General features: G+C 29.7%; 6 protein-coding genes across 6 annotated transcripts; 2 read left to right on the top strand and 4 right to left on the bottom strand.

Moving 5' to 3' along the window:
• Positions 1–580: 580 nt before the first annotated feature.
• LOC109809072 (germin-like protein subfamily 2 member 4) lies at positions 581–1,749 on the bottom strand. The gene is made up of 2 exons (XM_020372296.3): positions 1,556–1,749; positions 581–1,424 (listed from the first exon to the last, which is right to left on the bottom strand). The coding sequence occupies exons 1-2, from the start codon at positions 1,668–1,670 to the stop codon at positions 877–879; spliced, it is 663 nt and encodes a 220-aa protein (XP_020227885.1). The 5' UTR covers positions 1,671–1,749; the 3' UTR covers positions 581–876.
• Positions 1,750–3,007: 1,258 nt separating this feature from the next.
• Positions 3,008–6,902, bottom strand: LOC109809071 (Polyketide cyclase / dehydrase and lipid transport protein). The gene is made up of 3 exons (XM_020372295.3): positions 6,251–6,902; positions 3,905–4,072; positions 3,008–3,267 (listed from the first exon to the last, which is right to left on the bottom strand). Exons 1-3 carry the CDS (start codon positions 6,725–6,727, stop codon positions 3,067–3,069), a joined length of 846 nt encoding a protein of 281 aa, XP_020227884.1. The 5' UTR covers positions 6,728–6,902; the 3' UTR covers positions 3,008–3,066.
• Positions 6,903–8,606: 1,704 nt separating this feature from the next.
• LOC109808625 (uncharacterized protein C24B11.05) lies at positions 8,607–11,181 on the bottom strand. The gene is made up of 9 exons (XM_020371681.3): positions 11,028–11,181; positions 10,730–10,820; positions 10,504–10,576; positions 10,118–10,183; positions 9,931–10,028; positions 9,577–9,702; positions 9,229–9,483; positions 9,034–9,099; positions 8,607–8,909 (listed from the first exon to the last, which is right to left on the bottom strand). The coding sequence occupies exons 3-9, from the start codon at positions 10,553–10,555 to the stop codon at positions 8,757–8,759; spliced, it is 816 nt and encodes a 271-aa protein (XP_020227270.1). The 5' UTR covers positions 10,556–10,576; positions 10,730–10,820; positions 11,028–11,181; the 3' UTR covers positions 8,607–8,756.
• A 3,392-nt stretch (positions 11,182–14,573) lies between these two features.
• On the top strand, positions 14,574–22,866 carry ABC1 (ABC transporter 1). The gene is made up of 8 exons (XM_020370570.3): positions 14,574–15,072; positions 15,176–15,401; positions 16,813–16,965; positions 18,972–19,130; positions 19,595–19,754; positions 20,494–20,603; positions 21,224–21,340; positions 22,094–22,866. Exons 1-8 carry the CDS (start codon positions 14,645–14,647, stop codon positions 22,487–22,489), a joined length of 1,749 nt encoding a protein of 582 aa, XP_020226159.1. The 5' UTR covers positions 14,574–14,644; the 3' UTR covers positions 22,490–22,866.
• Positions 22,867–23,945: 1,079 nt separating this feature from the next.
• On the top strand, positions 23,946–28,804 carry LOC109807881 (pectin acetylesterase 12). The gene is made up of 12 exons (XM_020370573.3): positions 23,946–24,464; positions 25,204–25,286; positions 25,488–25,617; positions 25,763–25,836; positions 26,458–26,544; positions 26,620–26,744; positions 26,837–26,897; positions 27,174–27,227; positions 27,316–27,393; positions 27,800–27,905; positions 28,081–28,226; positions 28,559–28,804. The coding sequence occupies exons 1-12, from the start codon at positions 24,263–24,265 to the stop codon at positions 28,670–28,672; spliced, it is 1,260 nt and encodes a 419-aa protein (XP_020226162.1). The 5' UTR covers positions 23,946–24,262; the 3' UTR covers positions 28,673–28,804.
• A 3,059-nt stretch (positions 28,805–31,863) lies between these two features.
• MYB55 (myb domain protein 55) lies at positions 31,864–33,999 on the bottom strand. Its single transcript, XM_020370571.3, has 3 exons — positions 33,566–33,999; positions 33,350–33,479; positions 31,864–33,233 (listed from the first exon to the last, which is right to left on the bottom strand). The coding sequence occupies exons 1-3, from the start codon at positions 33,696–33,698 to the stop codon at positions 32,183–32,185; spliced, it is 1,314 nt and encodes a 437-aa protein (XP_020226160.1). The 5' UTR covers positions 33,699–33,999; the 3' UTR covers positions 31,864–32,182.
• Positions 34,000–60,948: the final 26,949 nt, after the last annotated feature.

Here is a 60,948-nt window from a genome sequence, read left to right as displayed (position 1 = left end):
GTACTTACAATTCATATAACTTAACCAGTTCAGCAGTCAGTTTCAAGGGAGAAATTATCACAAGATTCCATATTTTTATTTTTGTTTTAAAAACATGTATAACACTTTACCATTATATTGATTAACTTTATGTTGAAATCAGAAATCGAATTCTGTTTTTAATTAAAACACATGAATGTCAAATCACTTCAATTAATCTCTTTTGATGAATAAATTATTAGGTAGTATAGTATATCAAATGTCTATTGACCACCCAATATCTATATGATATATATTTAAACTTTTTAATTTATAAAAAAAATTAATAACACTTAATTATATGTGTTTGACTTCTACCCAATAATTTCATCTTCTTGAGGTCTCGAGGGGTCTCTTTGGTTTTTCTTTATAAATTTGCATGGATATCTTTTTCTACCTAAACCACTTTGCTTTTTCTATCACTTATTATTTTTTTAGTTTACAAAGCATTTAATAGTGAAATCCATTTTCTGTCAAAAAAATAATCTAAGTGCCTCCAATTTTAAGACGTCTGCATCATACCAAACTGATTTAACAAGTAACCAACATGAAAGAGAAAGCATGGTGGTAAAAGTCCAATCATTATTCAGTGTTTCTGTCTTTACAAAATGAACCACAAAACCAAATAAGGAACATACCCACATACATGGTGACAACTTCAACTTTATAGAATTTGTATTACTCGTACATGTACTATAATCCCCGATACAATAATATTCTTATACTTAATTAATGAGCAAACTGCAACACCATAAGTCATAAATCATAACATTTCAAGAATTATAGGGAAAATATAGGAAAATTATAGGCTTAATCATAACTGAATCTTGCTCTCTCAGGCATGACATGAAACTCAACTTAACTCTTCTTAGGAGCAAGCTTGGCCTTAATGTTGTCAACCTGTTTGGTATCAATCTGGAAAGCCTGAGCAAGAACATCATCAGGAACAGTTGGTGATGATGTGAAAAGAGCTGCAGCTACAGAGAAGGTGCCAGGAAGTTGGCTGTTGAAGGCAGAAAGCACAGAAGCAGGCTTATCCCCATTGTTCTTCTGATAATGCACCAACCCTTTTGGGAACACAAAGATTTCACCCTTCTTAATGGACTTTGAGATGAGTTTGTTGGCTGTGGTGATAAATCCAACATCTAATTGGCCATCCAACACAAACACAATCTCAGTGGCACGAGGGTGTGTGTGAGGAGGGTTAAGTCCCCCAGCTTTGTAGTCTATCCTTGAGAAAGACACCCCCAATGTGTTAAGTCCTGGAATTTTGTCCACGTTGGCTGCAGTAACCACTGATCCCAATGTGTTGTTGGTAGCTCCAGGCTTGGCTAAACCAGCAAAGAAGAAATCAGCTTCTGTTACATTTGACTCTTCTTTGCAGGCAAATCCATTCACCTTCACACCTGCATGCACATAATTAATTACACATCATGCACATATCATTATACTCTTTTCCTATACACAATTTTGGTACATTTATTTTTACTATAAGAGCTAGAGAGCAATTAAAATGGTGAATAGTGATGTGTATTACCTGAAGAGGGAAGTGCCACACAAAGGTCTTGAAGAGTGTCAGGATCAGAAGCGAAGGCAAATGAGATGGCGCAGCTCAAGATGACCAAAATTGCAAAAGTGTTTGTTGGTGACATGGTATGGACGTTGAATGATAATTGTATGAGTGGAAACAGGAATATTAATGTTTGTGCTGGATGGTGAGAAATGTGGAAAGTTGCTCTCTTTATATATGAATCATTTGGGGTAGATGGAAGTGGTGATGTGATGGGAAAGCATTGGTGAAGTCCTTCAACTTAAATTCAAAGCAATTAAGTGCAAATGCTTGTGAGGAATTAATCAAACTTTTCAGTCATTACGAGAAAAAGGAAATTATTTATGTGAATAGGTTAATAATTAGTATGTTGCTTGATGGGAAATGCGAACATTGACTATCCATGAAGAGGGATTTTGGTGAGACTTGAGATCCAGAGTTGCCATGCACTGTCGTTAACATTATCAATTATTTTACGTTATGAATTCAATTTTCGATTTATATATTATATCTTTTGAGTCTGTATTAAGAGAAATTGAGTTTTGATCATTGGCATTGGCATCAAATACCAAATGTGAACAACCTTGGGAATGGATTGGGCCCTTTACAAGCGACACGCACGTACTGCTTCAGTTCTACCGTGGCTTTCACAGTATCGCTTTTGGACACGCACTGTTGTGAATTATGTCGATATGAAAAGTGTTGTAGGAAAAGTGAATGTATTTTTAAAGATAAATGTATATAAAGATAAACAAATAAGACCACAATATAACAAATCTTTACATATTAATTAATGCATATATTATTTATTCACATTCTAATCAACTTTAATACTGATTTTATTTTTGTTCATTTTATATCATTTCTTTCCATCTTATTCTATCCCAGCAAAAAGTAACCTAAAGTTCCATGGAACACCGTTGTAGTAAATGAACAGGTTTTATTCATTTATTTGCTAAAGAATATATATTTTATTGCCTAAAATTGAATTCTTAAATACATTATTCAATAACTGATATCTATTCACTTCGTTATCATTAGACATTCCTTTCACTTTACCATTAGAACTGATGTTGAGATTGCAGGAAGCTGGGGAGTTATTAGGTGAACTTGCTTCTCTTGATTATCAAGGATACAAGTGTGAACTACTTGTGTCAGTGGACAGTTTCCATCAGGCATCAACCATGAGAACTTCGAGAAGCCCATTCTTGTTTCTTGTTCAACATGGAACGTAACTACCCATTTAGAATGTTGCCTTTTGTTTAACTTCATGCTCATTTAATTATATTTTTATCACATTTATGCTAAATTTAATTTAGCATAAATCAAGGGTACTGGAATCAAATGTAAACCTATCAACGTAAATATCAGATGGTCTAGACCCTTGATGATATTCTAGAGGGCGCATAGGACCAAACTTGCAAGTTTAGAAAATGAGCGTTGATGAGTGAACTATACTTGTATTCATTCATTTTTTTTGTATGATCCACAATGTATAATTAATTACATAACTCATTAGAATTAGTGGCTTTTTGAGCTTCGTCCCTAATGGATACAAGGTTCATTTTTATCTCATTGCAAAGTCTACCCTCTATGAGACGAATAGGCAACCACAGCTTTGGCTTAACATCAACAGTGTATGACAGAGTCGTACTAACTTCTTGGACTTGGGACCGATCACAACTCTCTTTCTTGAACTTCTGCAAAACCATCATCATTGTTTAAGGTATATTGTATTAGTATGTCAACCAGTTGAATATGTGGTTTCAAAATCTTAGAAAATTTCAGCATCCTTCAAAATAAAAGCAATGAATATATTGAAAAGAGTTATGCTATAGCCTCTGAAACAGTTGTCCGAAATATCGTTCGAAACTTTAAAATATTAATATTTTTTAATAAATTTATTACAAAAATTATTTAATTTAATATTTTATAATTTAAATTATTATTTTAATGATTCGGAATGAATTCAGCACAGTCTGAATCATTTTCCTATTGAAAAGGTTCAGATAAAAGCAAAGATCTCTTTTTGTCAATAATATAGATATAGATGCCAAGCTTCGCATAAATCATAGTCAAAGACTTGATCAATAGCCTAAAATAATTATAAAATTAGAGTTTCCACAATATGATAATACCCGCCCGCCACTTCTAGTCGGTCGCCAACAAAGGCTCGCAACGAATGATCCGTTAAGAAATTCACAATGTGAAATTTAGTAACTAAGAGTTTTAAACATTTGAAAAATATTTATGATACAGAAAAGTGATGCAAATTAATACGACTTTATGCTGGATCCAGAAGAATTCTGAAATCAAGGGAACAAATTAAAATCCTACCTGCCAAATAGACCATTTTCCTTCAAAGAGTTGAAAATCTCCTTCAGTCATCTTGAAATCAATTTCCCGCTTCATACCAGAAGGAAGAGTCTCCAACTCTTTCTCATAACAATCCACAATTCCTTTAGCATTAAATTTTATCCCAAATGCTATGTTCTGCTGTCCAATCTGTTCAGATAATGTAACAACAAAATTATAATTCAATCCAAATGCATTTACTCCAAAAAGAATATCAATTTATAGTTCAGGTCACAGGAAATTAAAACAGTGGCATTGAATTTGTAAAGGTTGCAACTCGGAGGACGTAAATTAGGCAAGTAAAATCATGGTTGGCCTCACTATAATATAATCATATATAAAGTTTGATTTTAACCTGGATTCATTCAAAATCATTCACTGTCACCAAAACTTAAACAGTGATATAAGCATAGGCAAGGACGGAGCCAAGGGGGGACCTACGGGTGCCACGGCCCCCCCAACAATTTTAATTTTTTTTTATATACATATATATTACTATATGGCACCCCCTATTTTTAATATAAACTCATATTTTTAATATAAACTCATATGTATATTACTATATGGCACCCCCTATATGGCACCCCCAGTATTGAAATCCTGGCTCCGTCCCTGAGCATAGGATCACACCCCTCATTTTGAAAGTAGAATGCTGCACCAACTAACGTGTGCAATACATATACTCACTACACTAATGTTAGTATTCCTGTACTTTGAAGGTGTAGATACATAAGCATCATATCATCATCATCACCCACACTTGATGCCTAAAGGTGCGTTTGATTACTACAAAAATGAAGCTTGGGCAACACAAAAAACACTTGTTCTATGCTTTTCTTTAAAAATAGTCATGGAACAACAAAAAGAGAGGATGAAGTACAGGACAAATGTCTAAAAATTTGTTACTCGGTAGATGTTCTATGCTTGCTTTTAAACTTTGCATTATCCTGTACAAATCAAATAGCATATAGCACAGAACTCATTGTCCTGTTCATCCATAAACACTAACAGCAAACAGAAAGAAAAAAAGATTTTTTTTTATTTCTATTTTCTATTTGATTTCTATTTTATATTATAATATATAATAATTTTCCAATTTTATTAGAATATAGGTATAGATATCTATATATATCTATATAGATATACTTTTAAGAAAGCAAATTAGCTAAATGAACTATTCAATCTAACTAATCTAACTAATATTGATTAAATGCAGAAGCGCTCAAAAAGTAGTGTTGTGACTCTGGTAATTGTATTGTGCTATTTTGCTGGCATTGTTCCTCGGTGTATATATTAAAGACACCCTAAATGATTTTAAAGCCATCAATGGAAGTCAAAAATCTCCAATGAAACATATACCACAGAATCATATATCATGAAGCTGGGCACTCCACATCTTTAAAACAAAAGTCATTTATGAATACCCATGCATTAACACTTTGAGTTTTTTTTTCTTCTTATCCACTTTACTATGAGGTGACTGTGCATGTCTATGATGGGAAGATGCTAGTTATATTTGAGCATTAAAAACTGGTCTAAACTCTAAAGGACTGACAGTATTAGATGAACATATCACCAAAAACTAGAAAAAAAATTCATGATATATACCAAACAGAATTATATTGCATTAAAAACTCTGGAATTGTGAAAGCCTCCCAATTATGCGCCAATTTGTTTATATTGCAATTTCCAGCAGCTGGGCCATAAGGACCATGGGTAACATTGATTGAAAAGCAAAGTCAACTATCAAGTAAAGGAAGATCCCTACATAGCAATAGCAACACGGAGTGCAATTAAACTTCTATACTTCACTGCACAAGTCCACACGAGGGTTATCCAATACAAATAACCTCCAATAAGGACATGAAGGAAATATTCTAATCTTCTTACTCTACGTCACCAAATTAATAAAAGCAATGGAATTTGATTCAGGAACGAAAGTAAACCAAAAACAACCCTAGAGTCTATTCGAATAAGTTTCTCTATAAACACTTCTAATATAAAAATAAAAAATAAAAAATCAAAATAAAGGAAAAAAATCAAAATAATTTTCTCCATAAGCTCAAAGTAGCATACAAGAATTTAGAAAAGTCGATAGAAGAGAGCTTCTAATTTTAACTTATTGAAAAATTTATTTCAATTTTCCTTCTTAATTTTCTCTCCTAGAAGTGTTTCAAGAAAAGTTTACCGGAATCTCATATTACAATACTTAACAAATCAATAAAATGCATAGTGGGACAAGTAGCCAAAAAATGCAACCAATTTCATAAAAAAACAAACTTTAAGATCCCCATTTGAAGCATAACACAAGTGATAGGGGGAAAAAACCTGCAAAAGACGAGCATAATTGTGACCCTTTTGGAGCAATTGGCTGACAGCAAGGCCAGGAATAAAATCAGCCAACTTCTCATAATCGGTCAAGATAGTCCAAATGGAAGAAAGAGGAGCTTCAATGGAAATCCTCGATTGAATTCTTCGCGAGTTCTTGTCCAGCTTCGTCACCTCTATGTACACCCCATCCTCAGCCAAGGCCTCTTCAACCCCATCGCCCTCTTCCACCAACAAGTTCCCATCACCATCATCATCATCATCCTCATCATCCAAAGTGGTGGGGTCGCATTTGGAAGCGGTGTACAAGAAGGGTCTGAAGTTGAAGGAGCATGGTTTGGGAGTGGAAAGGGAGTGGTGGGGCTTGAAGTGAAAAGGGTGGAAGAAGAAGAAGAGGGAGGAGTGGGTTATGGGAAAGGAATTAGAAGAGAATAGGAGAGTGGAGTGCGACTCTGAGGAAACTGGAAAGGCGCGCATTGTTTGTGTCGTGTTCTATTCTCCACCATACTCTTTTTCTCCTCTGCTAAACGGCAAAACCAAACCACTACTTCAACTTCAACCAGTCACCAACAAAACAACAAAACAAAACCAAGTATCCTCAGTTGTAGTGTCCAAGATTCCAAGCTTAGAATATTGACTAATTTTCTTAAGGTTTAAATAGTTTTTTTTATTTTTATTTTTATACTTATATTTATTTATTTTTTTAATTTTTATAATTTAAAATAATTTTTTAAGTCTTTATATTTATTTTTGTTAACATTTTTTTTAGTTTTTAAGATTAATTTCTTTGTAAAATTACCTCGTGGATGAGATCTTTAACTTAATGTTTCTTTTATGAAATTTATTTTAATTTAAATTTTGTATCCTTCATACCTTTTCTTTTTACACTCATGAGATTCATTGTTGATATAATCATTATTTGGTTTTTTTAAGAGACATTGTTAAAGTTAATAAATATTATTAGAATCAATATATTATCAACCAATGGAAAATATTTAAAATAATCTTAATAATACATTGTGAAAAATTATTTAACAACATCGTATATAAAGTCAAATAAATCACTATCACATAAATTTAATAAACTTAGTTATTCATACAAAAATTGCAAATAAAATTATAAGTACAAAAATAATATTTTAATCTCTTATTAATTATAATTTTTTTACATGTAAAATTATTGGTAAATATATTAGTAAGTCTTTCATTTTTCTGAAATATTTTTAACTAAATTGCTAAACTAAAATAAGTATAATAATTTTTATTAGTTTCTATAATTTTAGTAATTGAGTCCTTAAAATTATTAAAATTGTCACAAATTTTTAATTTATTTTTTGCAACTTTAAATTGTTATAAACAAATTATAGATAATCGATTATAATGCAATTGCACACTTCAATGTGTATCCATATAACGTCCGTTTAGTGGTGAAAGTTAAAATAATATTTAGAGGTTCGTGTCATCATTCAGCCTACAATTTAAAACTCATATTTAGTTAGCCCTGTAGCTCTTACTCTTTATAGCTGAGTTTTATTTGTGCAAAGGTCTCTTACTCAACGGTACAAGTGTTAACCGGACACTTGTAGATGCCATCATCTATGCATAATATCACTTTTGATGGTCTTAATTTCACTAAAATTCAGTTTTGATCTCTCTCTAATAAAGTTAAATTGTGAAATAAATCTTATACCAGTTAGAGTTAAAGAATATATGAATAAAAAGGACACGTTTATCTAATATTTTAAAATTTTAGGTTATAATATGATGTTATGATTTTTGGTATGTTCTTTTGATTGCTGACAATGTTGATTCACATATTTTAATGCTTAATTTCTTAGTGAAAATACATACACACATCGTTAAAAGTTTGTTTAGGTTTTGGCCTTACTAAGTAAAAATGTGACTTCATGATGTCGACTCCATGGTTAGACAATTGCCATGTTGTGTTTGGACATGTCATCGATGGAATGGATGTTGTGAAGACACTTGAATCCAAGCAGGTTTAATAATGGCCTGGGAAGTTATGCAACATTGCTAATTCTTTATACTGAAGTGAAGTACAGTTTTTTTACTGTCAATTTCCATTTTTGGTTGAGGAGGGTGTTGGCGGAGGAAGGTTATGGATATCTGCAATGTTTATTTGTTTGAACTATCACTGATCTCTGCTGAAGGCAAAATTGGGTGTCACCATTAGTGCATTTAGTGTATTGTCCGGAGAGATACAACACCCATATTTTGTACTACCAACCTTTACGAAAGACCCGTTTTATTATATAACTAATATAAGTATTAAGTAGATATTTTATCTCACCCAAATTTCTAGTTCTGCGATTTGCATTTACCAGTTTCCCATCCATTTCATGATGCCAATTGCAAGATATATATATATATATATATTTAAGCATCACCATGTTGTGGAGACAATTACATAATTATTGTAAATTTAGATAGATACGAACTCATGATTTGCTTGATAAGTTTGCTAAATATTTTATCGAACCAAAACTTAGGCTTGGACCATGGTTTCAACTGCCGGGGGTTGCATCTTTTGCTGCTGGTTGGCTTCTTCAATCTCCCATATTTCAGGTAATGCTTCTTTGATATTATGAATGCTATTCAGGGCATGATCAGCACCAGGCACCAAATCTGAATGGCCCACCTGCCAACAATGTGTGGTAACATTTTAGCTCACATTGCATCACAAATGAACACAGAATGCCGAGTAATTTAATTGCTTAGATCTTCACATAAAGTGCACAGATAGCAAATTAATTATAGCTTACTAAGACAGTGTGAAGTCCAGCTAATTTTGCACTTTCAACATTTCTAACACTGTCATCAAAGAAAATCTGCATAATATTGAAGAGAACTATCATGAATTGATTCCAAACTGAGGGTAATATATATATATATATATATAAATAACCAAAAATAAATAATCTTCTGATGTCACTTTTTAGGTAAGTGATCAATCTTACTGTTTTATTTGGATCCACATTAGCAATCCGAATAGCAGCTTCAAAGGCTTCCACAGATGGTTTGCAGAGGATTTGTGAGTGGGAATTGAAAGATCCACTATCTGTTGAATCTGTGGGCACATGATCATTATCCGGTACATTGATTTGTTTGAGAGGATTAAGCGTTTCAAAGCATATGATGCCCTCAAAACAATCTTCCAAACCCAATCTGTTGAGAACTTGAACTGCATGTGCGTGATCTGCATTGGTGAATATCTGCAAATAACATTTTCAAGTCAGAATATTATGGACTGCTCTTCACTGAAATTAATACACAAGGTTTAACACTTGAACTTTTTCATGACATACTATTTTACGCTGAGGCATTGAAAGCAGAAGATTCCTTAATACTGGATCAGGCTTCAGTTTCTCGTATGGTAATCTTCCATGCACGTAAGCATGAAACTCATCGTTGTCAAACTCATAACCAAGGAGCTGAGAGGAAATTATTAAATCAAATTAAGACTGCATATTGAAGTTATAGAATATAGTAATCTTCCATACACTTCTTTCCTAGTTGTACAATATGTTGTAGAAAACATGAGTGGAAAAAGAATCTCTCTTTATATTATATAAACTCACAAAGATTATACCATTGTCAGTGAATCAGCATTTCAGAAGTATGATGAAAGAAAAACTGAGGTTAGTACCAAATCTTCATACCTTTAATCCAGCCATAGTTGTCCCGTATTCCCTATACAAATCCAGGCACATCTTTGGCACTTCACTTTCCTCAATATGCAAGTGTTCTAACATATACTCTGCAAAAAAGATTGGTTAACTACAGAACTTGCATCTCATATGAGATTATCTGAATACTAGAATATGCGTTCTCATTATATTGTTTTACCTTGTATGTTCTGGCGACAAAACAAATTGAGACCTAAGCTTAACGGGTAGAGAGTGTCATCCATATCTGTGATGTGACCAACAATTGGAATCAGAAATTATTCCCATTTTCCCTCGTCATAGTTGTAGTAATAAAATATGTTTGAATGTGTTTGGTTAAAGAGGCATAAGAGAACAGAAGACGGATGGTTTATTACAACACACCCCAAAACCTTTGAAAATTTTAGTCATCATTAACCAGTTGAAACAGAGAATAGCAAATTGAAATCCTTATTTCCTTCTTTTTCTTTATAATTCTCAAACAATACCACATAAAACGAAGCCAAGATTTCAATGAGTAAGTTAAACAAAAAAGGCAGAAAGGTTATTGAGTTGCACCAATCATACCAAAAAGCAAGCACTCGTATTTGACACCACCAGCCCTGTGATCAGTATCCATCTTGAAGAAGGAATTTGAAATCTGCAACAAGAAGCATAATGGGCACTATATTTGTAGTTTGAAAAGTGTGAAAGTGAAACAGAAAACAACTAAAACATGCCTAAGTAACTAGTTTCAAAAGACAAGTTTAAATCATCTACACACCAAATTTGACCATAAGAAAAATATTCATACCTGACGATCACCTAATTCACCACCGGATACCGATCAAGTACTGACAGAAAACCAAATCTCGATTTTGTACTTGGACACTCTCCACTCGAATCTGTATATCTCAAAAACGGCAACTAAGTAAGTATTGGTCATTTCATTGGTTATGTTAAATTCAATGCGTGAAACATGCCTGCCAATCAATGTGAACCACATAAACTTACTTAAAATAAAATAATGTCTACACTTTATGCACATTAATAGGACATTTGTCAACGGTGAAAATAAAAAATCAAATACAATAAGTGGGACGAAACAATACCTGGACCCTTAACTATAGTGTTTGATTGTAATAATACCCCTGCAGCTTGAAATGTTTGTGGCTCAAAATCTATTTATACATGAATTTGTGGGAGGAGGACCCACCACTAAGCATAATGTGCGAGATGACACCAAAAATTTCTGAGGTGGTAAGCATCCTTGTTTTTCAATTGTTAGAAATTCGTCATCTATCTTTAGTTTTTCAGTCACTTTCTGTACCATAATTGCTCCATTTTTCACAGTATTATTTTGTTAAATTAAATCCTCTATCTAGGAGTTTATATTATATGCTCCAATGCATGTTGACCTGTTATCTCCACGTGATCCACTTGAAGAAAAGTTGATAAAATTGCTGGGTGCCTAATCCTATTTGCATCCATATAAATTGGTTCCAAGGAATGGAAGCAGTTTATGCTGCTGGCATGCTACTTTCGTATCAAGGAAAAAGAAGGCATATTCTAGAGATTGTGTGGAAAAGACGAGGTTTATTCGTTTAACTATGAGGAATATAACTATATAAGCATCGTTGCTTCTATCTATGAATATAATAAAGCATATAGATTATAATTATAGGATCATTTAAAACTTAAAAGCTTGTATTATTTATTTAATGTCCAAATCAGATGCCACCGTCCATGTTTACTAGTAGATGCCGAATCATCTCCACTAAGGGTGCTGTTTTATGATTTCACGGCAACATGGAATAGGTAGGGAGCGTAAGACCCACCACAATTTTAATTTGACACAAAAAAAAAAAAAAGTTACTTTATCCTTGTGCTATAGAATTTGTCATTTTATCTTCTTGTATTTTGCTCCACTTCTACGTCATCTTGATATATTTTTAATTAACAATACATATTCATTAAAAATGTTAATATTATTTGTCTCATCATTGTTTAGGTTAAAATTTTTGTTTAGCATAAGGAGTTATATCTCTATAAAAAATTATTTCTTACGTATATAATATAATCAATGTATAATGTTGACCCAAATCAAATTCATATAAACATAACATAAGACAAGAAACGGTACATATTATATTAACATTTCCTTTTAAAAAAAACAAAAACATTACATATTGCGTATAAACATGATTTGCAGTCTTGCACCGCGACAAAAGCCTAGGTATATTTTTTGTAAATGCACGGGGGGAAAATCCAGATATTCGAAATTGATAGAAATAAATAAAATTAACAACAACAATAAAATTCAACTGATTCACTAAAGTTGGTTTATAAACTTAGTAAATAGTATGTGCGCCAATAGAGTAAATAATATTTACATTGTCATTCATTAGTAAATAATCATATATAAAATTTTTATTAACTTTTATAATAATTATATTAAAAACTATATTAATAATATTTTTTGACAATTTAAATATTTTACATTAATAATACATAGAAACAAAATTCAAAATAAAATTATTTGGCAATGATTGAGTTGTCAAATATAATTATGTTATTTATTTTGTTATTTTTAAGAATTATAATGATGGTAATAGAATTTAAACTTGAAACTCTGTATATATTATTTAAATATTTTATTACTATATTATGATTAATAGTCCTAATTTATGAGTGTATAAATATTACCTCCACAATAATTAATGTATGTATATTTTTATTTCGTATTCCTTTTCTCTTTATAAAATCTAGGTTTAATTATACTTTTGGTGATAATAATTTGTTAAATAAGTAGTTGTAGTTGTTGTAAACTTGTAATCCTTGTCATTTTAATGGCTCAAATAAAGCCCTCATACATAATTTTGAAATTAATTAAATTTAATACTTAATTTAAAGGATTTGAACTTATCTACCCCATTTTTTAACACCAAGCACGTGACTAGCTACTAAGACACTATTTTATTTTATATATATGAAAAATATATTATATATAACGTAAATATGTGAGAGTAACTAAAACTCACATACATTTACTAGTTGAAAGACATAAGGAGCATTAGTGGAATATATGGCTATCATTTCGGTCAAATTGGTCCATGGTTGGTCTACCACAAGTTTTGAGATTGGATCGGATCAAACCAATTTTATGACTGTCTAAAATTTTTCTATACCAACCACACCTTTGAAGGGTCTTGGGCTAAATAGGTTGGCCCATGGACCACTCATTTTTAAATTATAGAAAAAATAAAAATGTCAAAATAATTATTTTTAATATAACAAGTCATTAAAACGACTTTTAATCATTATAAATTAAACCCTAAAAATACATATGGGCATTGATACACAATAATAGAAACGAAATAGTGTATTCACCGTAACAATAAACATTGAGGTGTCTCTAACATATAGTGAGGAGATTAGTCACTATTATCAGTGGTAGATACTCCAATGACAAAAAAAAAACTATAACAATAAACAAATATTAAAACTAAAAGTAAAAAAAAAAATCCAATATACATAAATATTAAATTTAAAATAAAAAAATTAAAAATATATGTAGTATTAAATTTATGATTTATGATTCCATAAATTGTCAAAATAATTAATAAAAAAAATGGCTCAAAAGTTGGTATAATCCATCACATAGGTTAACCCACTTCAAGCCATCAAATATGTGGGTTGGGTCAAAATAATGTGGAGCCAAAATTTTTACAAGTTAGACCAACTCATTTGTTAGGCAAATTAGACCAGTCAATAGAAACAATACTTAGGACCATATTAACACTCCTAAATCTAATAATTAATTGGTGCTTTAAGGTTAGTAGTCGTAATGTAACTCACGAAAATAATGACAAAACTTCATTACAATAGGTAATGTTTCTTTAAGTATTTGTAATGTCTTTTTTAACCAAAACTAGTGTTTTGACTTTCATATTACATATGATAAATATTTTTATATAATTAAAATTTATAATAAATAATTATTTTCAGTATATTAATTATATTACTATTTTTCATAAATAATTATATATGAATACATAAACATACAATAGATATAAAATGAATAATTTAAATTGTAATATAAGATTATCTTAACTATTAACAATGTTTTTTTAAATAATTTATTAAAAATTTAATAAGGTTAAAGATAAAAATAAAAATGCAGTAAATTGAAATATACAAATTTTTTAGAATATCAAGTTACAAATAAATAAATAAGGTAATTTGATATGGTTAAGAAGAATTTTAGTTAGCTAATTGTAAGTAATGTATGAAATACATCTCCAAATAAGAAGAAAGGATAATGAATAAGAAATGAATTCATGTCTCGTGTGTTTAATTTTAACTTAGTTTAATTTTCTTACATTTTGAAAGAAAAAAAATCAACAATAAAAGTATAAAAAAAAAATGTTGGATTGGTCTAAAATGTTCACAACAGCTATACATTCTTTTAGTTTGAATCATAAACCCTAAACCAAATCAGTTTAAAAGACTAAACTAAGTGAAACCAATAAAATGATATAATTAAGTGAGGTTGTTTGATGGAGGGGACGCATGCCACGTACACGTGTTTGGTTTTGGACACATCACATGAATCGAAAACGAACCACCAAAACCAACGTGTAGTAGTCAAGACTCAAGAGTCAAGACTCGTTTCTGAATACAATAACGTAACATGAGAGGGTTCTGAATTGAATCTCTAGACTAAGTGATGGGCTCCTTCAGAGACCTCACAAGGCTCCTCAACGGCCTCTCCCTAGTCGCCAACGAGTTCGCCAAACGCTCCTTACCCGCCGATTTCCAAACCCTAATCAACAAAACCCTCGTCTCCGCCACCGACCTCTCCGGCATCACCAAGGGAAAGCTTCACTCATTCCCCACCGCTTCTAGCTCCACCACCTCTCATTCCGTCGTTGTTTTCGCCGACAATCCTTCTTCTCCTTCTCATTCAACAAACATCGACCGTCTTGCCGATTCTTCTTCCCACGCGGATGTTAGTGCGCTGGCGGAGGACAAATGCGAGCCTCTCACCTCACCTGAAACGGAAGAAAAGCCGCCGCCGCCGCCGCCTCCGCCGTTGAGGAGGCGAAGGCCGAGGGAGAGGAAGGTTCCCGCAACTCCATTTACCAGGGCTCTCGGGTTAGTGTTGTTTCATTTCATTACGGTTGCGTTTGGTTTTTGTTGTGAATTGTGATGAATCGGCATTTACTATTTTTGACTCGAGTGTGTGTTGTCGTTGTAGGTTTGCGGGGCTAGGAGCAGGTCTTGCGTGGGGGACACTTCAGGAATCTGCCAAGAGGATTGCCTTTGGTACGCCAAATTCGGAGGGCAATAAATCTGCACTTTCCCCGTTCTTGTCTGAGAAAAATGCAGAACGCTTGGCTCTTGCACTATGTAGAATGCGTGGAGCCGCGTTAAAAATTGGGCAGATGTTGAGCATACAGGATGAGTCACTTGTTCCTGCTCCGGTAATGTCACATCTCTTTTATGCTTCTAGTTCTAGCTTAATTGGTATCGAAAGAGCTCGTCTAAAGTGCGATTGTGTAAAGTGATATTTATGAGTTTTTCCTTGTAATTTATTTAGTAGGCTAAGATTACAATTCACTTTAAGTTATAGAAGAGTGGACACACCGCTTGCTATAACGACAAGCACACTTTAGAGGAGCGCTATCCAGTTGGTACGATGCACACATATTTATTGTGAATATGTATCTTGTTTACGTAGATGCATGTTAATGATAATAAGTATTAAATAGGGTTGATGTCATGCCATTTTTTAGCTGAATATGAGACACTATGGTTCGTTTAATTAAATTGAAAAAAAATAGCACTGAATTTCTAGTGATGAAAAATTGAACACCGGATTTTATTTTTTTTTGGAGTAGAAACAACTACCGAACTTTTTCCCAATAGGTGGGGTCATTTACATAGTTCAAATCACCAATAGTGTTCTATTGTGAATCATGTTCATAGACAAACCAAAGCATTTATGGTTTTGCCTGTAGTTTTTCTTGGTATCTCTACCTCTAGTGATAGAGCTACCTTCCATTTGATCTACTCTCTTAGCTTGGACTTTTACTAGTCTTCTCTACACATGCCCAAATCCCCTAAGGTAGAAAAAAGTCAAAAACAGAAATTTAAATGCTGAAAATGTACTAAAGTAAACTATTTCTGATTATATAATCAAGGCTATTGTAAAGGATGTTGTTACTTTCCATTATTTAAGCAAGAAAAGAATTTCTGCTGAATGCATTCAGTGGTTTCTCATGAGCTTTTAGTTTTTCCCCCCTTAAATGTAACTTTTGGCATGTATCAAACAAACAACACTAAATCATTTTTTATTTTAACACTATTGAATCAATCTTAAGAGCACTAAGTCGACCTCTCATATCCCAGGAAAGGCCTTACCAGCACTAAATCATTTAATGCACTGAATTGAAATTTTAAATAGGCTCCAAGTCATTGCTTCAATACAGTGTAATTATGTTTGATCTACTTGAACATGGAGTGGATGTCATCAGCAGCAGTCTGACATGCATCCTCCTTTTAAATGGACAAGGTTGGACATAGGGCAAAAGTGAAAATTTTGAAAACAAATAACTAAAGGCTGCTTAATGAGTAATGAACCTCTTACTGGCTAATGGTGCTTGTCATCTCAGACTCACTAATTAGGCTGCGAATCTATTACTGTTTCTGTTTATCTTTTTATTTTTATTCTTTGGTTATAATTTTCATATTAGCTGCTAATGCCTCTTGTACAATCAGATACATTTGCTTTTATTGAATAGCCATCAATTCAGATCCATGGAGGAATGACTAAATTGTTTGTTTATATTCTCATGTGACTTTAAGAGTAAACTCTTAATCTTTTATCTGCAGATTCTGGCTGCATTAGAAATTGTCCGTCAAGGCGCAGATGTGATGCCAAAGAACCAGCTTAATCAAGTTTTAAATGCTGAATTAGGTCCTGGCTGGTCATCAAAATTAATTAGTTTTGACTATGAACCTATAGCTGCTGCTAGTATTGGCCAGGTATGTGTGCTTCTTTATATATTGCTTTTTTTTTTTTTTACATTACATCATCTGAAAAAGTAAAGAAGCAAGCAACTTCCAATAAAAAGATACAACCCAATTACGTCTGCCCAAAGAAGCGTGTTAAGCTCACATGAAGGAACAATCCACACACTACAGGCTTCATCATGCATGTCACCCTCCTTGGCTAACCAATGAGCACATAAATTGGCTACCCTAAAATATATGTTACATGAATAATTGTCCAATCATAGGAGATTAATTTCTTGATACTATATATGTAAGTGTATTTATGGTACTTAAAGTCATCCTTGTGAAGATAATGAAAGTATGTGAATCCAAATGGCAGATTAACTTTGCATGTCTCTATCCTAAGCCATTTCCACATCTAATAGCCATGAACTAAGCATGGATATTTTAAGATATGCTGATATAACCAGAAAAACTAAAGTTCTAGTTTCCTAATTCATCTTTGACCAAACCACCATCCACATTGAGGTTGAAGTGAGAAACATAACTACCATCTTACTTTGAGCAAAAGTTGTTATCCAATCATGCTGGGTCCATCATGAGAAAATTAGGTTGATTAACAAACCCAAGAACTTCCCAATCATGGTGAGCATAATCACAACCTTCAAGACAATGAATGATAGCGTCATGAGCTGCTCCATTACATCTGGCATAATGAGAAGATGCAAATCCTCTATTGAATCTCATCTCATTTACTGGGAGGGAGTTGTGAAAAATATGGAGATTTTTTCTGGGATTGCCAGTTTGCAAATCAGTTGCCAAGACCAGATCAATTTTTTATTAGCCAACTATAGGCTTAATTAACAGAATATAGATCTGAAAGTTCACATAACCTGATAAAGGAATCCTCCACCTTGCCCCTCTGTAAGATCTCAAGGAATGGGAGTCATAAGGAGATTCAGATGCCACCTTTGCTTTTTTTATATGTCATGTTTTTTTTTTTTTTAATACTTTTTTGTGCTTTAAATATATTATTTACTTGTTTTGATTTTTGTATGCCAAATTTCTGTAGCTGTCGTCATTTTCCATCATTCCATCTTTGTGTTTGAATTTAGGTATTTCTCAAGTAGTTTCATTTAATTCAAAGTTCAAACTTGCCATCTCTGTTTCTACTTTTGGCCTTATGTTAGTGACTTTTACTTTAGATGTTAAGTAGTCATTTTTAATATATATTTTTTCAACTTATTTTTTAAAGTCCTTAAACTTTATACCTTTGGTGTGCCCCCCCCAAAAAAAAAAAAAAGAAAAGAAAAGTAAATGTTTAGCATCAATCAAATTATCTTTGGTTTTTACTTGTTAGAGATGTGTATAAAATACATTCACAATTCTTGATCTAACAGCTTGAGCTTTAGTTTGGTTGGTCTTTGATATGGTATTATTAGTCTCAATGATCAAGTGGTCATAGGTTTGTTCTTACTGCCTTTATTGTTCTTATAACATGTTGAATTTCAGCAAGAGTCTGTGCATTGTCTACGCTTCAAATATGAAATCTGGCATGAATGTGATAGAAATGTATAAAATCTATTCTTGAGCCTTCGCCTTACCACATAACCTTTTAGGAGAGTTATTTTTAAGATATTGCAATTTTTTTTATTTCTCATATTTATAATTATATATAGTTCTTCAATTTGTGCCATGTAGTAGTCATGTTTATATCAGTCACAAATAAACATGTTAATTTAACGAGTTTTGAAAACTCAATCTTGCTTTCCAGTTTCCACACTTTCAAAAAAAGCCAGACTGAGGTGACTTTGGACTATCTATTTCACTTTGGATTCACACTAACATAAAAGTCATTCTTATAAGAATGCCAAACTTTGCTACAGCTCCTTCCTTATGTATGAAATCTTATGTTCAATATAGTTCTAAGCAAAATACTTTACATAGGTCCCCACAGCAATATCATGCAACTTTATATTGTGGCACTTTTGCTTAGTATAATAGTATTGCCTGATGCAATTCCTCGTGGAATTTAGGTGCACCAAGCTGTCATGAAGGATGGAATGCAAGTTGCAATGAAAATTCAGTACCCTGGTGTTGCAGATAGCATTGATAGTGACATTGAGAATGTGAAGCTTCTTTTAAACTACACAAATCTAATTCCTAAAGGACTTTATCTTGACAGAGCTATAAAGGTGTGTATTTATCAATATAATTCAATCAATTCATGCATCTTTTGTGTATATTTCAGTATTCTCATTTCATAGTCTTTAAACCCACAAATTTTCTATCTTGCCTGTAGGGGTTTGGATCCCTTAGTCCCACTCTTCCTTTCACTGAGTGATATGCCTTCAAATTTATCAGTGAGATCCTAATCCATATTCAATCTGTAATAGTTTGATCTGTGTACATATGTGTGCAACTCTTTAATTACTACCTCTTTCTTTTTGCCGCCACTCTACCTATCAACCCATCCTTCTAATGATCCATGTACTCTGTCCTGAATTGGATCATGCAGTATGATTTTTATTTAAGGTTGATATTGATCTGGAGTCTCTTAGCTATCATATATAAAACAATTTGTCTCCATGAACAAATATATCTGTCTATATGTTAAACCCTGTTTTTTTACGTTTTCCCTGTAATTTTTTTTTTCTAGGTGGCCAAAGAAGAATTATCTCGAGAGTGTGATTACAAGTTGGAGGCTGCAAACCAGAAGCGGTTCCGAGATCTTCTTACTGGTGCAGACGGATTTTATGTTCCAATAGTTGTGGATGATATTTCAAGCAAAAGAGTATTAACTACTGAGCTTGTTCATGGTAATTAAAAATGTCGTCAGTTCTAGTGATATTTTCTTTTATACATCCTTACCTTAAAGGAGCTTTTTGGGATCATAACTTGCATAGCCTACTTATACACTTAAGTGATTCAAAATAATAAAAAGGTATGTGGTGTTTGATGCATCTGCATTTGACACCCCTTTAGAATGGCAAAGCTCTCGATAGATATTATTATATTCATGGAAGATATAGTTTTCCAAATTGGATAGATGATTTTTACTGTAGATGTTCGTATTTTATCTTTTGTATCTCAATTGTTAGTCATTTACTCAACTATTTCATCTTGCTTTATTTTTTTTTGAAGAAACCGTGAATTTTTTTAATTCATTAAAAATGAAAAGAAAAGTGACTAACAAAACATTATCTAATAATGTTTTGAAAAATTCTGTCAGACTGTCACCTTTAATCAGATAGTTTTATGAAGAAACAAATTTGTGCAGGATGTTTTTATCCATTCTTTGCTCAAGTATTTCTCAACTTTTGGTGAGAATGATACTATTTGTCTTGTTTATTAGACAAGGGATGCTTTTCTTTGAATTACAATTTTTTTGTTCATTCTGTGGAAGGAAAAATAATATGTATCAAACAACTCTGGATATTTATCCAGTTTACCGATCAATCTGTTTACTTTACTTGGAATAAATAAATTGAATGATATTGTTTTGAATTAAATTTTTAGCTTGTCTTTGAACATGGGTTGGTTTTCTTATTGCTACAGGAATTCCAATTGACAAAGTGGCGTTACTGGACCAGGAAACTCGTAATTATATTGGGAAGAAGTTATTAGAACTCACATTGATGGAGTTATTTGTCTTCCGATTTATGCAGGCACGTTATTCTGCCTTGTATTTTTTATATATGTGCACGTGTAAAATTATTAAAGGCCATTGTTGACATACTTACGGTAGTATCAGCAATCAGAGAATTCTGGTCCAAGCATATGAAATTTGAAGGGTAGCTAATGGTTTTTGGTTTGGTTATCTAGTTCTTCTGGTGTTGTTAAAGTCAAGTAAACACATATTATTGAAAGATTTCAGTGAAATATGACAAAGGTGAATGAAATTATCATCCTCACTAACATAGCATCTATAAACACTTCTTTGTTGAATGCTTATTGCATGCAAATGCTTATTTTTGTGCATAGTTTATTTCCCCCACACTGTAAAGCAAAGATGATATGAATAATGATGTTATAGGTGAGTAGGTTGCTATATCCTGACTCATTATCACTCTTTTTTCCCCCAAATATTGATTGTTAAAAAGATAGATACAATGAGATCATATATATTCTAATATCTTATGTATTTTATGTTCATGAATTTCACTTTCTATTGTATTTTGTTGCTTCATGTCTTTCAAAGTTAACATGAAAGTTTTCTCTTTAAATCACACCTTCAAATCTGTTTTTTCTGATCTCTTCTAACCTTGGAGGGTGTTCTTTAATACAGACTGATCCTAATTGGGGTAATTTCTTATTTGATGAAGCCACAAAGACAATCAATCTGATTGATTTTGGAGCAGCTCGGGATTTCCCTAAAAGTTTTGTTGATGATTATTTGAGAATGGTTGGTTTTCTTCCTTTCTAATTTATCTTTTTATATCAATGACTAAGCTGAGATTTGAAATCTTAAATTTGGCTTATTGTTTTCTCTGTTGAGATTCGGAAATCAAATCAAGACCTGGTGGATTTGATTTCCGATCAGTCATTCTCAAAGACTTTTATTGTTTTCTCTGTCGAGTACTCAGATTTGGATATTCAAATTAGACTGATAAAGATGTCAATTGTTGATTGCGTATATCATACTACACACATATATTTAATAATATGTAACTGTTCATCACACCTACCCTTAACTGCTTTGGATAACAGTTTATTGCACTTATAAATGACCGCTATTATTGGTTCCCTTCCAAGTAACTAAAGTGATCGATCATTCAGCTGTTTCGTTAATATGGTAAACAGAATCATTTTGTACCCTTTTTAGTTTTTTTTTTTCCAATTTAATTTTCTCTTCTGTGTTTTCATGTTATGGTTATGGCTTAGTAGCACTTGATTGTTAGGTCGAAATAAGATATTTTGTTCCCCCAGAGTTATAATTTTTAATATTATTTTTATTTAAAAGAATTTATGCTCTACGTCATAGCAATATAGGATTTTATAAGTTCTTAGATAATGTTTCTTTAAGGGCAAATTCATCCGCTTCAACTCGGTGGGAGGGCTAAAGCTACTTGACTATTATACCCTTTTTTTAGCTGAGCAGCAAATTCTTCGGGACTCTTATTATTGTTATTTTTGTTTATGATGCATAATTAATTAGGTTCTAGCATGTGCAAATGGTGATAGTAATGGAGTCATTGAGATGTCCAAGAGACTTGGGTTCCTAACTGGAATGGAATCAGATGTGATGCTAGATGCCCATGTCCAAGCTGGGTTTGTTGTGGGTTTGCCATTCTCAAGACCTGGTGGATTTGATTTCCGATCAGCCAACATTACCCAAAGCATTTCTCATCTTGGGGCAACAATGCTAAAGCACAGGCTCACTCCTCCACCTGATGAAGCCTATAGTCTGCACAGAAAGCTTTCCGGTGCTTTTTTGGCATGCATCAAGATTGGGGCCGTCGTCCCATGTAGGGAACTGCTGCTTGAAGTATATAAGCATCATAAGTTTGGTGAAGAAAATCAGATATTATCAAGTGACACAATGTCTGCATAGGTTAATTATTTTCTCCAATTTATTTTTGCCAAGTATAATAATTTGTGGGAAGCTAATTTTTGCCCGAGCTCCTTTACAGGAATATTTCAATTTGTTCCACCAATGGGGTCCTTCTGTGGGATAATTTCCCCCTCTCCATTTGTAACTTTAGTTGCTTATAGTGTTTCCCAGATAGATTTTATTGTAACTTTAGTTGCTTATAGAGTTTCCCAGATAGATTTTATTTGAAAGGTGATTGATAGTTGATTGATGTTTAACGTTGGTTGTATACAGTTTGTAATGTCAAATGTGCACCACCATCGTCAATTAATCTATTGGCAGTATGCTAGTTCTATCATCTGTCTTATATAAATTATAATCTGTATTATTAGTTGTCATGTGTCGTTTTTTTACATCCTTTAGAGTTGTGAATTTTGGCAGTGTTGTCCATAATAAGTTGAAACCAACTTACTCGTGGATGATTTATGATATCAAGCATACCATTGGGTAGTGTTTCATAAGCATAAAAGATAAACATTGTAAATTGTTGAGTGGAAACCTGTGTGATAAATATGGTATAAATAATATATAACGAATATTTGTGAGCCGGAAATTAATTAGTTTAAGCTGTTACGCATACTCAAAAAATAGCTGAAGCTTTTCGAAGTCGAAGTGAAGGTATATATGCCTTATGGTAGAGTGCAATCCTACTTTCTACTTTTGCGAAGAATCAATTCCCGCAATAAGTGGACACGGCAAAGTTGGGCATAGACTACTTTTAGCCCGGGTCCATTAAAGTTAATTCATTACTTGCGCTTGTAGTTATTGATATAGAAACACTTAGATGTCAGTTGAAACAGCTCCTGACAAGAAAATTCAAGTAACGCCTTTCTAATAAATTTTTAAAATAAAAAATACATGATGCAATTAAATCTTTAAAACAACTTTTTTATTATTTTTCAAATAACATATATACTATCTAGATTTTGATTAGTAGAGTTAAGAACGAGTATCTGTCTACATGTTTTTGGACCACAACATGATGAAATATCCATTATCCCTCCCCTTTCTTTTGGCTAACTGAAAACAGTAGGTGGGACTAACGGGGGAGTTTTATTTATTTATGTTATACAATGAATCATATTTTGTAAAATAAAACAAAGAAAACCTAATAGGGAAGTGTAATTTATAGATCTTATGATGGCCAACAGGAAAATTTTGATACCCTTTAATAATAGTAATAGATATAATTGGACGTGACTGGCTCCGTTAGCGCCTTCAATTAGGCACGACAATAATTGTGTTGTAGGTCTTCAAAAAGAGTAGTTAATTGGAAAAAAATAGGTACCACCATTAGTAACAAGAATACATGTTTTCCATAGCCCACCACCAACTAACAAAAAAAGGAGCCGAAAAGAAATGATTTATTCGATGGGTGCAGCTCCTAACAAGTAATAACTAAATACTAAATACTAGAAAGCAAGAGGAATCGCTTCATGATGAAGATATTGCGTAATTTTAAAGACATGATAGATTAAACTTTAATATCGTGAATCGTGATTGTTTGAAGAAAAACAACATCATGAAAATTACGACATGGGTCTACCATCTTTGTGTGTGTTTGTTAGCAGTAAGATAAGCTTTGTTTCCTCCACATGAGAAGAGAAACGGCCAACGGTTCTCATTTAAAGCAAATAAATAGTGAAAGACAAAGCAAGAGATAAAGTGAGTGTGTGATTAAGTAGTTATAGCTGCGGAGAGTGTAACAACGACAACGTTGTGAGCTTCACAAACATGACAATGAAGCTGGTTTTGGTGTTCGTTGTTCAACTTGCATGCTTTGTTTCTGGGATCTTGTCCTTCGGATCTGAGACACTCTCTCCGCTTTCTTTCTTAGACAACAATGCCGTTTCAACAAGGCATTCCTCCTCACCTCAACCTCAACCTCTTATGGTCGACCTCACTCTCATTCAAGGAGCTGATTCTAAAGGAGCTGGTCTCTCTCTCTCTCTCTCTCTGCTGAATTATTTTTCAACGGTTTCTTTCTATGATGTGTCTCTTTCTGAAAATTACATTTTCAGCTTCTTTGTTACTGGTACCTTCACATTGCATTCTTTGTATCATGTCTCATCAAAGGGTATTAATTGGGTGTTGTAAGCATCGCTTGATGGATTACTTTCCTTAGAGGAGAATCTTGTATATAATAATATACCTTTGAGCTATTGCATCAACTTCCACATTTTGTAGCTAAACCCCTTTTCTTGATTCTCCTTTAAAATATGTGTACAATATTTGAGAGATTGGTCCTTTTATGTTTCTCTCTTTATTTGCTACACTTGCATTTCTTTGCTTTTCTCCCCCCAATATTATTCTTTAATCGTTGAAAGTTAGTTACTTCCTAATCAGAATTCGAAGTTGAGGTACCATAGTGGGCGGAATTTGAGATGGAGATTGACCTTTTACAAATGTCCCTTGTCTGTCTCTCCTTGCAATGGCTATTGTTTGATTATGCATCTTATTTTTATGAATTATGGAACCAAGTATGCTTTTTAATAACAAAATATTCGAAGGATAGACATCATTATGTGTGTGCTTATTTGAATTGGCCGAGTTTTTCATGATTGATGGTAAAACCTATTTTGTTGAAAAGAGTAAAGATGTTCACTCAAGCATAAATTTGTTACTTGATTTGAAATCTGGCAAATAAGGTTTATGTTTTTGTCCTATAATGCCAGTCTGTTTGGATGGAACATTGCCTGGTTACCATTTGGATCGTGGATTTGGATCTGGTGCAGATAGTTGGCTTATTCATTTGGAGGTAAAGAATGTTCAAGTTTTAATAACAATGTTTTCAAGGTTTAATAGTTTTAAAATTTTCCCCTTTGTTCTAGCCGTTCATTGATCTATATTAAGAAGGTATACTAAAGAGGACTGTGTAATACCATAAAAAGTTACTTGATTTAAAATTAATATTTGAATTGTTTATTTAACCACACTGATACCTTTTGAATATCTGCAGGGAGGAGGATGGTGTAACACCATTAGAAACTGTGTCTATAGAAAAAATACTCGCCGTGGTTCCTCAAAATACATGGAAAGTCAAATACCATTCACGGGAATATTGAGCAACAAACCTGAAGAAAATCCTGGTTTTTCCCTTTACCCTGAGCATGAATGCATTTTTTTTTACCTGTAGTTCAATAAATTGAACTCTGCCCTCCCGAAGGCTACAACTTATGCGTACTAAAGTCTGTGTGTTCTGTCATGTTTCTGGATGTAATCTTCCATGCTCAGATTTCTTTAACTGGAACAGAGTTAAATTACGATACTGTGATGGGGCGTCTTTCAGTGGAGATAGTGAAGATGAGGTCAGTGAGAATAACATGCCACTTTTTTAATTTTTTTTTTTTATCTCTATAATTTCTATTAACAGACTTCATATGTCCATGGAAATCTGAGTTATTGCACATCTAATCAATCCAGCTACATAATAAAATCACTAATTTCTAATAGGAAAGCTAGTGCCACAAACTTATGGCTACACACGCAACAAATAACATAACTGTTTCTTTTGTTTCACTGACTTGACATATTGTTTAACAGTTTTTGTTTTTGTTTTTCTTCTTTTTTTATTTTTTAATATAGCACTCGCTTAAGAAGATGATAAATAGGATTCTTCTAGTCATATGTGTCATGTTTTGCACCTCATGCAGGAACATTTTGCAATATGATTTCTCACAGTATTAGCACATAAATTTTCAAAATTCCAGTATGTTATCCTATAAAACTATTTAAAATGCAAAACTAACAAATCTATTTATTTCTTGTGAATCTTAAATCTTTGTTGGTGCGGATAACATAACTTTTATATTGAACAAGTTTCTCTTATATACCCTTTAGTGCTCATGAGTTAGTTTAGTTGTTAAATAAAAATCCTTTGTTTTGGAATTTGTTTTTACATTGATATGGGAATTTGGTTCTTTTTTCAGTCTGCACAGCTTCAATTTCGAGGACAAAAAATATGGCTGGCTGCAATGGAGGAATTAATGTCCAAAGGAATGCAGAAAGCTGACCAGGTTTCCTATGTCTCTTCTTTATATTTTTTTTCAGTCTCTCATATGCATGAATGCTAATCAACAAATGAATATCAGGCACTTCTCTCTGGATGCTCTGCGGGCGGTCTGGCATCCATAATACATTGTGATGAGTTCCGGAGCTTGTTTCCAAAATCTTCCAAAGTGAAATGTTTGAGTGATGCAGGTTTTTTTCTTGATGCGTAAGTTTTAAAATTTTCATTATATTACATCCTCTAGCTTGTTTCCTTGCTTAGAAACGTAGTTATAATTAGTTATGTATTCAATCATGTAGAATTGATGTATCTGGTGGACGCACACTAAGGAATCTGTTTGGAGGTGTGGTTCAGTTACAGGTAACGTTCAATTTAGTTTTGTAGTAAAAAAGTTTTTTGGACAGAAGTTAATAACTAATGATATGGATTAGTAGATTTATGTGGTTATGGTTATATTTAGATATTATTCATCAATAATGGAATCAGCAAGGACCAATCTATTGCCTGCTTAGTCATGCATGGTTTGATACTATATCAAGGAAAGACTAATGATCTTAAAACACAACTTTAGGAGTATATTCTTCATTAGTTTTACCTGTACAAATATGTCATGTCGGTGATGTCTTGAAATTGTAGGAGGTGCAAAAAAATCTGCCAAAAAGTTGTCTCGACCAATTGGATCCAACTTCGGTAATTCTTATTTTGGATGCCATGATATTCGTAACTTCAAATTTCTTTTGACATTCAAATTTTAATCATCTGGAGTCTCTTCCCACAGTGCTTCTTCCCTCAGAATATGGTCGAACATATTGAGACCCCATTGTTTCTACTCAACGCAGCTTATGATGTGTGGCAGGTATATAACATGGATTAGTACGTTGTTTATCCTGTATTATGTTTAATGATGTGCCTGGTTATATGCTAATTACATGGAACACATTTTTCTTCGAAGTTCTATCGCATGACTCCATAAGTTCTAGCTTGACTAATTTATTGTCTGAGATTGCCATTTGCCTCAAATGGTTCCAGTGGTCAATTATTTTTCTCTTATACAAATACAATAGGGTATAAAATTATGGATTTAACATTTCACAAACCTAGGACTTAAGACTTTTACCATCCATAATTAAAAAACTGGGTCCGACGTCAAACCAGGAATAACAATTACCATGATCATTTATGTTGACACCATTATTATTTGTTAAAGGTGCTTCTACCTGATTACCAATATTTTTTTATGATGTGAACTATATTTTCATCAGGTCCAAGCCAGTTTAGCCCCACCTTCAGCTGATCCCCTGGGCTCTTGGAATGACTGCAAATCAAACCATGCAAATTGTAGCTTATCTCAACTTCAGTTCCTCCAAGGTGTTTTCAATCTCCTACAGTGAATTATGCGCATAAAATTGTGTACATTAATGCAAATTTCTTATTTTCTTGTAATAAATGGTATGTCTACTAACATGAATGATTCACGGCAATTAAGGTACATCTGCAATTGTTTGATTTCATCGTAACATATCATATCTCTTCTTTGAAACAGACTTTAGAAATCAAATGCTGAGTGACATTAAAGACTTCTCAAGGTCATCTCAAACTGGACTATTCATAAATTCTTGTTTTGCTCATTGTCAATCTGAGAGACAAGAGACATGGTTTGCTGATGACTCTCCCCTTATCGAGGACAAGGTACGCTCAATTTAGATTTCCATTGTCTTTAGACAAAACATAGTTATTTCAAAAAGAAAATACTAGCAACATTCTTTCTAACACATTCTTTTGAACACACTATTATTGGCTGTAATTAATTGAAAATCACAAAAAGGTAATGTTCCATTATATCTGTTCAGACTCTAGGCTCTTTCCAAAAACTAACTCGTTTTCTTTTGACTGCAAACTCAAATTTGATTAGTCTGAACGAAAGACTTTAGTGCCTTGAGATATTCATAATTCACTTCTCAAGCTTCATGCCTTTCCCACTTTTCTGTTTATTTATCTCAAAATAATCTTTTATGATGCAGCCAATTGCAGTTGCTGTTGGAGACTGGTATTTTGATCGAGAATCTGTCAAAGCTATTGACTGTGCTTACCCGTGTGACAACAGCTGCCATAATCTGGTGTTTAACTTTAAGTGAGAAAAGTTTGTTGTTTCCTCATTACACTTTAATCCTTGTAATTGCAATGAGTATTCATTCAACAATCAACATTCATTAATTATTATGGAAAGACCATTCTTGGCTGAGAATACAATCGAGTATTTATCGTCATTATCACTGATAATAAGTGATGTCAATAAGATTCATTAGTAGTAGTCATTTATTTATCTACTTTTGGTTAGAATATCCAAAAATGGACAGTGAATTCGTGAATCTGCTGCCACCTTTCTATCATTGACAATATTAATTTGTTTTCCCCCCTTAACGACCGTTTTTACACGGCATTTTTAAATAGGTTACGCGTCTTATGATCCCATAAAATGACAAATTGGTGTAAAAAGACGATGAAAAAGATAATAAAAATAAAACTTAATAATCATCATCATCATATATGAAAAGAAAAACATAAATGTTGAAAACAATGACTAATGCGATAAATATATAAAATTAAAAAATGTAAAATATAATATTTTTAAATATACCCTTATAATTTAATTAAAATGAGGGAGATGCATTTGTTCACCCTTAGTTTAATGTAGGTCAGTCATTACTTTCTAGCCATCGACTTCTCCAACATTGATGTGAGTTATATTCTATTATGACTTCATTTTCAAACACTAAAGAGAACATGTGACGAAGCATAGAAAGTGCGACAAATTTGAAAAATACATTGGTAGTCTTATCTTTTAATCTTGATAGATTGTCAGGGAAAAAAACAGTGTAATGTAGAAAACATAGTGGGACTATATAGATGGGGTAATTTGCAATAGGTGAAGTAGCAACAGGGCTAGTGTCAAGTGATAGAGAAAGATCTGTATAACTCAAACCACTTTGCTCTTTTTTCTCACTCTTCATCCTATTTTATTCCAAACCCTCCCACACCCTTGTGAGTTGTGTCCTTTCTCATTCTCCTCTCCTTTGTTTACATTAAATTTAGACTACTCAAGTCTTACATTGTCAAACATTAAATTTACATTGGATCAGCCTATTTTTGAAGCCCAGACTCATTTTTTCTAATTATATCATTCAGCGGCCCAACAATAAGAGAGCCACGAATGGACTGGTCTACTTTGGGCAAGTCTAGCTTTTAATAATATATGGAGAATGGAAGTTATAGTATTTTGAAAGCTTAATTACTTTTTGTCCCTCAATTTTGTATGTAATTAAATTTTATAATAAATATTTTAAATATATAAGTTATATTATAATTAAATTTGTAATAAAAAAATTATTCATAAATTTTTAATAAATAAATTATCCATAAATTTGTAATAAATAAATATAAATTATTTTTGAATTTATGATAAATAATTTAAATTAGAATATAAATTCATTTTTGAAGTATTGAAAATTTCTTTTAAAAGAAACCATTGAAATATAGTTTACAAGTAGAAAAGATGGTAGATTCAAAGATATATATGTGATTAAAAAGATAGATAAATAAAAATAAAAGGATAGAGTAGTTGGAGATAGTTGAGGAGGATTTTTTTTCTTCTAGATGTGGTGAGATTACCGTGTGAGATGTAATTTGAAATATAAAAAATATTAATAATGCTTAATAAAGAAAATGAGAAAATGAAATCATGGGTTATACAAAATTTAATTTATAATATATGAACAAATATATTACATCACTAACTTGTTGAGTTAGATTAGTTGATTAATTAAGTACCAAAAGAAAAAGATCAGTTGATGACTAATTAACTAACTTTGGTCAAGGTTAGTTACTAACAGTTTTGGTTAGTTAGATGTACTAGCTACATAGTAACTGTTATACATGCATGTAATTCACTTATTTGATAACACAATTCATGATTCTCGGCTCTCTCCTGTCACTATCATGTACGTATTTTCTTTGCTGTTCCATTCATTTACCTTACCGTGCAGTGCAGTGTTGATTAAAATTTAAAAAAAAAAAAAAAAAGGGGAAAAAAAAATCAATAACATAGTTATGTTTTGTTCTATGCTGACTGTGTTAAATATTACTGTGGAATGTGTGGTAGTTTTTAATTTATTTCCATTGTCCAAATTCTCTGTAAGGAAAGTAAAGGTACTTGCTATAATTTCAGTCTCGCACGTATATGTTGATATAGTACTGGAATTAAATGAACATGTCAATGTTAACATTGACGTTTAAACATGCACTTTGATGTACAAAATTTTGTTTTGGGCTTTTATGCTACATATATTGCCTTTTCTAACAAAGTAAGAAGGTAGGTAATCAAAATTGTCAAATAATGACACATTTGGAGCGTGTAGAAAAAAATCATAATGGAACTTAGTTGCTGATCTACCTCTTCAAATTGGAGGTGTTGCTAGCAATGCGTTGTTTAAGATAATGTTTCGACTTTTAAGTGTCTTAAAGAAACTCGAAGACATGGCCATACTTAATGTGGCCCATGTTAGCTTGCAAGTCCTTGTCTCATTGCACGGAAATAAGCGATTTTCAATTTATCAATGCCATTGAATGGTGTCACTTAACTTGCCCAAACGTGACCATATGCTAGTTACTCTTTTCTGCATTCTTATAATATGAGTTTGGATTTTTTTCACTTATAACTTTGAGGTGGGATTTTTTTATATATTTCTAATATGCTTCTAGTGTCAAAAAATATCCAGCTAAAACTATTGGGGGGAAACAGTCCCTCTTAAATTAATCTCTTTTCTGCTTTTAAAATTAACCTTCATTTTGGTCATGTCATTTTCTTGGTGAGGAGAGCAAAATTATTCAGTTGTAATTTCTTAAAGGAAAACTAACGGTCTCGTTTGTGTAAGTGAAAGCAAGACTTTACACTAATAGATTCTCTCATATTTAAATTTCACGCGACCAAATGATGCGAGTTGTGTCAATCTCTTTCTTGATATACAGTAAATAAGCGAGACCCTATAAAAATTAATATAAGATTTACACATGGCATGTCATGTTGCATGAAAGGATCGACTCCAAAACTTGAAGGCTACTGTGGAAGTGAATATATTATTCTACTACTGTCTAGAAAACGATGGACAACCATTAGAACCTTGGATTGGTAAAAGTGATGGTTACACTATTTTAGTGTCATTTTCAATGGTATGAAAGTGGGAAAGAAGATCATACCTTGGATTCTGGAATTGTTTGCAGGTAAAGTAACTCTGTCCCTGGCATTAAAATGAAAATGAAACTTTGCATGGACCAATAAAATCTTTGATGGGTTGGAACTTGGACATGCAAATTCACCATTGCGGTTACAGTGTAGCAAAGAAAGAAAGAAAGAAAGAGTAGAAAGAAGAGAGAATATCAATCCTTATTCTGCAATTCTATCCCACACCCGAGTAGAAGAAAAAGTAAAGACAAATGGTTTGGCTCACAAATGTTAACAAAGCAAAAAAAGAAAGGAGATGAAATAAATGTTTTGTATTAGACCTACATACAAGAGCAAAATCTGTGGTTTCACACACCTGTACTAAGAATAGCAATCCTTCTAAAATCTTTGTTCATCTCCATTCCTTTTACATGTGTCCAAACGCTGCCCTGAGCTTCTGCATGTCCTTGGAAAAGATACTAGAATTTTGAGACGGTTCTTGCTGCTTAGTATGACTATGAGGTAACATAGCCCCTAAAGTATTATCAGGTACCAAATGCATGGATGTTTTTATCTCATTGCATAAGGACTCAGGAGCTTGGTTTTGTACAGAAGCCAGCATAGAGATTGGATTATGAAGATACTCATCCCACTTAGCTTCTTCTGCATGATTCTCCATCATATGAATTTGAGCCTCTTTAGTAGAGGTGCTACAATCTGCCAAACCCCAAGAATAAGGTAAGTTTAAGGGGCTGCTTGTTCTCATCTCTGTGCTGCTATCACTCCTAATGCTGCTATTGCTATTGTTTGAGGCAGTGGCCTCCCAGTAATGGGATCCATAGGGTGTAGAAACATTGTCAGAGGGAACAGCAAGTGAGGGCTTGTAGCAAAAAGAATTATTAGGGAGAAACAAGTTGGTTGTAGGTGTAGGAATAGAAGTGGCAGCAGCATTGAAAGGGATTTCAGAGTTCATATCAAAAGGCCTTCCATTTTGGCTGAACCAATGGCTAGAATTTGAATCATTTGGGAGACACTCAGTGGTTGCATAACTCATCTGAATGGGAAAATTCCCCATCAAATCTGAGGGCTGGCAACTAGTGGTGTTAGTGTAGCTCTCTTGGCGGCTACTCATAAACCTGTCTAGGAACAAGTCTTTGCTGAAATTGGTTACGTAATTGCTTTCAATCTTGGAGCTACAAGAACCATCCATTTCAGGTGCATAGGCTTTTGGAGAAATTGATGTTCTATGCTCATAGGAAGCTGAATCTGACTTGGAGCTCTCTGATTTCAGGAGGTTCAATTCATTTGACACTTCTTGTGCTTTCTCTTTGTCCTCTCCATTCTCAACCTCAGAAAGTGGTTTATGAGTGACAGGGTCTATGCCCTTTTGCCTCAGTTTCTTCTTCAAGCAAGAGTTCCACAGATTCTTTATTTCATTGTCAGTCCTACCTGGCAACTGTGCTGCAATTTGAGACCACCTGAGACAGCACAGGATATTGCAAAAGAAAAAATGTTAAGCACAGGAGAAAAGAAAAGAGAAAAAGGGGTGAATTCAATCATGAGTAGAGAGACTGAATTACAAATTTACAATCACCTGTTCCCTAATACTGCATGAAGTTCAATGATAAGGTTTTCTTCTTCTTGTGAGAATGTTCCTCTCTTTAAATCAGGCCTCAAGTAATTGATCCACCTAAGCCTGCAGCTCTTACCACACCTTTGCAAACCTGCCAATACATATTTTTCTCTTTTTCATATGCTATAGAACATTAAAATAAAATAGGCTTAGTTGGACATATAATTAAACAATTACCTGCTTGCTTAGGCACAGAACTCCAACATCCATGACCATACTTTGTAATATGCCTCAGAAGCTTTTCATCCTCCTCAGGAGACCAAAGACCCTTTCTAAGCTTCTGCTTGTAACAGCAAGAGTGCCTTCCCATTTGTAGTGTTTTTTTTTCCTTCCCTTAATTACCTATACAATGACGAGTGAGGACCAAACCTTTTTCAGTTAACACAAAGTTTGTTCATTATTCCTATGAGAAGTGTCAGCAGTAGTGGCAGTGAAGCAAAGCTCTGTGATAGAGAGAATGTGACAGCGAGAGAGATGATATGAAAGAAGGAAAATGAACTGGCAACTGAGAAAAGAAGTTGAACTAATATAAGAGCCAGGCCCCATGAGAGAGAGAGGTCATAGTCAACAAGGTTCCTTGTATATATTTTCTTCACTTTTTTTTTTTTAATGTATATAAGGGTCGAATTACAATTATATAGTTGATCTATCGGATAGAGATTCAACAATGTGAAATAGGACTTGTTGTTGTAAAGTTGGCAAGGTGAAAAAATGGGGTTGATACAGTATACCATGTCTTATCGAAGGTGTGTGTGAGCATGATGTCTCTAGCAGGAATGGTGGGACACCTTGGATGATATTATTATAATCAAGTGAAGGGAAAAAAAAATGCTTGTAACTGAAGATAAAAAATTTGATAGTCAGAAATTAATCTTAGAAAGTTGCGACAGAAATTATCTCACTAACTAACTTGAGTCCTCAATGATTCAAAAACCTGAATTAATTGTTATATAGTCTATCTCCTGAAGAAAAAGAAAGGAAAATTTCATTGTCACACGCTACAGTATGAGCCCGTCCATGTCTGTGAAAAGCGAAATGCGAAATACCCCTTTGGAAAACTTGTGTCTGAAAAAAAAAATTTTAATAGGAGCTATCCATTCTTTACTCTTTGAGCTTTATGTGCGATTCATCCATGTCATGATTTCTTTGAAAAGTTCCATCATTACGTGGAAAGAACAATTTTTTCCAAATTTTTGTTTTTTATCAGAAATAATGCATGTTATCCCTTATCTGTTGAAATCCGTTGGGTGCTGCAAATTACTCTTCTGATCTTAGTTTCCATTTTGGTAGATATTGAATTCTCTCATCTCCCCTTTTGTCTCCACTCATTTAAAATTTTGACTCTCCCTCTACAAAAGTAATAAAATTGAGTTATATTTAGGCCATTTTGGTCACGTAGACGCATAGATAATAGCTTTAAGCTACGAAATTTGGAAATTATTCTATTAGTACGCTCGTGCTAACCCTTTTCATTACCATAGCCTTGTATCTGTATTTTACAAAACATCTTTTTCTCAATAATTAACCTACCCCTTTTAACCATAACTTTTATTATACACAACTAACTATTGGGCGCATTAGTGCTTTCACTTATTATTAATTTTATAATATGGTTTTATTAAAATTTCATTAACTCCACAACCATCCCACCGGCATGTATGGTCTTCACATGTGCAATAGTTTTTTGTACATATCAAATTAAAGTTCATTGCTTTTATTTCTTCTTTAATTAATTACACACTAACTTATTCGAACCGTTAAACAAACGCTCTTTTCTTCATTGTCAATACCATATCATCCACAAACTCAATTTGTCGGTTCAAATTTTATCTCAATATCTATAATTATATATTGACCAAACAATAACTTATATGGTGCCAATGGCAAATATTCTTTGATTAATATTTTCTATCATTATTTCCTTCAACAAATAATCGCTTCTGTGAAGAAGAAATCAAAGGAATACTAATATTTACAAATTAATAACAAATTCTTGCAACAAAACCTGTTTATATCGTTAATATATTATACATATATAATGTATACATATACATATGTATAATATATTAATTAAAGGTAAAGCAGAAATTAAGGTTGTGGTGCTACTCTTTCTGTTCTTTTATGTTTTCCTTTACAGCTTAATTACCTCCTTATAGTTGCTTTCTGCATCTTTTCTATTACTTTTCTTAAAATCCCAGACAAGATAAGAATTAAGAAGCCATTTATATATAAAATTGGAAAGAATATTCTCTTCAACTTGACACAGAACTCAGACAGGGGAAGAAGAAATTTTCCTAATCAGGGAAACTGGAATAGAAAATCATCAATCTGACATACTTTAAAGTTTAAAGTAAAAAAAAAAAAAAAAAACTCAAAAAGAAAAGAACAAAAAAAAAGGGTGAGATAACACTGAATTATTGGATATCATTAGCTGTCGAGCTCTGACCCGCATGAATTTTAATATTATATTTATATATTCACGCGCGTGTGTTGGATATCATAAACTTAACATCAATCTGTTATATATATATATATATTATTATTATTATATACAGTTTTGCTATATATTAAACATAATTTTTTTTGTTTTCTCGAATAAGATATTAATAATACTTTATGCGCTTTAGAGACTTGGATGAATCTCTTGTTAATTCTTTGGCACCATGTAGTTCCCTTATTTGGAAATTTATTTTTTCCAAAGAAAATTCGTACATCATAAGTTGCTGAGAAAATGCTACTATTTATCTGATATAATGTAGTGACGTGGATCTTTCGGTTCCGAAAATTTTCAACTTGTATTTTATTTTTTGTGTTAATGTGTAAGAAGAGAAAAAAAATTAAAATCCTTTTTTTTTTATTTCTTACAATTTCATTAATTTTATTTTTTAGTTTTTATAATTTAAAATAAAAATATTCATTTTTTGTATTTGTATTTTTAAATTTTTTATAGTATTATTTTTATAAGAGTGATATGGACTTATTAAATACATGTGCGATAAAGTATTTGATTTTGTGGACAAAAAAATTTGAGTATATTGTGGACAATTAAGTTTATTATAATTGAATATGATTGAAATGAATGGTTAATTGTTGATGCATGCGTAATAAACTTTTAAATGAAAATTTTAATACAACATTATCAGGTGAATTTAATAAATTCATGTTACTCACATAAAATAATATTATAAAAAAATTAACGACAATAACTAAAAAAAGATTAAAATTATAAATATAAATTTTTAAAATTTTTTATTTTTAATTATAAGACTAAAAAATAAAGTGAGAAAAATTATAAGAATACAAAAATATTTTAAATAGAAAATAATAGAGAGAGAGGACCGAATATGATGAGACAAAACTGTAATTAAAAAAAGGCAGAAATGAAATTAAAAAAAATGCAATTACTCATGATTTGGAGGCTTTGTCCCACACATTTATTAAAAATAATATGATAAGAAAGTTATAGACTAAAATCAGCGGTGTTTACTCTTGATTTACCACTGCCTTCCACTTCACGGCATCGTTAGTTAATCTCTCAAAATAATAAAATCAGTACCAACAGAATTAAGTGAGAGAGTTATACAAATTAATGTGATTTGCTAAACATACGAGATGAGTGTGCTTAGTAATTAAAAGAAGAAAAAAAAACTATTTTTCTCATATAAGAAAATCTATAAAATACACTAATGAGAGTGTACCTTTGAGTTAACGCTGATTAAATTTATGAAATATTTTGATTTAAATTAACATTAAATACATCTTTACTTATATACTTTTGCCGTTTAGAGTTTAGTGGAGGTATTCGGTGCATGACTTTATGGTATTTGCAAAATAATGCCATGTTCGAGAAATTATGTTGTGAAATATTATTTTCGTTATACAGTGATTCAGTTTAATGTTTTGATAAATATTTATTGTTATTTTTAATATATGTATACAAATTTTGAGTTTCAATCTAGAAGAAATATGTATTAGAAAAATTAATCATTCTTGAGCATTTTAACTTTTTTTTTATAATATATCTTCAAATTTAAGTAATAAAATTCAAGAAGATTTGACAAAGTTTTTTTTAATAAAAAAATAAATAATTAAAAAGTTGTTAGTTCAAGTAATAATGAGCTCAATTCTTTTAAAATAGATTTGAAGTTTGAGTCAAGCGAATAGGAGAAACATAGTAGAAAAAATATTATTAAATATAAACAATTAAATTATCTGATAAAGATTAATTATTAATAAAATTAATTTCATAATACAATTATTATAAAAATAAATAAATAAATAAAGTGTAGTTACAATAATAAACACCAAAATTCTCCTAAATAGATTTTAAGTTTGAGTCTTATAAATAAAAGAAACATAATAGAAAAAATATTATTAAAGATAAACAATCAAATTATATGATAAAGATTAATTATTAATAAAATTAATTTCATAATATAATTATAATAAAAATAAATAAATAAATAAAGTGCAGCTACAATAATAAACACCAAAAGAATATGGAGTTTTGTAGGTACCTACAAATTAATTATAATGAATTAATGCTCCAAAGCGCTAGTAGCTTTTTTCCTCCTCAGGAATTGATTACATCTTTTTTCCTCCTCTCTACACTTTCCTTGATTTCTATGTGATGTCACACTTGCACTTTTTCACAAAGGATGAAAATCAAGTTAGACGGTCTAATAGAGGTTTATGATCTAGTTCACTCGTGCCAATTTTTTTAAATTAAGAATAAATTAGTTAAAGATTTTTAGCAAATTTTATTTAATTAAAAAATTAGTCTATGTGTCATTTTAAAAGTCTTTTAATCTAATAAGAGATTTTTTTTTTATCTATTATAATTACCTTGATGATACCAAAGTTTAAATTTAGAATCCTATCTATATTATTCCAACATTTTTCTCCTCCCACCATTAGGTCTAATAAGAGTAGCGGAAAAAATTTAAGTCTCACATTGACTAAAGATAAGACAATTAAAAAGTATATAAATAAGAGACAATCATCATTTTACAAGCAAGTTTTGTTAGTCGAGTTAAATTTAAATCCACATTCTAAGATTATATCAAAACTATTTAAATTCACTCTAAAAAAGTCACTCACCATTAGTACACGTATCAAACCCAATAGTACTGGGCATGAGGAGGTGTATTGAATAAAAATTAAGTCTCACCCATCCTAGATCATTAAAAATGATCACTGACCATTTATCCACGTATTAAGTCCAATAGGGTTGAATGTGAGGAGTGTATTGGAAAAAAAACTCAAATACCACCTTAACTAGAGATAAGACAATTAAAGAATATATAAGTAGGGAAGAATTGTCTCCTTACAAATTCATTCTATAGAATTGAGTTAGACTCAAACCTACATTTTAAGAAAGAGAGTGTATGTGAGTAAACATATATAAATAATAATTTGCGATCACTACTGATGAGGTTTTTCACAAACCCACCTGGCAAGCGGACAAAGTTTCGATGTAGTAATTAAGTATCGTCCTCAGGGATTTGGGAGTTTAGTAATTCTTACTCCAATGATTAATAAAGAGATGTCGATATGATTGGAAGTGAGTTAATGTGGATCAAAATTAACACGGTAATGTAAAAGTTATAAGAACAATTATATAAAACAAGGATTGGACCCTGGGCACTTGCTAACTCTTAAATTTCCTTAAAATAAATATGATTTCATCTTCATGACTTCCACGTTCATTTAGTAATTCAACAAGATCCCTCAAAATTGAATCCTAAAGTAATTAATCTAAAACATGATTCCTCTATGTTTTATGATTAACACTTTGCATTAAGAATAATGACTTGAACAAGGTGGCTAAACAAATCAAGTCTATTCCTAGAGCAAGAGATGTTTAGGTGCAAGATTCAGTTCAGGTTTTCAAAAACGTTTTCCAACCGGATTCAAAAACCAAATATCATATAACGGGTGATCAAGCCGGTATAAGCATTAAAAGTAGAATCAAGCACAAGTAATGAGAATGAAATGCATATATAGATTTAAGACATAGAAGAGTTAGTAGTTACACCAAGACCAATCCTCAAAAGATTTAGCCACACATGGTCATTACAAGATCTAAGAAGTAAAAGAAGAGATTACAAAGTAGAAGATGAGAACAAGGGGTTGGGCTTCGTTCCCAAATGACTCAGCTGCCCAAGTCTTCGTTCTTGCTCCGTTTCTCCCTTCACGTGCTTCCCAATCTGTTTTTCTCCCTGTTTTTCGTCCTCCTTGTACGTGATGTTCTGTTTTGTGCCTTTTCCCCCTTTTATATGAGCTCTAAAACAGGGCACAAAGTGATTTTTTTAACTCCACCGTTGTGGCTGTAGAACCACAGCTATGACTGTGGAGAGTCCTTCAAGATGAAGCAACTCCTGGCGCTGCAGCTGTAGCTCCACAACCATGGCTGTGGAAACTACATCATGATTAAGCAACTCCCTGAGCTGTAGCTGTGAAACCACAACTATGGCTGTGAGTCTCTGTGGCTTTCCTTGATCTCCCAAGCCTCAACGCTCAAACTTTGGACCTGCAGCTTTAGCTTCAAGTCTCTGGAACCAAAAATGAGCATTCTAGATTTCCACAACTATAGCTGCAGAACCACAGCTATAGCTGCAAGTTTCTGGCCTTCAAAATTTCTCCCCAGATTTCCACAGCTATAGCTCCAAAACCACAGCTATGGCTGTGGAAATCTGTCTTCTCAATTTTCCTACAAAAAATGGAGGGAAAACATTAGGATTTTGCTACTACTCTTCTACCCTTTTAGTATACTTTGATTCTTCCAATTTAAGGGCAAAATAATATATATAAATATCTACAAATACCAAAAAGAGTACCAAAAGTTGAGTGCAAATCATACATAAAAGACACTCAACAACTACTAGAAAAGTGTTATTTTCCTGCGAATTTTTCTACAAAAAAATATTCGTAGAATTTTTTTGTAAATTTTCTTGCAATAATAATTTCACAAAAAAATTACAAATTTATTTGCAAAAAATAATTTATAGATATTTCTTACAAAATTTTTTATGAAAAATAATCTACAAGAAATTTTTGCAAATTTTGCTACAATTTTAATGATCATATAATTTTTTTTTCATGATAAAAATATGTAGAAAATATTGTAAGAATTTTATTTTGTTTCTTACAGATTTTCTTATAAAAATAAATTCGCAAGTAATGTTTATTAAATAGTAGAAAAATTTCGCAGGTAACTTTTTCTGCGGGTTTTCCTGCCAATTTTAATCCGCAGGAAAAATAAAAAAAATTATTTAAATTTATAAGTTTAATATTTTAAAAAAACTTAAAGTCTCACATCGATTGAAAATAAAACAATTAAAGAGTATATAAGTTGGGACAACACTTACCTTACAAGTTGATTTGTATGGTTGAGTGTTAGGCTTATAATCTACAATCTTAGAGTTTAAAAGATTGTGTATCACATGTTGGAAACGTGAAAATAAATGTTTCGGATAAATTCATTGTGAACACTTGAAAGTTGAAGAATTATTGATAGAATTTGTAGTAATTTTTTTTATTTTTTTCATAAAAAATATTCCTATAGAATTTTCTTACGAAAAAATTCGCAGAAAACTTTCCTGCAAATTTTTTTTGCAAGAAATTTCGCCGGAAATTTTTTTGCAAATTTTAAAATTCTCAAAAACATATTAGCCACGAAGGTATTACTTGTAGATAAAATTTCGTAGAAAAATTCGTAGGAATAATGTTTGTTGCGGATTTTAATACAAAATTCACCAGAAAAGTCACATGTAATAAGAGAAATTTTAGTAGTGGATTGTTGTTGTTGATATTATATTAATTTTTTATAATGTAATATTAACTTATATAAAGAGTCAAACCTAACTAAAAGTTGTTAGTTCAAATAATTCAACAATTATGCTTATTAACTAAGGGTTAATGTTTGATTATGTCCTTAAAAATGAAGTAATGATTGGAGGTATCAACTTACTTCTGTAGGAATCAACTCGGGGTCAAGGATTTACGCACCCTTATCAATAATTAAAAAAAAAGTGAAACCTATGAATTTATTGAAATATAAATTTATATCATATTTAGAGGTTTTATTGCAAAACATATTTTTAAAATAAGTTGTCATAAACCTTAAAATTAAATTTATATCATATAAAAAAATTGATTCATTTCTTATAAATTCTAGCATGCATATTTTTACTTCTATTTGAGTATTAAATCATATATTTAGAAAAGGTTTATCTATACTAATCATAAAAGAAATATTGGAGTATGTAACTATTTTTTATCTCCACTCTTTAATGGATCATTTACCCCTTAAATGTCAGAAAAAGTAATTTATCATATCTTCTCTAAATAATCACACATACTTACAACTATCTAATATTCTATATAATTATTAATTAAAAACATGAAGTGGTTCGTCTTTTCTAATAAAAAATAATAGATCATGATAAGGTTATCTATGGTTAACGAAACTATGCTTATGCCTTATAAAGTATAACTTGTTTTTATGTAGACTATACATGTGCATGCACGTCAATATTTATTGATAGTTTTCTAGCTCAGCTCATGAAGCTTTGAGCTTTTCGCAATGGATAACCATGGTTATCCACGTTTCATGCATTCAATTAGGTTCAATTTCAATTAGTTGTTGGATTATGAGCCACTCAATCAAAACTATTCTTTAATATTTTCATACTACTCATTTGCAATCTCCACATAGGAAATAGTAGAGAGCAAAGTTGGTTCAATGGTACTTAAAATCTAAGACAGCAACATTAATTGAAGGATCCACTGATCATCTATCGCAAATGTTCTTTTCTTAGGTTGTTGTATAAGGTTTCATCTTCGAATCCCTATGTACTTAACGAAGTCCAAATACTTCATGTTATTCTTCATAATTTTCACCCCGTAAATGTGCCGGTGATCACAAAATTTTCACCCGGTAAATGTGCTTAGGTGATCACATGTTTTAGGTTATCATTCAAATTAAATCAAATATAGAAGGCATCTTCATCATCTCAAGTGATACTCTTTCAACAACTATAAAAAATTAAAATTAGTGATGAAATACATTTATTTATAAGTCTTTATCATTAACATCAATAACATTATTATAATTATCGTCTTTGTAACTAACATGATAATTATATTGTTGTCATGTTAACAATAGTCATAATGCAGGTGACGATGATAAATTAATTAATAATATTAATATTGATCATGGTAATAATATTTCATCATAAGTAAATTTTTAAATGAATATTTTAATCTTAATTTTTTATTTTAATTTTTAAAAGACGATGTTAATTATTCTCATTTTTATTTAAAGAAATTATTATATAATATGCAATATTTTTAAATTGGATCGTCATCAAATCGATCAATGCATTGATTCAAGGTTCAATATTTTAACCATAATTGAAATAATATTAATAAAATAATAATATTATTTAAATAATATAAAATAATACCACATAAATCTAATATCATAATTTTATAAAATTAAAATTAAATAAAACATCATTTTATATATATTTTATTTTTTAAAGTGCATGTAAAAATCTAAATATAATATTTAAATTTGAATTTTAATAAAATATAATAATATATAGCGAAAATTTTATATTTAAAGTAGAAAAAATTAAAATTAATTTAATATAAAATATAAAATATCATGATAATTTTTAATATAAATGAATAAATTATATATTTATGAGAAAAATATTAAAAATAATAAATAACATGATTTACTATAGTTGATAATTTTTTTATTGAATATATTTATTAATTTATCTAAAAATATTTTTAAGAAATTAGAAAATTATTTTTTTTAAAAAAAGATTGGTTCAACCTTATTTTCTAGACCACTTCTTTATTGATTTTTATCAGTTTTCCTATTTTTGACTAGCTCTTTTACATTAATTTTATAATTTTTTGGACCATTAAACTGGCCGATTCTTAATTTGAACAGCCGAATCAGTCGATCTAATATTGTTCTAAGAACACATATAATATGTCCTCTCTATATATAAAAATATTTTAATCATTAATGATTTACTCACGTAAATTTTATTTATTTGAACAAAATTTTCTCAATACATAATTAAATAATAAAACATTGATCAACATATTTAAGAAACGTAATTGTATCAACAGAAGCAGGCGCTTAAACGAGAGTAGTCTATTTTGGCGGCTGCTATGCAAGGTTTGCTACTTCCCATTACATATTCCATGCCACCTTCAGCTGTTGCTGCTATGTGGCCATTTATCAATTTAAATTATAGCTAGAGATTCTCCAATCTTGTTAAACTTTGAAAATAATATATATGAAAGTCGATATTATAATTAATAAACTCTTTTGAAGTTGGTAAAGAGGGGAAAATAATGAACACTGGTTTGTTTCATGTACATAAAATATTCTCCGGCACCGGCCCGATCTATGCATGCATGCTTACAAACAGACAGCAAAGGTTTTATTAATTTCTTTCTTTCTCCCAAAAGGAAAAAAAAAAAAAAGATACATGTTTAATGGTATATGAAAGTAGCATAAACGAAAAATATGCCCAAAAGCATTTGAAAGAAACCTCCAAATGAAAAAAATATATATATACCCAACTCTCTTCCTTTTATATATAGAGGAGAAATACGGAACTCTTTTTCTTCTTTATATATATATATATAAAAGGATCCCTTATTCTAAAAATAAATTTATTTAAATTTATTTTATTTAATAAATTATATTTTATATTAAATTTAATAATTTAATAATTAATTAAAAAAATTTAATTTATAAATTTTAAAAGAATTGTTTTATTTTATTAATTTAAATTAATGTATAAAATAATTTTATAATTACTGATAAATTTGAATTAGAGATTGTTTGTTTTAACACTATTGTAGCGGCATCCTTTACCCTAGCAATATCATTTTAAATTTGGCTTATGTAATAATATATAATTCAATCATAAGAGAATTAATAATAATAAAAAGTATGATTCAAAAAATTAAAATTGAAAGAAAAAGGGAAAGAAAGGAAAAAAGATACTAGAAACCACTCCGCTGATCGTCATCGTCAAATTATATATATTATAGTAATGTATACTCTGGCAAGCTTATCATATTCATGCACATGAGCTGTTTCCCCTGGTCATCTATTGCCTATGATGTCTTTAGATATATTCATAAAAATATTTATTAGAAATTGACGTTTCTTTCATTTATAAAAAAAAATAATAGTTTAAGACATCATATACCAGCATCTCATGGTAACAAATAGAACAAAGGAAAAAAACCTATTTTAAATCATATATATTATAACACTGTAATAAAATTGAATTAGATAAATTGTAAGAGTTTTTAATCAAATTAAGGTCCAATTGACCTAAAAAGAAAAATATATAAGGTTCTATTTTGAGTTAAGTTTTATAAATTCATGATCTATATATCTTAGAAAGAGAAGCAAGAGAGATAAAATTTGGAGATTTTTGACTTTTTAATTTTCTTTTAGATTTCTTAGAGGTGTGAAAGGTTTTTTTGGATCCTTGTTACGACGATTCATGCATTTGAGCTTGAAAAGCTAAGTTGGGTGATTGTCGAGTTTGTGAAAACTTGGAGTTCTTCATTCTCCTCTTCTTTAATTTGCTTAGCTTAGAGTTGAGGTAAAAGAAGTTAGGACAAATCAATTGGTTGATTTAATGAATTGTGTTGTTGTTTTCATCAAATGAGGGTATGAATATGACTAAAATTAGATTGAATGATGAAAGATTTTGGCGTTTTTGGGTGTTGGGGGTGACTTTTGGTGAATTGTGTTTATATGATGTTGCATGTTGGAATTGATCTTTATTTTGAGTTGTATATAGTTAGTATATGGATTTGGATGTATTGCATGACTTGGATTTTATGAGTTTTAAGTGTTTGAGGTGATTTTTGTGATATGCATTATGTAGAAATCATAGTCATGTCAAGCGCGCCTTCGTGGCATTGAACTTAGTTTCAATCAGAAAGTTTTGTCTCGATCATGCCAAGTGTAGGATCAGTGGTATCGGGTGTAAGGAGAGAGATTCGTCTTGGATTAGGATGACATCAAACACTGTTTGAATGGTGTTGAACGTGAGAGTATGAGAAGTCTCTAACTTGGTAACACACTAGACGTTGTTGAGGTGATGTTGGATGTGGGTCAAGCAAAGAGTCTCTGTTTGATATGAAGTTGGACGTGAGTTTTGTCACGTCAAACATGAGGTCCTAGGAGATCTCCACTTCGATCACATCAGACACAATTTGGATGACGTTGGATGTGAGCAAGGCAAAGAACTTCCTACCTCAATGATATTGAGTGCAAGATATATGTTGCACTATGTGCAGGATGCTTGGATGATTGGTGTGATTTTTGGAATGTTATATGATAAACATGGATAGATATTTTGAGTTATATTGCATATTGTATAGAATATCATGATTATTTTATATATGTTGATTAAAAATGACATATATAAATGTTTATTAAAACTCAAATTTAATAGTATTGTGAAATAATTTCATGTCGATGATTCACGCACTAAGTAATTTTTTTTCCATATATTATATATATAATTCTTACAAATAACTAACCAACATGATTAAGATGAGAATACAAATTATATAATGTAAAAATAAAATTATATTCACAATAAAATTTAATTTTTAATTAAAGAAATTATAATCAAATGAATAAATATTTACTAAAAATAAATAAATAATAGAGTAAAAATAAGAAGGTTTAATAGAAAAGAAATATGAAAAATTAAATAAAAATAACTTAAAAATAATTTTTAAGATAAATAATTAATTAAAATTTTAATTCATTTAATTGAATCAAAATTCTAATCGATTAAACTAAATATATGTAAAAAAAAAACTAAGTACACATATGTTCCCGGTGAAAAACTGAGAAACAAACTATTATATTATTTTTTTAAATTAACTAATTTTTGTTTAATTTCAACATGCTTTACTGTTATTATTTTTTTTAATGTTTATTGAGAAAATAAAGACACTTTTTTTTCTAATTTCTTCACACACCGATCTATATGCTACCAAATGAGAATTTTTTGTTTTTCTTAATTCTCTTCTTTTCTCTCCTTTCCTCCTTTATTTTTATTATTGGTGTATTACACCGGTAATATAAGTACATATCAATAGTATAAAATTATTTCAATTTAATCACTTATATAATGAACTTGAATTTGGTAATCAAACATGTAACCACAATAAATAATAATAAAAAATGTTGTCTAAATTAATCTTATATTCAAACATGATTTTCTTACATAAAGCCAATGGCTATGGATCATTTAATTTATGTAATTAATTAACTAAGGTATTTATTGATGAAAGCAAACATGCAGAACGCATTAATTAAAGAGAAGAGTACAGTGAAAAGAGGTTATACGATTGCACAAAAGAAGAAAGAAAATGAAGAAGTGTGGGAACAAAAGCTATTGATTATAAAAGGGAAAAGTAATCTCCCTAGGCAAAGAGGAAACTTAGCTGTGCCCTCTGCATGCAGATCCAAGATTACATTACAGGCACAGCATGGCCTACCAACAAGGGTATTTGGGGTTATGTTACGTATATGGCTCATGGCTGTGGCTGTGTAACATTTCAATAATATTGTTATGCATGCAATGCTTAAACCAACTAAAGTAAATAATATAACACACGAGTGTGCTTGGTCCTATCAATTTCAGATTTAGGTATATTGGTACTCCCTCATGGCCTTTGTCCCCTCTGAGTTAAGGACAAGCTGGCTTCTATAAATACCCTCACAAATATAGACGTAAAAATTAAAAATAACATTAATTTGACCCCATCTTGCATGCACATGCATGTACAGACACTAACTATAATCAAGTTCCCTTAACATGGGGACTCCCAAAGGATTAAATGGTCCTCTACCTATATATACAGCATCCATGTTGCCAAAAAGAGAAGGACTACTCTTTCATTGCTGAACCTGAATCCCAGAAAAATAGGTAACTACCAGCCAACCCAATTCAACAATACTCATTGTATTAAATTAAGACAGACACTCTCATGATCCTTTTGCCTTTAAAGTTCAAACATAACACTTTTTTTTCTCAATGCAATCCCTTCATTCTCATCATTATCATGTGTCATACAGTTACTCTCTCATTTTTTTTTTAAATACAAATCCTTAAGATGTTGATTATAATATTTTCATTTTTTTATATATAAATAATATTATCTCCATCCCTAATTATAAGACCATTTTAACTAAATTACATTCTTTAAAAAATTAGTTAATTTAGTTAAAAAGAACATTAAATTTGTAAATAATTTAAATCAATTTTCTAAAATATTACTTTTAACATCTCTTAAATTAACATTTTTCACTTAATTAATTAATGTTTGAAAGAGATAAATATCGATGTGTTTATTTTTTTTTATCATTTCTAATTCTAACAAGAAAAAGAGTTTTTATTTAATTAATTTTAAATATTTTATATTTACCTAAAAAAACTTGTTAATTATGGACATTTTAGAAAAGATGTAATCAATGCATCTAACAATTAAAAGAAGATGTTTAATAAGGGATAGACAAAACATGAAAAAGATTTTATATATAAGAATATAACTATTACTTATTTTCTATGTTACTTTTCAAGTATGACTTTTTAAAACATAAAATTTATTTATTTTTTACTTTCAAATAAAATAATATTAATTACTATGTATTTTTTATTATCAGTTATATCCTTATTTATTTCTCATCTAATCTTTAATTATTTTACATATTTATCATAAAAGTTAATCAATTATTAGTCATTGCTATAACAAAAGTTAGATAACTATTTTATCATTAAAGAATGTCATGTACTAATAGTCTAAAATTAAATTAACTTTTCATCAGTATATGTTTTTTTTAACAGAAATTCAGTTATTACAGCACAAATAAGCAGTATGAATATTTTTCATCATGAAATATATGGATACGATACATCATACTAACAAATAATTTCAAATATTATGAAGAAAATTAACATTTATTATTATTATTAATTATTATTATGATTATTATGATTATTATTAATTATTATTATGATTATTATGATTATTATTATTATTATTATTATTATTATATTAGAATATTAATATAATATATATAATGTTAACATAAATATATAAATATTTTTGTGCATGCGCACAAAAGATGATTGTTACAAATTAGTTCCTTTTAAAATGAAGTGTAGAAATTACTAAGGATTAAAACTTTCATCAAGCTTAAGCTTCATTTAGAAATTGAATTTTTTTCCCTAATTCATTATGGCTCGGAGCTACATGAATTGAGGCTAACCCAAATCTAATTGATAAAATGTTGAGACTAAGCTTTGAACATAAGCAAAATTTGAGTCTTTCAATCTTAACCAAGATTTTATTGGGTTAAAGCCTCATTTTGTAAGCTTGAATTGAATTTGAGGAATTTTTTTCTCAATTTGCATGAAGTTTACGACTAGAGATATAGATATTCATATTGTATTAAATAGTTTAAGACTTCATCCATGAAATTCACATTTTTAACATAATGTTGGATAAATTTAGTTTCAAAATAAATGGTCAAGAATTTCTAACCCGCATTCAATCCACAAAACCCTCGTATAAATAAGTCGGTGCACAGGTCTAATGAAAATATAGACATTTTTAAAAAAATTAAAGGAGATTCTTTTTCTTTTCTAAGCCATGAAAACATGAAAAAATAAAAGATATATATATATATATATATATATATATATATATATTATTTATTTATTTATTTATTTGTAACAAAATCAAGTATTTTAAATAAAAGATCAAATTCTTAACCTATAAATATTTACACATTCTAGCAAAAACATCTCAGTTTTAATGTCTTAAATATTTAAAAATTCAAATACACTAACAAAACATCAAAATCATATATAATGTCTTCAAAATTTAAAAGTTTAAATAAACCAACCAAATATCAAATATTAAATGAAACTTAAGTCTATAAAGTCCTTAAACTTCACATATAAAAAAAATTTGATATGATTAAAGAATTTTATAGATGGATTTATATATGCACGGATCGGGGACTTAATGGATCAAGTTACAAACCTTGGCATACCCACTCTTACTTTCAACCATAGTTTTAAAAACCGGACCGGTCATCGAACCGGTTAAGGTACTGGGTCAATGGATCAAAGGTTGAACCGGTGGGTCACTAGTTGAACCGCATGACTCGATTTTTATTAAAAAATATTTATATTAAATATATTTTATACTTATAAATTTTAATAAATTCATATCTTATTTTAAATTTCAATTTTTCTATCTTATTTAAAATTATTTTTATTTTTATTTTGTAAAAAAATACATTAAAAAAATTACATGTTAAACGGTATATTAATACAAATTAAAAATATAAATAATATGTACATATATAATATGCTTGCAATTAATATCACAAAATAATATATGTAATATTTACATAGATATTGCATTATTAAATATATAATTTAAAATTAATAATATACTATAAAAGTTATTTAAGTTGTATATATTGCAAATAAATATATTAGAACAAGTAGTCATTGTTATATTTAATAAGACTCCTTGCTTTTTCATTAAGAGATTCAATTTTCATTATTATTTTTGTGATTTATAGTCCCTTAAATTTTTTTAAAAAAATAAGAAAAAAAAGTGGTTGAACCGGTTTGACCCACCGGTTCACCGGTTGAACCGGAAAATTGACCGGTTCAATCCGGTTTGAAACGGGTCGACTGCATAACCGATCCAACTTCAGATTCGAACCGGCTGGACCACCGGTTCCCGGTCCAACCGGTCCGACCGGCCGGGTCGGTCCGAGTTTTAAAACACTGCTTTCAACTACTTAAACCCACCTAAACAAATGCAAAACTTGAATATTAATCTGTGGTATACCATTATACTATCTTTGGTACTGATTATAAATATATGACAAATCATTAAAATCAAGAAAATTAATTAATATGATTATTTTTAATCGATATTATCATAAATTTATTTTTTATTCTGAATATATATTTTATTTTAAGTAATTGTTATATTTAATATTAATTACAAGTTAATGTATAAAAAATAAAGTTAATAATAAATGAAGGATAGTTTTTTTTTTTAACTCTAATTTAACTTTAAAAGTTACTTATAATTATAAAAAAAATGTTATTTATAATTAAGATGAGAAACGGTAACTTTTTTCTAAATTATTTAAATTGTGGATGTATCTTTACATAGTATATGCAAATGTCTTTTTCCTTCTCTCAAGTCTTTCACAATTAGCTAAACAGCATGGTGGTGCGCAGTAGACCATTTGGAAGGCTTTGGGACCCATTCCCAAAGTTATGTACATAGACATACATGCATTTTAAAATAAAAAATAAAATAAAATAAAATAAAATAAAAAAACTTAAGGATAATTCTCTTTATAAGCCCTACCTCTGCTCCCTACTATTCATTGTCTATTATTATACGTACACATATATATCTACTTGACCATAAAAACAATTTGATTGTGAATACACAACTCATTAGTCACTTCTAAAAGTTTCTACAATACTTTATAAATTGTTTGTGAATACACAACTCATTAGTCACTTCTAAAAGTTTCTATAATACTTTATCTAAATTATTAGAATTCGTTTTGGAGAGGAGGAAAAAACAAAGATGAAATAGAATAGATGAAAATTTATTTGATAGAGAACAAAGTGAAATAAAATAAAATTTATAATCATTTGATAGTAAAATTAAGTGATAAATAGAGTGAAATTGATATTTATAATTATTTTTTTTATAATATGATTTGAATTATTTTTTTATATAATTTAATTTTATATATCTTCTAAATTTTATAAGAAATCTCTCAATAAAAAAGGTATTAAATCACTCCTACCAAATAAAGATTTAGGGATAAAATTGATAGATAAATAGTTACATAGATGGAAAGAATGAGAGAAAAATGTCTATTTTTTTAATTCTAAATTTTAGTAATTTGAGATTAAAATTTTCAAATCAAAACTTTTAATTGGACAAATAAAAATAACTTATCATCACACACACACACATATATATATATATATATATATATATATATATTATTAAACCAATGAAATTTTTATATAATTTATTTGCTTGAAAAGCAAAATTATTTTAAAATAGGTTAAAATATTATTTTAGTTCTTATAATTTCACTTATTTTACCTTTTAATTCCTATAGTTTAAAATAAACATTTTTAGTTCTTATACATATTTTTTAAATTATCTATTTTGTAATGATGTAATATAATTTTTTAATTTTGTGAAGATGAAAAAATAATATCTCAATAATAGGTGTTGTAAGTGAAAATTAAAGAAAAAAAAATACAAAATATTAAGAAGCATAATCTAAAGTAATTTCAATAAAATATATTTAATATTAGACATAAAATTAAATTATTACTTTTGTCAAATTAATATAAAACAAATAATTTTAAAAAGAAATTTAACAATAAAAACTAAAAAAATTAAAAATATCTATTTTAAACTATAAGAATCGAAAAAGATAAGTAAAAAAATTAAAAAAAAAAAGATGTTTAATTATGGTGAGTACTAGTAGCTTGAGTAATAAGTAGTATATACTATAGTGTAGCATTAATTCGGAATTTGCAAATGGATGAGTTACAACATCGTTTTCCATAATGAGTCTGAAAAGGGTTACATAGCATGGTCACAGAAGAAGGGGAGAGAAGCCGAGACAGGCAATCCAAGGTAATGTCACGATCTTCAGGTCGAGTACACACACACACATGTGCAAGACGATATCTTCCATTGTCAAAAGAGATGAAGGATAAGTTGCATTGCATTGCATTTGCAGAAAACAAAAGAAAACAAATGGGTTTGGGTTCAATTATTGGGCACAGAAGAAAGTGACGGGCACTGGAACATGGCTTATACCTCACACAGGACCCAATGCAATTAAATACACACCATCTCAAGAAACCATGGGACCCTCCTCAATGAGTAAGTACTGCTCCGATTAGATCGTACAACTAATTATAGCATAGCCATCATCACCATTCACCATGAATTCTATTTTCTCACTGTTATTCCACAGGATTTATCTGCCTCTCGGGGGACTCTTTTTTCAATTTATATATCATCATCTCAAATTCGATCATTCTTTACCCTCACTATTTCTTTTACATGTACAATTTTCTCCATCCATCAACTTGTCGTCCATCTTTTGCCACGTGTTTACAACACACTGGTTGTCGGCATATCCCGCTAATTAACCCATTTCTTAATGCTTACTTTATTCGTTAATCAACTGATGTGAGTGAGTGAGATAGAACTAATAAGTAATAATAATCTCCTTGGAGAACAATATTAATGAATTTTTGTTTTGCAAGGCATGTCGGACATTACTACATCACCATCTTCAATCCAACACAACAGTAATTACTCTTCTCCATCAACAGTAATTATTGCTGCCAATCTATCAGGTTTATGATCTCATCACTGCGTTTGCTTCATGCTACAACTGTTATTTTCCTATTCATTTCAGAAATATTTTTTATTTGTGTGCTTCTATAGTTTTATGATCAACTCGATCGGTAAAAATTCCTTGAAAATTTGGTGGAGGGTTTATTTCCATTAACGAAAGAAAAAAAAAATTAGTAAAAATTATAACCACACTAATAAGAGTTTGAATCTAAAATTTTATAAATATTACTACGACTTGTATCAGCAATGTCAACTTGAGTATTAGGATGAATAAGTGATAATACACGTACTGTTTATTAAAGTTTATCTTTCTGAATCAATTCAAAACTGGGTAAATGAGAAAAATGAGATACAGGTAATTAGTTTATAAAAGCTAATAAGTTTTAACTAGTTAAGTGTGTAACATTAACATCTTAAAAAGAGTATCTTTAACGTATTTCTCTAATTCCAAATAGCTTAATTAATCAGACACATTAGCTTAAAATATACTTTTTTCCTTTATTTAATTGTGAATATTCGTTTTACTCTGTTATCTTTAAAAATACTTATTTTAGTCATTCATGCTAACGTAATCATAAGAAATATCGAACAAATATGTAGAAGATTGTTAGTACAAATATTGAACAAATTAATATGACAGTTTAATTTTAGAAGACATATATTTTGCCAAATTTTTTATTGAATGTATAAACTATAAAGTGGAATGGCATAACATTTTGTATCATAAACATAACATATACAAATCAGCATGTCAATCAATTAAAATTTAAAATGAAGAACAAGGACTCAGCTTATCAATATGATTATTTTCTTATTTATTGTATAAAAATTGTTTTATATAAAATACCCTATATTTGTCATGCATATTTTTTATAAAAAAAAAAATTATCGACAAATCATCCATTTCTTTTCCTGAAAATATGAAGAGTGTTGTTAACGAAGTAGAAAAACACTAGCATGACTTGAATTCATTTTAGGTCTCTCTAGCCTCATGAATGTGCAACTTTTGTCTGTGAAAAAGCAACTAACATGTAATGTCACTCATATTAATGGTTGTTAATCAATATTACTTAATTTTAAAAATTAGACAAATTTGTAATAAAAAAAATATCTTTTGTTAGTCCTTTCAAATCAACACTTGTCAATAACAACTGAAACCGAAAGATTTAAAAAAATATATATACATGACGGCACTGTTTTAGTTGTGAGGTTAAAAAAGTGAGTAGCACAGTGATGTTTTACCTTTTGGGCCCTGCGGCCCACATTAGAGACAGACGAAGTCATAAGTGGAGAGTGGAGGGGCAAAGGCAATGGAAGATCTGTGTCGCAAGGAAAACATCATTACTTTGCAACATCATATCATATATTTCGTCAACGCACCAACTTCAAACTACGTATTCTTCATTTCTTCTGCAACTATTTTTAATTTCCCCAAAACCCTTCATCATATCATACCATATCAAAAATACCTCACTATTTTTAGTGCCCAAAAGGCCTCCTGATGCCATATTTACTTTTTCCTGCCATTTCCTACATTAAAATTCATATTAATCTTACACTATAAAAGCATAATTATTTACAAATGAAAATGGAGCGTGAAGAATCATATATTTAAGGAATTTTCCTAATTAACGTCACCAAATAGCCCCACCGGTAAATGGCATATAGAGATCATATATATATATATATATATATATATATATGAAGGAGTTATAATTATACCGATGTAATTTTTATTAAGTATTACACCGTTCAATAATTTTATATTAATTATGAATTTTGTAAATTCAACTGTTAGATTGAAAGTTCATATCATTTTATATGTGTATATTAAATTTTGTTAAAATTGAATAATAACTTGAAAGTAATCAAAATGTTCTTATTTTAGTGTATTTTGAAATGAATATATCATGTGAATTTTATTTTATAAAAATGAAGTATCAAATCATCTTGAATTAATATAAAATTTTATATATATGATTTAAGAGATATGAACTTTCAATCTAATAGTTAGATTTACAAAATTCACATTTAATATAAAATTATTGAGCGGTATAATACTTAGTAAAAGTTATATCAGTATCGTAACCCTCCTTATATATATATATATTCACAAATCAGCTTATGCAAGGCATTGTGGTGGAGAGGTTATTGCCATCAACATTGTAGAATCCATCCCCTCACACCATTCAACCGTGAATGTTTGTGGGTGGGAATTGTAGAAGGCCCCAAAACTCCTATTTGGAAGTAGAGTAAGGACTTTTAAATAATTTTTTCGTAAACAATTCTAGAAAGAAAAAAAAACAAGAAGGAAGATTAAAAAAAATTCATAAGCAAAACTAACTTGTACATGAATTAAAAATAAGATTCTAGAGAAATAAAAGAAAGAATTATCTACAAATTAACTTATGCACAAAAATGGATCCAACAACTAAACGAAGGAGGGGCCAATTTTTTTTTATTTAAATACTTTCATATTTTTTTTCAATTAAATCCATTTTTAACAATTTTAAATCAAAACATATTATAAATTTATTAAAAGAACAAATTTCTGAGTGCCTACCCCTCGATCTGTTTCTGCTTATACATAAGCTAATTATATTGTTGTAACTTATGAAAAAAGTCATTTCATTTTTTCTTTATATTTTTTTATAAGTATATTTAGAGAATTTTATTCAAACATGTCTAATGTTAACTCTTATTCTAAAACTCTAAAATGGAATGGATTGAGTGGAGGGAAAAGAGCTAGAGAAATAACAATAATAAATATGATAGGTGGTGTAATAGGAAAATAGAAAAAATAAGAAGAAAAAAAACAGATAAAAGCAAGTTGAAAGAGAGTTAAAATGATATTTGTTTATTTCTACGTTTTCATTAACGAACAACCATATACATCCAAAAGCATGTTTTATTAAAACTAGAAAGAAGGTTCGTGAAATGCATGAGATATTATTCTGTTGAAAATAATTTGAAATAATTTTTAGTATTATATAATTTATAAAATGAGAAGGAAAGAATTGCATAATTACCTAAATATGAATGTTACTAATAGAATTTATGTTCTAAAAAAAGTTATGTTCAAAATTTAGAAATTATACGCTTGTAATCATAACGAAACGAAATCTTCAAAATCCTTAAAAAAAACATAGGATACGCGTATAACTATAAAACAATATTAACTAAAAAAAATGATAAGCAACTTACTCAAATTTTGAACAATAGAAAAAGAAAATAATTTTAAAAGAATATTTGATGTTGTGAAAGAATTTCTTTTACCATCACATGTTCTCAAATCTCTATGGGAAGTGATCTTTAAAGTTACAACATACAAATCGTCGTGAAAGAAAAAAAAAAAGAAGTTGAGAAAGATAAATTATAATTAAACATGGCAATTGAATTTGAACGCATCAACCGTGATACTATCTGACTCGACCCATTCTAACGAGAAAAATTTGCTTTGACTAAATTTGACTATTAGTTTATTATGGAGTATATCAAGTGAAAGAGAATTTATTATGAGAGATGAGAGGGTTAAAATATAACTCTTAGATTAATCAAGTGAGAGAAAATTTAAAGTTTAATCAAGTAAGAGGAAATTAATCTAAGGATTATATTTTAACCCTCTCATCTCTCATAATAAATTCCCTCTCACTTTGATAGATATATATATATATATATATATATATATATATATATATATATATATATATATATATATAATTTAAAGTTAAGATTTTTTATATTATTTTTTTATAATTATTACAAATATAGATTAATTATTTTAATACTTAAATAATTTAAATTATAACAATATTTAAGTAATAAGTTAAAATTATACATTTAATTAAAAATATAATTTTATTTTTTATTTTTTATTTTTAATTTTTGTAATTTATTAATATTCATATAATTTATTTAAAATACATAAGTAAACTAATATTATAAAAAAAATGATGGGTTCTCCACAACAAAATCAAACATATATTTTAAAAATATAAATTCATTTCCTTATATACAAAAAGGTCTTAAGTAAATTAGTGATATAAAGAAGAAAGAAGACAAATTAATAATTTATAAACTCTAATCTAATGAAACTAACATATTAAAATACGATAGAAACCATTAAAAATAAATTTATATATCAACTAAACTTATTTTCATTAAATTAACTTATAAATTAATCAAACTAATTAATCACCTACTAAAGTTACTTTTTTCATGTAATTAGGATTTATAACTTTTTCTTACTAAATTAACTTATTATAAAATAAAGTAAACACTGTTAAAGGGAGTCAAATTTTTAATAATAGATTTAAATAAATATTAAATCTTAATCATTCAATACGTCATGTTATTTAACTAATTTATAAATATATTTTTTAAAATTATAAAATTCACAAACAATATAAAATATATATAAACATTTAATCAATCTTTCAATACAATCATATATATATATATATATATATATATATATATATTGTAATAAATAACTTTATCATAATATATTTTTTTCAAGGAGTTAAGGGAGAGAGGGGGACAAATGGCCAAGGCAGCAAGGCCCTTTGTTTGTCATCTTTAGATTCATCCTTACTTCTAATAACTTTATATTCGTCCTTAATTCTAATATCTTTGTGCTTAAATCAAGTATCGAATTTCAAACTTTCATTAAAAAAAAACACAAATACTGAATTAATCTTCTTATTAAATTTATATATAAAATTCGCTTGCTAAATATTTACCTAATTGTGATTTAAATATTTTAAAACATTCCACTATGTTGGAAAATATAAATTTTATCTTTACACACAATGATGAAAATACATATAAAGAAGTCATTGAAAAAATCATATAAATTATTTAACATGATTCAACCATAGATATATACGTTTAGAACAATATTTCAATAAATATTTATTATTTCAAATTGTATTATAATTCTTTTTATAAGTTATTTGATAAAATTTGAGAAACTCTTCTAAAAAGAACTTAGAAACTTTCCTTAAACATAACCTTTATTTATTTAAAGTAGCAACGTTTTTTTACAAACCAAGAGGCTAGGTGATTCTTCTCATATAAAAAATTTATATTTATTTATTTAGCATCTTAATATTATAATTTATAAGAGAAAGCAAACTCTTAAAATAAGAATAATATTTTAATTCTAAATACCTCAAGATAATAATAAATATCTTTTTAAATACAAATAAAATGTTAAATATTTGAATTTAAAAATATAAATTGTTTATACGACAAATTGCAATATGAATATAATAGAATCCAACCCAAATCCAGCATGCATTGTGTATAAGTGGCTCTTTTAGAGTCATATCATATTGTCAATCAATGTATTTATGTATTCAACATTTTGACTACGACTCTCAATGGTTCATATCACCATCCTAGGAGTTGTTCTACTAATCTATTACTAATATCTCATACCGTTTGTTTCGTTATTCATTATTCCTTCTGATTTTCTTCATCTATTTGGTTCCTTGTTATCATCGTAATTCCATTTCTACCGATATTATCTAAGGTACCCTTGCTCCGAGGATGTTCTTTTACGATTTTTCTTTCTAAAACAATAGATCTCATGAAAACTCTTTTAGGTGTTAGTAATGAAATTATTTTGTTGTTAGTTTTTATTTGTGATAACAGTGACAAGTTTTTTTTTTTTTTTTTTTTAGATTAGTTTGTGAATATTTAAGTCTTTTGTGTCAGGTTTTACATAGATTTTCTTTTCATTTCTTAAATTTTTACGTGGTCTTTTTTAAAAAAGAATGACCCAAGTATTTACCCCAAACTAATTCAAATTACTTTGATCGATTTATAGTTTGGGTTGATTATCAAGAAATCTTAAATTGAACCAGACAAACCAGATAATTTTAATTGGTTTAGACGTGTATTTCCTTTAAACTCAAACTCGCCCCTGATATAAATGATATAATTATTAAAATAAATTCAAATTAATATTTAAAAACTTAAGCGATGAGCGCATTACTAATCAAATTATAAAATTCTATCGTGATTATAAATGTTTGTTATATTAATTTTTACGAGTGTAATTAAGAATTAATCTATGTCTATATTTCTTAAGAATAATAATAAGTTAATGTTTTTTAAACTTAATATACTTTTTTAAGACGAATTTAAAAATTATTAAGGACGAACAAAGGAGAACAAAAAAAGATCATGGTGTTTAGGTACTGATGGGACTGGTTATAAGCAGAGGGAGGTCACAATTAATTAAACTAAACTATTTTGAAGATTCTAATTAATCAACATATTACATGAAATCTTAAGAGGCATCATTTATGTGTCATTGAAAACAAACAAGTGACAGGTGCCACCAATTTGCCTCGTTTCACTTTCTCTAATCCATCCATTCCCAAACGATGACAACTAATTGACATGAAATATCAACCATCACCTTCGGATATATAATGGCATTAGACATATTGCTAATAATTTATGAGTTTGAACTTCATCCACTTTCAATTCGATTTTATATTATCATTTAATAATATGTTATTATATTATTAAAAAGTCAAATATTATCAGTAAATAATAATACAATGGTAATAAAATCTAATTTAATTTGTGTGAAAAAATATATAAAAAGAAGTAGGAATGGATAATAATATATTGAAAATAATCCGCAATCAATTATATGATATTTTATTTGCTTGGTGGACATTTTACATCGTCTAGGTTGCTCTAGTGTCTACAATGGATTCCTTGATGTTAACGTCTAAAAGATGAACATATCTAAAGTGTAACGTTTAATTTTATTCCAGGGAAGCACCCCATGTTCCTGTGAGTACTAATAAATTATGCCACTTAGAAGTGTCTATTCGAGAAGACCCCTAATGTAGCCCACTTAATGAAGGCCTATTAACGTTAAAAGCAACATTAGCACATGCACATGTCACTGATATGCAATCTCCTCATATTACAAGACATAATTGGCAATTAATAAAATACTAAAAAGATATTCCAGGTCTTATTCATTGCACCAAATCTGAATCTGATTGATTATCAATCTCATAAACTCAATTGACACCACAATTAGTGAAATACTGCCCTTTACTTTTCCACATAATAATTATTTCTTTTCACACACATCTCACTCTGATTTTATTATGCCATAGAAGATGTTACTTGTTAGAGACATGGAAACATTCAATGTTAAGGAAATCCAAACAATAAAATTAAGTACCCATTTTTACATTTATATCATTTTTATTACCTAATTATAATTAATTTTATTCTTAATTTCTACACACTTATAATATGCTGATATCTCAAAATGTAAAAATGTGTTAGTGTAAAGTCGAATAAGATGTTAATCTTGGGGGTTCAAAATAGTGAAAATACAATATCACCAGTACCTATCTAGTTCAGTTTAATGGGAAAAAAAATTAAAGAAATTAGAAAAATAAAGAGAAAAAGATGTCGGGAAGGAAAGAGATAGAGTATCAAACAGTCATTATTACAAATTGACTTTAACTCTAAGGAAGAAAGTTCTGCTGGAAGATTGGCATCTTTATTATTTTTAAACAAGTTTGATCAATTCAATAATTGAAAATTATTATCTACTACATTACATTATTTTACACAATTCTTTACATTTTTATTTTCAGAATAAGAAGGGATATTTTTTTTATAAAAAATTTACCAATAAAATATAAAAACTTAAAATATAATTTTAATCTCTTAAATTTAAGAAAGTTTTATATTTTTCAAAATAAAAATATATGTTGTCATTATAATTTAAAAAAAAATGACTTGTTTTAGTCCTTTCAACTTTTACAATATTATAAACATAAGTAAATTAAATCCTTCTGAAAAAAAAAAGTAGATTAAGCCAGTTGTGCAATAATTTTTTAATTTGATATAGTGTTTTCAACTAATAAGAACATTATTAAATAAATTCTATGTAATAAATTCATTAATAACATTTAATAAAATAGGAAGACTAAAAGCCTAAAATAGATATTTTCAAATTATAAAAAACAAAGATTTTT

The sequence above is a fragment of the Cajanus cajan genome, chromosome 7 (assembly GCF_000230855.2).
Source record: "Cajanus cajan strain Asha chromosome 7, NIPB_CcT2T_4, whole genome shotgun sequence".
Taxonomy (NCBI): Eukaryota; Viridiplantae; Streptophyta; class Magnoliopsida; order Fabales; family Fabaceae; genus Cajanus; species Cajanus cajan.
This window is presented reverse-complemented; position numbering and strand designations above follow the sequence as displayed.

Bases quoted from the DNA above. Each gene is read 5' to 3' on its own strand.
- ABC1 (XM_020370570.3), top strand. From the start codon at position 14,645: ATGGGCTCCTTCAGAGACCTCACAAGGCTCCTCAACGGCCTCTCCCTA. The intron at 15,073-15,175 runs GTTAGTGTTGTT...TTGTCGTTGTAG, and splicing joins CCATTTACCAGGGCTCTCGG to GTTTGCGGGGCTAGGAGCAG. The intron at 21,341-22,093 runs GTTGGTTTTCTT...ATAATTAATTAG, and splicing joins TTGATGATTATTTGAGAATG to GTTCTAGCATGTGCAAATGG.
- LOC109808625 (XM_020371681.3), bottom strand. From the start codon at position 10,555: ATGGATACTGATCACAGGGCTGGTGGTGTCAAATACGAGTGCTTGCTT. The intron at 10,029-10,117 runs GTAAAACAATAT...TCTTTTTTGCAG, and splicing joins TTGTCGCCAGAACATACAAG to AGTATATGTTAGAACACTTG. The intron at 9,484-9,576 runs GTATGTCATGAA...TGTTATTTGCAG, and splicing joins CAATGCCTCAGCGTAAAATA to ATATTCACCAATGCAGATCA.
- LOC109809071 (XM_020372295.3), bottom strand. From the start codon at position 6,727: ATGCGCGCCTTTCCAGTTTCCTCAGAGTCGCACTCCACTCTCCTATTC. The intron at 4,073-6,250 runs GTTTTTTCCCCC...TTATCTGAACAG, and splicing joins ATTATGCTCGTCTTTTGCAG to ATTGGACAGCAGAACATAGC. The intron at 3,268-3,904 runs GTAGGATTTTAA...ATGGTTTTGCAG, and splicing joins GAAAATGGTCTATTTGGCAG to AAGTTCAAGAAAGAGAGTTG.
- LOC109807881 (XM_020370573.3), top strand. From the start codon at position 24,263: ATGACAATGAAGCTGGTTTTGGTGTTCGTTGTTCAACTTGCATGCTTT. The intron at 27,228-27,315 runs GTAATTCTTATT...CTCTTCCCACAG, and splicing joins ACCAATTGGATCCAACTTCG to TGCTTCTTCCCTCAGAATAT. The intron at 27,906-28,080 runs GTGTTTTCAATC...TCTTTGAAACAG, and splicing joins TCAACTTCAGTTCCTCCAAG to ACTTTAGAAATCAAATGCTG.
- LOC109809072 (XM_020372296.3), bottom strand. From the start codon at position 1,670: ATGTCACCAACAAACACTTTTGCAATTTTGGTCATCTTGAGCTGCGCC. The intron at 1,425-1,555 runs GTAATACACATC...ATGTGCATGCAG, and splicing joins TGTGGCACTTCCCTCTTCAG to GTGTGAAGGTGAATGGATTT.
- MYB55 (XM_020370571.3), bottom strand. From the start codon at position 33,698: ATGGGAAGGCACTCTTGCTGTTACAAGCAGAAGCTTAGAAAGGGTCTT. The intron at 33,480-33,565 runs GTAATTGTTTAA...ATGTATTGGCAG, and splicing joins TTCTGTGCCTAAGCAAGCAG to GTTTGCAAAGGTGTGGTAAG. The intron at 33,234-33,349 runs GTGATTGTAAAT...GTGCTGTCTCAG, and splicing joins CATGCAGTATTAGGGAACAG to GTGGTCTCAAATTGCAGCAC.